A 69,231-nucleotide genomic window follows, 5' to 3' on the forward strand; every position below is an offset into this window, starting at 1 on the left:
ATCTGAAGATATTTGGTTGTTTATGTTTCTCTTATATTCCTCAAAATAAGAGAGACAAGCTGGACAAGAAAGCTGAAGCTGGGATTTATGTAGGCTACAGTGCTGTTGCAAAAGCCTACAGAATCTACATACCTCAAAGAAACAAAGTAATCATCAGCAGAGATGTTCAGTTTTTTGAATCTGACAGCTGGGATTGGAAATATGAAAAGCAGATTGAAGATCAAAATCAGAAGAATGAAATAGATGATGTACCTGTGAGAGGAACCAGAACTCTTGCTGACATCTATCAAAGATGCAATGTTGCTGCAATAGAACCTGCAAATTATGAAGAAGCTGCAACTGATCAAAAATGGTTAGATGCAATGAAGGAGGAGCTAAAGATGATTGAAAAGAATCAAACGTGGGAATTGGTGGACAGACCTCAACACAAAAAAACCATAGGAGTCAAATGGATTTTTAGAACCAAATTGAATTCTGATGGTTCTGTGAATAAATATAAGGCAAGGCTGGTTGTCAAGGGATATGCTCAGATGTTTGGGGTGGATTTTTCTGAAACATTCGCTCCAGTTGCAAGGATGGATACAATAAGGATGCTGCTGGCACTTGCTACACAAAAAGGCTGGACTTTACATCAAATGGATGTAAAGTCAGCTTTTTTGAATGGTTACTTGGAGGAAGAAATCTTTGTTGAACAACCTGAAGGTTTTTCAGTTGCAGGACAAGAGAATCAGGTATATCAACTAAAAAAAGCCTTATACGGCTTAAAGCAGGCTCCAAGAAGCTGGTACAGCAGGATTGATGCTTACTTGCAAAACTTAGGCTTTACAAGAAGTCTAAGTGAATCTACTCTTTACGTAAAAGGAGCTGAAGGACAGATACTTGTTGTATCTCTTTATGTTGACGATTTGCTGATAACAGGAAGCTGTAGAGAGCAAATTGACAAGTTCAAAGAAGAGATGAAGTCTGTTTTTGAAATGACAGACCTTGGAGGGATGACATTCTTTCTTAGCATGCAAATATTTCAAAAACAAAATGAAATATTTCTGTGTCAGCACAAATATGCAAAGGAAATTCTCAAGAAGTTCAACATGGAACAATGCAAGCCAACTACAACACCAATGAATCAAAAGGAGAGGTTCTGCAAGGAAGATGGAGCTGGAAAAGTGGATGAAAAGCTATACAGAAGCCTAATAGGTTGTCTAATGTATTTGACAGCAACCAGACCAGACATCATGCATGCTGTAAGTCTATTATCTAGATTTATGCATTGTGCAAGTGAAATTCATTTTAAAGCAGCAAAGAGAATCCTCAGATACATAAAAGGCACAGCTGATTATGGGATCAAATTCAGTCAAGTTGGAAAATTCAATCTTCATGGCTACTCTAACAGTGACTGGGCAGGAAACATTGATGACATGAGAAGCACCTCTGGTTATTGCTTTAGCTTTGGTTCATGTGTTTTTTCATGGAGCTCAAAGAAACAAGAAATTGTTGCTCAATCTACAGCAGAAGCTGAATACGTTGCTGCCACTGCCTCTGCAAACCAAGCAGTTTGGATCAGGAAACTATTGGCAGATTTGAATCTGAAGCAAAATGAAAGCACACAACTGTTTGTGGACAACCAAGCTGCAATATCGATCTCAAATAATCCAGTATTTCATGGCAGAACAAAACATTTCAAGATTAAATTTTTCTTTCTAAGAGAAATTCAACAAGAAGGAGAAGTAAAGCTGTTCTACTGCAAAACAAAGGAACAACATGCAGACATCTTAACAAAAGCACTTCCTAAGCTCAAGTTTGAGTATTTGAGACAGAAGTTGGGAGTTTGCAGCTTTAGAGTCAAGGAGGAGAATTGTTGACCAAGAATAACTCTAGAAGCAAAATAAAATCTCAGCAGAATCTAAGTTTGTTTACAGTATTAGAGTTTGTTTCTTGTTGCTAGTCTAATGGCTATTTTTATTCCATGTAACAGAAAATCAGATATCCTAGGAGAATATCTTGCAATTTTGTTTTTTCTTATTGTATAAATAATCGTATTGAAAATCAATAAAGAAGTATGTTCTGCTGCAACTACAACAGCAAAGCTTTGTTTTCTCTTCAATATATACAACAGGAACTATGTTCGATGACTAAGATAGAATACGAAAGACTTGTCACAAATGGAAAAATATAAAGCTCATAAGCACAAAAGTCTACAAATCTCTACCAAATAACATCTAATTTAAAATCTTATTTCTCAATAATTCACCGTACTAAGTAATATCATTTGAAAAGAACTCGTCCTTAAATTCTGGTCATTCATCTGCCTATGTTGTTGTTATTGTCAACCATTAAAAATAATATTAGCATATTTACATTCCATTGACCTTCGGTATGTTAACACTATATAATTAACCAATTCAGATAAAACAGGTCAATAATCAATTTCTAAAATGCTCTCAATCTTTGTAGAATCATTAGCCGCCAATAACTTATTCCATATCATATCTTTTTTCACGTCATCCTAATTCTCTAAAATCTCTTTTTTTTTTTTTCATTTTGATAAATTAGGATAAAAACAACATATTTTTATACCTGCTCTTAACAACTTCCCTCTTCCAATACTATACTAAGGGTATAAGTATTACATCGTCTTATAAGCATGACATTCTTGTCATATTATCATGGTCTATATAACAATAAATGACACACATACATAGACACTACATTATACCAAACATTATCAAAATATCTCTTACCTATATAAAATAAAACAAGACAATATCCATTAATGATTACCTTGGGATCTCGATTCAGCTATATCAATTTGTAGGGCATATTGTGTTTTTTCTTTCTTAAGTTGCAACTTCTTTATTGCTTCAGTTGGCATCACCTTCTCATAATTACCACTATCAATAATCAAATTACATGCATTATCCTTGATGGTACAAGTTTAAAGAAAAAGACTAGTGTGTAGCCAATCTTGGTTTGAATCACTCTTAAGAGTAAGCAAACTCTTTTGGAGGTAGCACCACCATTACCTTGGAAAACCTCCTCACTACCATATTAATCATCATAAATAGGATCACTTCTCTTCTCATTAGGCTATTTTACCTACAAATATTTACACTTACGACTCTCTGATTCATGACACTTAGAAATTCAATGCCCTAACTCATCATATCTGAAACACTAAAATTTAAAACCATATCCAGAACTTAAACCTTAACTTGTGATTTGTTTAGTTATCGATTCGAGCTGAATGAATGATATTTTTTTGTTAGTGCACACCTCCCTATTATTTTGGTCATATCAAAAACCATCTTTGTTAATTATCCTAATAACCTATTGTTTATCCACAATCAAAGCTCTCTGATAGGCTTATGAAACTATTTATAAAAAATGCAAACACAATATTGCTCTTTCTGAAAAATCATTCATAGCCACCAGTTGGTAGAAATATCAGTGTACTCAGCAATAGTTCTCCCATCTTGTCCCAATGTATGGAATCATTGGTAAAAAGTCTAAGTGTATCTGAATGGAAAAAAAAAATGCTCCTTCATCTTTCTTTTTAATTGCTTCCATCAAGCATAAGCTCGTCCCTTTAATCTAATGGCATAGTAGTAGGTCACCAAGCCCTTGACAGTGGTTTCTTTATAGATTGCGGAGCTTTATTCTGATAGAAAGTCCTTAATTGGCCCACATAGTCTTGAAGCGTTCTCAGGACGAATAATTTCGAGACTCATTCTCACCCTAAACCTTATCATCATTACTAGGACATGCTGGTTTGCTAGCTGCATGAGTGCATTCCATTAAGATTTCAAGGATTTTCATGATTTAACTGTACACAAAATCTATGTTTGATTGAATCCAGGAACCTTTACACGAGGCCTATTATAATCACTACAGGATATTAATAGATTTTGCAATACAGGGTTTGGCGAGTTGCTTTGAGCAGCAAGCACACGCACCTCATGCATTAGCCGCATGAGGGTGTCCTTTCTAAACCGCTGAGCGTTTTCTTCGAATAAATTCAACCAGGCACTTTTGCAGAATGCTTGAGACTCTCCAGCAGAATTTGTGGTAATACAAGCAAGAGCAGAATCGAAGTCTTCTTTTTCAAGCATCATGCAAAATCTTTCTTTGACAAGAGGCGGCGGAGGAATCCTATCTTCCTGTGCCAAGTGCTTCCAAGTTATTTCCAAAACTTCTCCCTGCAGTCACAATGGGAATTTGTAACTTCTCTTGAATTGAAGATTAGAAACAAAAAGAACACTATTGATGCTGTTTAATCGTTGCCACTACACACATACAACATGTATTTTTGTTTTTATTAATATAGTCATGAACAATTCTTTTGTACTAAATCTGAAGTCTTGAAAGGATAAAGTGAGAAATTTCAATTTCTCTTGACAGTTTATATCTAAAATTTGAAGAGGATAAGGACAAGAAATTTGGATTTCCATAACTCTGAATTCTGAGATTTTACACTTCCTAAAATTTTCAGAATTTTCTACAGATGAATTACCTAGAAGCATTTTATGAAGATTGCGTCCAAAGTGTACTACAAAGATAAGTTCTTATCATCCCTCCTAAGGAATTCAACAAGGCATCCATTTTATTCCTACAAGTGCTTTTGACTGTTCTCATATAATAGCACCACCTTGAATCAGGCTATTCAGTCAGGACGTAGATGCAGTTTGGCAGCCTAGTGTTATTTTTATGGGGATGCTATAAACATCCACTTCAATAATATGTTCACGTACAAGTGTAATTTCAAATAATCACAATAGATTTGAGAAGTACCTTTCCAGCTCTAGAAGCATCCAGTACCATTCGAAGATGACGGTTTGCATTGAAGTGGAACCCATGGCGCAACATCTTTTGATAAACATACTCAAAATCATCCCACTTGTTCTCTGCAATGCTTGCATCAAGCATGGTGTTGAAAGTATAGATATCTGGAATTACCCGAAACTTGTAATCAGATCTTCTGCTGATATGATTGCCATCGTCTAACATCTTGTTGAAAAGCTCGTTTGCTTCTTCAAACAATCCATGTTCTAGATACGCTTTCAGCATTATGTTGCAAGTAACAAGATTTGGGGGGCAAAAGTTCCTCATTTGATTGAAGATGTACACAGCGTTTTGAATGTTTCCAGAGTCCAGACAAGCTTGGACTAAGCCAGTGTAAGTTACTACGAGCGGCTTATTAGCAACCTTGCATATTTTCTCAATCTGTGAAATGAAAGGAGGTTGTGATGGACTGTTTGTTCAAAGAAAAGCTAGTGGTAATAATAAGCACACAAATTGTAGGTAGTTGAGGCGACACCAAACCTGTTGCAATCTACTTGTTTATATCATGGAGTTCTACAAAAGCATCAATGAGTGTACAAAATATATAGCTTTAAAGCTTGCAAACTATTAAATGCCCAAAGAGACATCCCAGCAGTTAGGAAAGGGCCCCAATTGTGCAGCCCAAGGCTTCTTCAGTCTCTCAAATTGAACCAAAGATGCACTTGCAAAACATGCATTTTCTTTGTACATTCAACAGTAGTATAAACTGAAAACTTCACTGGGCAGGCAACAGTAATCAATATACACAGATTTCTGCCTTTTGCAGTGATATAGCTCCCCGTGCTCATTAACACTAATTAGTAACACACCATTCAATGCATGCGAATCGTTTAGCTAGAATACAGTGTTCTTTAGATTCAGTTTTAAATATACATGCACAACAGAAACATAGTAGATTAAGCATAAAATGATTACCAGATCTAGTGCTTCTTGACACCTTCCAGATGTACAGAGACAGCGTGCAAGATCATAATAAAGAGCAGCTGAACCCACAATTCCCCGTCTTTCCATGTCTTTAACAGCCAACACAGCCTCTTCTGTCTTACCCTCTCTCCAAAAAGTATTGACAAGAACTGTATGTAACAAGAATTTGATTTCAAAATGAGGTTCTACAAAATCAAATGGAAGAAATGATAGATCAGTCAAGCACCTTTATATACCAAGGCATTCGGAATGGAAGACTTCTGAACTTTTTTGAAGAACTCATGAACCAAGTTGTACTTGCCACAAGCAAGCATGACCTGCTCAAGTATGAGGCAGAAAACCTTTTTATCATTTCTATGAACAGCTCTATGAAAGTTGAAATATGGAGTGATAATCATAGTAGCAAGTCAGCAAACATGACTAGCTGTTTATCAGAACAATGATAAACTCTTACAACAACGTATTGCTAAGAATCTAAGATACGGGTTCTGCTGATGTGAAATATTGATAAGAACCATGGATAGTAAAAACAGCTATTACCTCCATAACAAGTCCATACGTTGCAGTAGAAGGTTGCACACCCTTTTCCTTCATCTGCTGTAAGACCCAAAATGCACCTTCCCATTGTTTTCGCCGAACACAAGCATTTAGGACCTACATAGAGAAGGAATGTCAAAATGCCGTGGATGATCATAGCTGCATTTATGCATTATGTAAATTGAAATGATTCACAGATGATTGATTGAATATGCCAAGGGAAATAGATAATGCATGATCAGCATGTCATGGCACAAGTCCATCCTTGGTGTTACACAATTAGTGGGAAGAGATGCAATGGATGAGATAGTCGAAATTCTTAGAATGATCTTAAGACTACGGAAAATATGCCCTCTTGAAACAATATACAGTAACGATTTTACTTTGCTGTTACAGGGACCACAAAGCACCCTTTCAGGTCATCTCAAATTTAACAAAGCATGCTTATTGTTTAATCTGTTGATAACAAGATCAGTTCATACCTAGAGAACATGCAGAAAAACTTTAGATTTTTAGATAACAGAGATAAGTCAGAACTTAGCTTAAGGGGTATCATTTGGAAAGGTGTAGTAGATTCAGTGAAAGGAACTTGTCATCCAAAAATTTCAGAGGGCTATTATGTCATACAGCATAAGCATAAGGTGATGCAAGATACTGGGTTTAGCAATTTCTTAAATATCCATAACATTAGCTTCTACCTTGATAACAGTTTTGAACTATCACGTATTTCAGGCTGACTTTGAGCACATGCCCACAAACACATGCATGCAGAGTTAATTACATGTGACATGCTTGGGACAACTAACAGTCATCAATATGGGTTTTGCAGTAAAAAATATAGTGCAGAGGTTACAGACAAATGTTTTCCAGATATAGACAGCTAGTTTACTGCCAAGTGTCACTAACCGCATTGTAGACAACAAGATCAGGTTCCAACCCTAGGTCCCGCTTCCCAGGTGCCCCAGATTTGAACTTCTTGGGAGGAGATCGCATGCTATCTATTACATCAAAAAGTTCCTTCATATATCCTGCTTGTCCGAGAGTGACAGCTATAGAACGATAAGCTACTAGGTCAGGATACAAACACATTTCTTGCTGGAGAGAACAGGGGAAAAAAAGAAGAAGAAGCAATGACACAAATCAGTGAGGATTTCCTTTTATAATGTTCAATTAAATAACCTTGTATTTAATGAAAAAGGAGCAAGGCATCAGATGAAAATTCTTGAGCATTACCTGCATTGCATGAAATAAATTAAGTGCCTCCACAGGTCTTTTTGCCTTGCCAAGTACATGAAGTGCAGTTGTGTAAACATGGCTGTATCAAGACATGATGATTTACCAAAATTACCAATCAAAATTTACAATTTTGTGAACTAATTCAAGAGAGGATAAAATTTTGGATTGAGTGATACGAGCCATGAAAACTATATTTAGAAACAGAACAAGATTTTTTTCTGCAACGTTAAAAGGTAAAAGAATATATGTTGCAAAAAAGCTACACTCCAAAGAACTAAAGTGGGCTGCTTCTCTTTCCTTACAGGACAGAGATTCACCCTGCAGTATGATGATGTTCAATCTAAGCAATTATGTAGAACAATCTAGATTTTGTATGGGAAGAAATTCTGAGAGATTATCTTTGAAATTTACCAAGCATCAAGATAACTTGTAGAAAGGTATTGCCGTTCATGCATTCAAACAGCAGTGCAAAGAAGATGAGAAGATGTTACCTTAGCCTGTGGGATTTATAGCGTTCTCGTATGTTAAGCCACTCGATAATTTGTAGCACTCGCCTCCAATTGCCCAATTTACCCAATATCTGGATAATCCTCAATACAGAATGATCTGTATATTTAACTCTAGCACTACGCATAGCCTTAGAGAACATCCACTCAGGCATATCAATATCAGCACCATTTAACCTGCCGAAATGAACTACTTCAACTTGGCATGATAAATGAAACATCAAAGATACAAAGAATGAGACTGGTTCAAATGAGGCATAGAAAAGATAGATGTACATATTTAATGTTAGAGAACTTGTGTGTTCACAAGGTTCTTAACAACTTGTTCCTCCATAATTTGTTTACTTTTATATGAACTGTCCTGCTTTTTGGAAAGAACAAACCAGGTAAGAAACCAGCGGCACCCCTTGCCCCCCAAGGCTAAGGCTGTCCCACCACAACAAAACTGCTTGGTGTGACTGTAATCTAAACATGGAGCGAGGAGAAGGGGCACATTAATCTCTGGACCACTTGATACAGTGGCAAATCAGATTCCAATGAATTCAAAAATCTATCAGGTATCAGTACACAAAGTTGGAAAAATAAACAGGGACGGACACATTGTATTGGAAATGCTTCTTTTGACATGAATCAGATTGCTTTGCTCTGTTACATGAAGACTGGTACAATTAATTACACAGCATAGATCAAAATACAAAATAGCTTAGCTACACAGAATTTGCACACACATGCCAATAAAATCTTAGTTATAATGAAAGGATAGTTAAAGTTCATTTGAGCTTATGAAGAAAAAAAGAGAGAATATAAAAGAGTATAGATTACACACCAGTTTCCTAGCTTCTGAATCTTCTCCTCTATTTTCCACATCGGAACTTTTGTCTTGCCGATAACATCATTGGATTGCTCAAAGCTTTTGAAGGCAGCCCTTTCCACTTCAAAATCCTCACCATAGCCCCTTTCAAGAAAAGCCTGATCACTTCTTCTTGATAATCTGTTTTTCTGCACATATCTCTTGTCAGTAATTTTATCAGCTTGACTACGATTCCTGACAAGTCCACCATTCATTTTGTTGACTCCAGAACCAATGTTCTCTTTTTCAAAAGCTTTCCCCTTTATTCCGAACATATCCAGGGAATCTTTAGCATGAGCAAGATTTTCTTTTAAGCCAATAGTTCTGTCAATGCTTTCAATATAACCTAATACCATAGGACTTCGTTGTGCAATTTGAGTCTTCATACTCTTGGTTTCATTGAAATCCTCCGAGTCTGAATTCATGCTGCTAGTATGATCCCTCAACCATCTTCCATCACTCGTTGCCCCTCCCATTTTCCTTCTAAAATCAGCATGCACACCACTTACTTTTCCACCCGCCTTATGATTGAACTCTCTAATTCTACCTCCTCTGTAATCAAGCTCAACATTAATTACATCTTCTTGACCAGAGCATCCATCACCATTGTCACCAAACTCATCACTTTCCATGACTCCAGACACCTTTTCTCGATTGTTAAACCTCCTCAAATCCACATTGCTTTCATGTCTTACTGATGATGGGGCATCACTCTCCTCTAAATCACCCTTCAATTTATAACTCCTATAATTGAGGTCCTCCAAGTCTGAATTCATGCTACTGGTTCTATTCCTCAACCATCGCTCATCACTTGTAGCTCCTCCCATTTTCTTTCTTGCATTAGCATGAACGTGACTTTCTTTGCCACCCACCTTATGATTGAACTCTCTAATTCTACCTCCTCTGTAATTAAGCTCTGCATTAACTACATCTTCTTGACCAGAGCATCCATCACCATTGTCACCAAACTCATCACTTTCCATGACTCCAGACACCTTTTCTTGATTGTTAAACCTCCTCAAATTCACACTGCTTTCATGTCTTACCGATGATGGGGCATCACTCTCCTCTAAATCACCCTTCAACTTATAACTCCTATAATTGAGGTCCTCCAAGTCTGAGTTCGAGCTCCTGGTGCCATTCCTCAACCATCGCTCATTACTTGTAGCTCCTCCCCTCTTCCTTCTTACATTAGCATGCGCATGACTTTCTTTGCCACCCACATTATGATTGAACTCTCTAATTCTTCCTCTTCTGTAATCAAGCTCCGCGTTAACTACATCTTCCTCACCACTGGGTCTATTAGCATTCTCGCCAAACTCATCACTTTCCATGACTTTGGACACCTTCACTCGATCCTTAAACCCCCTCAATTTTACACTCCTTTCATCTCTTTCCAACAATGGCGCATCATTCCCCTCCAAATCATCCTTCAACTTAGAACTATTTGACTTATGTACTTGGTTCTTTTCTCTTCCAGTCTTAACAGACTCCATAGCCTTCAAATACTCACCAAAAGATGGTTTAAATTCAAACTCTTTCTCAATAACCCCACCACTACCAACCAACCGATTATCAGACTCGTCTTTTTGCAATGCCTTAACTCTTAAACCAACAACTCTCATTGCTTTCCCACGCTTGCTCTTCAATGGAACACCAAAAATCGGAGGTCTCCAAGAATTCAAAGGCCCACATGAAGAATATGGTTTCCAGCTACAATTACAGTTTAAGTTCCCATTTCTTTCAAAACCAGATAAACCGTTTTGCCCATTTGTCATAATTATCACCTCCATATTATCAATTCACACCACAGTCTCACAAGCCAAGCAAACCTCTATCTTGGAGTCACTAAAAAAGATTCCCTAGCTTTGCCTATGATTGAAAAATTACATTATCATAATACAAAGTTGATCTTTTTCGATAATACACTGAAAATTGACCTTCAATAATCTGAATTTGTGAATAAAAACAAAATATAACCAAGAGAATTAGACAAGAATCCAATGCAACTTACAAAAGCTCCCAGGAGCAAAGAAGCATGAGAAGAATGCTCAAATACTATAAAGTCGAGAGTTCTTTTTTAAGGTTTTGTTTCACTCACTGTTTCAGTGCTTGTGGAAGAGACATAAAATGATGACAACCTTTTACAAGGAACTTATCGTGGTGGCACCAAAATCCAAACTAGCAGTTCTGCCTGTTTGCACAATAGAAGCCGATGTCTGTCATTTGGGCCTTTGGATTAATATAGGATGTTTATCTAAGGGCTAGTCAATTTATTGGACCCAAAGAGTAACCTGTCAAGTTCTCCTACTACTACTTGTAAAACCCAAACAAAAAATCAAGACAAGACCCAGATTTTAAATTAGAAGAATCAACCCAATTGATCTTTTTTTTTAGCCAAAAAATATAAAAAACAACATCGTTCGTTTAACTGATTGAAACTTGAGTTTTGATTGGGTCAAAATCTAGGGTTATTAAGTTTTTTATTTGATGGTAAAAGTATTCTCAAACTAGCCTGTACATCAACAGAAACTATAACTTTTTCAAATGATGTTAAAAGTATATTCCTCGCATGGACTTAGAAGAGTTTAATTGGAGTGTTTGAGGACTGAGTGCTACATGTGTGCCCCAATTTATCCCAAGGAAATCACTGGCTTTTGACTTGGGCGAATGCACAGAGAAGTTTTACAAATGAGCAACAACAATTTACAAATAATCCATAAGCACAGACAACAAGACCATCCATGTGGCCTTCCCTTTACATCTTTACGTCTTCCCTTTCCTGTCAAAAGTTCATCCTCCCAAGGAAACAAAAAACGGCATGGCTCAAGTTCATGAGCCATCTGCGTGGTCGTTATCATTGTCACCTTCATAATATTCATCGTCACGTTGGATTTGCTTGTCCTGGGTATGCTCTGAAATGAGAATTCATGATAAATTAGTAACAGGGAAAAACATCTAGATGAGAAAACAAAAAACTCAAAGGAGCAAAAAGTGCACTAGTGTGAGACACCAATGTGCTCCACCGTGTGTGCAGCCATCAGTGTGAGAGCACATAATTTTGAGTATTCCACTTACGATCCATGCGCTCATCAGGGTTTTGCTCATCTTCATCAAAATCGGGAATGAAGAAGTCAGGAGGTACCTGCAGATATGATTGTCATCGTCAACTAATTAATGACTTCCCATGCACAAATAGCTAGTTTAGTTTCCTTTAATCCTTTTGCAAAGCACTGCAGATTTGACTAATTGAATCTTTGATTGGTTAGCTTAGCTACTTAAAAAATACTTGCATCTAACTCACCTCTTGCATCTGTACACTTGGAGCATGTTGGATGCAACGAAGATTCTCTAGTACTTGCATTTTGATTGTGCTAAGATAAGATTTGCTATTTAAGTTCTCCTGCTCACTCAAACAAAAAAGAAGAAGAAATATTAGGAAGGCTGCAAGAATGCAGAAATCACAGGGAGTTTCAGTGCAGTTACATACCATGAGTCCACCAGGACTTTTCAATGAATAATCAGGGGCAAAATATTTAATATACTCGTTTTCTGGAATCTCTGCAAGAAAATTGGATTACAATAAATTCAGGTGCTAGAAAAGAGTAATCTGAGCTAATGAATTATGATGTATAGTGGGAGAAGGGTTAACGATAAATGGCATGGAAAGGGTAGAAGATGAGGCCAACCATGATTAATGGCATGCATTAACCGAAAAATGCAAAATTGTATATAATATGCATTAAAAAATAAAAGAAAGCAAACTTTCATAACATGATATTATTAATGACATGCCACTTCCCAACCCCAGAAACACTACATAACCTAAGAACTCCACATCAACTCACCACAGAACATCATGTAGTTATGTTTACAATTTCTTCACAGAGGGTGATATGTGAGAATTCATCTTCCATGCTCAGTTTTTCCTTTCAATTAGAAAAAGGAAGTGATTATATTAGCATACCATTGGGCAGTTCTGTGTCTAAAAGAACTCCTGTTTCAACGGTCCAACATCGAGCAACATTCTCTTTTGTGTATCCCCCACCTCCTGTAACCTGCAGGGGAGTAACTTCTCGTGAGCTTTGACATTTCATAAGAGCAGACTACTAATAGGGATTGGAGCTAATAAGAACATACCAACAAGGGCAAGTTGAATTTCTTCACAAACCTAACACATTCTGCATGCCCTGCAACAAACATCACAATGCACACCAAATTAATACATCACCAACTGGCTTAAGACCATTCATGCAGCACCAACAACAGAACAAGCAAATAACTGCTCCGTGTTAGGACAAATGCACAAGGGAAGAAAAAGAAATGTAACAATTACAATTAGATATGCACCATCAATGGAAAGATTGAAGCAGCCCAAGCGGTCCCCAGCCAACGAATCTGCTCCACATTGAAGAACTATTGCACCTGGCTGATAAGTTTCTACAACCTTGGAAATGATCTGCATGACAGATAATCAAGCAAATTATTATACTTCGCTACATGTTTTTGTGTCTGTGTGTGTGGGCGGGTTGAAATCTGAACTTACTGTTTTAAATAGTCGAGTGAAGCTAGTGTCATCGATTCCATCTTTCAGTGGAACATTTATAGCATAAAATTTTCCTTCTCTTTCTCCTAGTTCCTTCAATAAGAACCATATCAGTATTTTATTCCAATTTCACTTGGTACAAGATTTGTATGGAACAAGAATGATATTTCAGAAACCAATAGATAAAAGGTTCATAGAAACCAGGGAAAATATTAGGAGGCAGCAGAATATTTCTGAGGTTGTTGCATCCCTGTTTCACTAAATATCAGGGCAGACAAACTGAATTTGAGTGGGAGAAACATAATGTTGCATCATTCAAAAGAAAAGAAGAAAAAGATAAAGCCAGGAGTAGAGTAACCAGCAACGCTTTGTATGAAAACAGAATAAGGTAACAAACACAAAAATACAGTTGCTTTACATTAGGAATATAAAAGAATGAAAAAGCATTAAATAATCACCTTAACATCACCAGTTCCAGGAAAGAACATATCTCCATACTTGTGAAAACTCACAGTCATCACCCTGTCAAATGATAAACAAAAATTTTGTATTTCTCATGGCTTTACCATTCCACTACCAGTCCAAATTCATAATAGAATATAAGCTTTCCCTACCTGTCAGTGAAATAAAAGGCTTCTTCAACACCATCACCATGATGAACGTCTATATCAATGTACAGAACACGAGCATGGTGTTTCAGAAGCTCCAAAATCCCCAAAACCAGGTCATTGATGTAACAAAAACCAGATGCCCCGCACTTTTTTGCATGATGTAATCCACCGGCCCAATTTATAGCAATGTCACACAGTTGATTGTTCAACCTATGTGCAGCATCTGTCAGAAAATGTCAGTCAGCATTTAAGGTTGAATGGTAAATAAAGCTAAATGGTCAAACCAAACAATGCTATGACAGCAGTCTTCTCTTGTTTTCATTTACCTATAGTTCCACCAGCATAAATCTGACAAAATTCAAATAAGTTTTCAAAGACAGGGCAATCTTCTCCAAGGTTATCTGTGAAAAGAAGATCGGGTAATATAAACACAATAGCATTACAATAGCCTATCAGAATTACCAAATCCACAGATACACCTAAAATAACCTAAAAATAAGATTTAAAGCACCCAAAATCCCAACATGTAAAGATGCCTTTTCCCTTCTTAGGAAGTGAACCACACATGGTCACTTAACATACCAAATCAAAAGCACCAATAGAAGGCCTCAAAAGACCATAAATGGGTTCATGCGATAATTTCACACGGTTACATCTTAATGCACTCAAGATGGAATATCATATTCAGATAAAAATAAATTCCAAAAAGATCACGCAATAAATCAATCATAACAATTTCAAAGGCTGACCGAGTTACTATCACTTCATTCATATCTAATCAAGCCAAAAACTTCACAAGGTCAAACACATTATTTAGACCTTTCCGTGAACAATCAAGTAGTCATTCTATCAGCGGTAAAACCACATCCTTTCACCCCCATTCTTCACCTAAACAAAATTCACTTTCATAGCTAATCATCGATAAACCCTAACTCATTCCACGTCTAACAAAAACAACAAATACTTAAAAACACAAATAAAAGAAAAACTTCAACTAAATTTCACAACAAAAGAGCCATACATCTAGCCAATTCCCCCGCGAACAAGTGCTGAGTATCCGGCGTAATCCGATGCAAAAATTCAACATAATCCTCGGAATGAAACTGAGCAAGCTCAACAGGATATGCCTTGTGTGGTCTCTGCATAACAAATTCGACATAAACAAAAACACCCCACGTCATTTTTTTTTTCCAGAAAACTACACAGAAAAATACTAGAAATTTCAAATCTTTAATCTAACTTACATAAATTTCCATCTTCTTATGTAGCTCATAAGAGAGAACAAGATGGTGTGTCATACAAAGTCTGTGTGGCTTCATTGGATGGTTTGGTCCAAAATAAACACTGCCCACATCACCTATATCAACAAAAACCCATCTTTATAAATCTTCATAAATTCGTTATAAAAAAAACACTGCAAAGAAAATTTTGGATGCTACATCAGTGAATGCTTGATTGCAAAGATCAAAACAGCTTAAACAAAAACAAAAGACATAGAAAGGTCAAAACTTTTTCACTTACCATCATAGAAATAGGCAATTCTGTCTTTGGAGCGCATTCTCTTGGAGAAAAAATTAGCCGAAAATGATGGGTTTTTCAAGTCCTTTTATTACAGTTCCCTTTAGTTTTTAGGGGGAGGGACACCGTAAGTGCAGGTGTATGTTTTGAATATACATTATCAGCACCAGATTATTGCCTTTTCTATTGTGACACAAATACCCTTGATCTTTTAATAATATTACAGCTTTGCACTTTAAAATATCTTCTCTTTCTGTCTAAAACCCTAATACAAAGCAAGCAAAGCTCATATCTTTCGTTCACTTTCTCGTTCATAGACTTCTCTGTCACTTGAAGTAGCTAAGGAGCCGCCTTTTGTAAACTAACCATGCCTAAGTCTAAGCGTAACAGGCCAGGTTTGCTCTGTTTTTCTCATCTTTGATCATTTACATGACTGTGTCTGTGTGTTTTGTGGGCAGTTTAGTCTATGAGAGAAACTGGTCTTTGAGATTTTGTTGTTTTAGGTTTTATTTTGTTCAGTAATTGTGGGATTTAAATCTTGTTTTGATATTATTTGTTTTTGAATTGGGGTTTCAGTATTTTGGATTTTGAGCTTAATTGTTGTTGTTTAATTTGAATTATAGCGATAAGTAAAGAGATTGAGGGATTGTTATTGTTGGACAAGATGTTTAGCCTGGTTGTATTCGAATTATGCAGACAAAATCTGTATGTTATTTCTTGTTTTATGTTGCTTCTGGCAAAAGGGATAAAAAAAATTCTCGAGCTCAAAAAAGAGGAAAATTTGCAGTATGGATGATAGATTTTGTAATTTATAGAGGTTTTATTGTGTGATATGCAGTTACATTATCAAAAACAAAGAAGAAGGGGAGGGAGCATAAAGAGTCTATAGTGAATTCCATAAGGGATGCTGTGGAGAAGTACAATTCTATATATGTGTTCAGTTTTGAAAACATGAGGAATCTCAAATTCAAGGAGTTCAGAGAACAGCACAAGTTGACCAGCAGGTAAATTCACTTTTTTTGTTTTTGATTTCATTTTAGTGGAAAACAAACCACTGGTGACTGTATTCTCCTCTGGGTTGTTGAATGAGACTCCTTGTGGTTTTGGGGATGTTATTTAACTATATGTGAATCACATGTCATCAGTACCTTATTTTTTCTGCTTTGCCATCTCGTGTTTAGGTGGGACGAGTGTACTCCCCCCCCCCCCCCCCCCCCACATTTTTTACTCAATTGTTTTGAACAGCACTTGGCTCTTCAACATCTTATCATCTTTTATAGCACTTGACGATTATGTGCCTTACCAACGTTCTGTTTATGGTTTTCAGATTCTTCCTTGGATCAAACAAAGTAATGCAGGTTTCTCTTGGTCGATCTGCTGCTGATGAAATCAGGCCAGGTCTTCACAAAGTTTCTAAGGTAGCATTAACATCTACACAGCCCATAGTTTCTGCATTCTTCTATTTTGATAAATAATTCTAGTGAATTACCTTTTCTTTATCTTTTTTTTTCTCTCAGCTTCTATGTGGTGATGCTGGACTTTTTCTTACCAACTTGCCAAGAGAAGAAGTTGAAAGGTAACCTTGGTACATACCATGATATATGCTGCATCCTTTACCCTCCTTGGTTGTTTGTAAACCAAACAGAAAGCCTAGTGTCTTGCAGTTACCAGGGTTATTCTGGTCATCTTTTGGATGTTGTAGAAAGAAACTTCAATTTCTTGAATAATTCTCATTTATGTTATTATTGGAATGGAAAGAAGAGGAAATCTAATTTTGCCCAGTAAGAAAATGATAGCAATTAAGTATGTATTGTTTTGTGGCTTTTGATAAAAGGACCATATTCATGGTTTGCTTCTCAATATGTAAGGCAGTGCCATATGTAACAGGGCAGTGGGGAACATTATGCTGCTCAATAATAATATAACAGTGCAAGTTCTTTGTTGGGAGCTTGTACTCAAAAATAAGTTTGATGGATTTGGCTGTATTGCCGACATTCTACAGACCTATTCAATCATAAAAACACTTCTTCATGAGGTAATGTTCTTGGTTGTCTTTTTGCAGGTTGTTTAATGAATACGAGGAATACGACTTTGCAAGGACAGGAACCACTGCAACAGAAACAGTATGTGAGATCTTTTATGTCTGGTAGTAGACTTACATGCTGTTTGAATAGATTGAGCCATGCCTTGCTGTGTTGAATCAAAGAACTAGACACAAACTTGCACACATGTATAATGATTAATGTCTGTGTGCCCTTTTTGTAATTGACTAAGAAAAGGATCACCATGGATCTTTAATTTATTTTTCAGCTCATCCTTGTCAACATCCACTTGGGGTTCTCAGTTGAGAACAGTCAAAAATTTTATTTCATCTTTGTCGAGTTATAAATGCTTTGTTTAGATGCCATATAGATCTATCACCTACTTTTCTGTACCATGTTTAAGTTCTATATTTCTAACATCCTGACTTGTGACTGGATTTTCAGGTGGAACTCAAGGAAGGACCTCTCGAACAGTTTACTCATGAGATGGAACCCTTTTTGCGCAAGCAAGGAATGCCTGTTCGGTTGAACAAGGGTACATAATTGCTTTCAACTATATGCTGTGTCTTGCATGCTCACAAACACGCACACATAAGACCAGAGGTCTGTTATTAAATTAATCTTGGTCTGCAGGTGTGATCGAACTTGTTTCAGACTTTGTTGTCAGTGAAGAGGGGAAGCCTCTGTCCCCTGAGTGTGCTCGCATTCTGGTTAGTTATGACCTTTAAACTTTGCCAGCTAGCTAGCATGCTCAATATTTCTTCATTCTTCTGGTTAAAAAAGGGCACGTGGCTGATGTATTACTTCTTTCAGCGCTTGTTAGGAACCAAGACGGCCACCTTCAAGCTTCACTTAATTTGCAGATGGAGCCCTGAGGATTTTGAGCTTTATAGGGAAGGTCTAGATGATTCAGATGTTGAATCTGCCTAAATCGATGAATCTTTGAGAGAATACCTGTGTAATACAAGTTAATTGCAGTAGGTGTTGAATTTTTGTGGTTCAAGGTGATAGAGGAGCGCGAGCTGTCTTTTTGTGCCTTTTGGGAAATCGAAGACGCATGTTATGTTATTGTCGAGTTTTACCTTTGAGCTTAATTTTAGCTCCATTTCTTCTGAGTTCTTGTCAGGGTCCGCATGTGTTGTGCTGGTGATAATTAGCAGTGCAAGAATCATACTTGCAATCTGGATGTTTAATATCTCAAAGGAAAAACAAAAATTCCATGGCTATTTACTGCATTTGTAGAAACGAATGGTCCTGGTCCCAGATAAGCAGTTTATGGTGGCGGTCAATTTCTAGAAATGGATGAAATTGGAGTGTCATAAGCTCTTCAGAAAGAAGTGTTGCGGTGTAACAGATTGAACGTGCCTGGAAAAGTATTTTCCAGTGCTTGTATATCTGAAGGAGGAGGTCAAGATGTTCCGAACTCCATTATGTCTAACCCTAAGGAGCAAGAAAGGAGAAAAGGAAAAGAAAAGAAAAAAAAACAGTAATGATTGAAGGGAAATTTTCATTTGACGTATAATGGATAGAAGAATTCTATTTTGGATACTGTTTTACAAGAAAATGTAATAGTAATAAGAAAAAGAGCATGAGTTAATTGGTTATTGAGTGAACTCGTGAGTAATCGAGTCAATTTGAACTGATTATTTGCATATCCTTTTTAATTCAGCTTAAAATTCGGTTGGTTCGCAGGTTTTCTATATTAACTCTCTCAACTAGCAATAAATTAAAAGTAAATGAGTCTTTAAATTGTAATTGGGGATCAAACAATCACTACAATTTAAATTTTGGGATTAATTTAGAAATTGATGAATTTCGGAATTCATTTTTCTTTAATATTTATTATTTGTAAAATAGCTTCATACTAGACTTTTCAAAAAAAAATATTTTGTGATCTTGTGTTTTCGTAAAATTTGATGAAAAAGAAAAGAAAAGTTGTCGAAAAATACCTCAAAAATCAATCTAAAAAATACATACACTATTTAAAAAAAAATCAATAAAATCATGATATTAGGGGGCACAAAGAAAAAACAAAAACAAAATAGGAAAGTAGTGTAATTGCACAAACATATGGGGCACCAAGTGTAATTTAAACCAAAAAAGAGTCACAAATTAACCTTCAACGTGTTCTCTCATCTCAACTCTCTGTAGCCTCCTCTTCTCTGCTCTCTCTCAGCATCCAAACCCTAACCAGATTTTCTTGAGCATCATTCAGCTAGGTAAGGACTTTCCCCCCTCAATCTATCCGTTTCTACATCTTCTCTCAAAACCCTAACCTTTTTGGCCTTTTAGTTGACTGTTTCTCACTGGGATTCTTTGAATCAGTCTTTCATTCCAGAACTAGGGTTTCGGATTCTATTCAATTTGGTGCTTTATAATTTGACTTATAGGGTTTGATTATGATCTTATGATGTTTGTTTTATATCTTTTTATCTGAATTTAGATCACTTTGCACTTTCAATAAAAATAAGTTTCATTTAGATCTGAGAATTTGATGTAAAGATTGCCTCTTTAAGCACCTAATTAGTATCTAATTTATGTAAAGATTGTTTCTTTAATTACCCAATTAGTATTATATTGCTCTTACTGTGAATTGGGTTGTTGTTTGTTTGGGCTTTCAGTTATCAAAACCTGTTTTTTTTTGCTAGGTCCATATTGTTTGGTCATGTGCTTATTCAAGTTATCGTGGATATTGTTTATGTGTAAGCATGATGGATTTGTTGTTTGTGCTTAAAATGATTGGGAATTTTTTATTTTTTTTTCGGAATGTGGAATTTAAGGATGACAACAGAAGCACCTTTCCGACCAAGGGAGAAGCTCGTTGAGCACCAGAAATATTTCCAAAGCATTCACAAGCACACATATTTGAAGGGACCTCTTGATAAGGTTACCTCTGTTGCCATTCCAATAGCATTCGCAGCCACCTCACTTTTTCTTATTGTGAGTAGTCTAGTCTGTTCTTTTACATGCTAACTTCTGTTAATGTTTTTCTGTCTCTGAAAGGTAGGTGCCAAATTTCTCATTGGGTTTCCACAAGACAAATTGTGAACATGTTATATGTTTTTTTCAGGGGCGAGGGATCTATAACATGTCTCATGGGATTGGAAAGAAGGAATGAGGAGGCTGTTTGTGTAATGATCACTGTTATGTTTTTACTGCTCATGTTTTGAAGGATTATTCGCTTATGCATGTGACCAGTATTATTTTTAAATTTGTTAATTAATAATTGCATAGTTGCTGGCTTGCAGCTACCAATGGAAGTTTAAACTTCGCCATCGATGCCTTTGTTTTCTATTTGGCTTTTAATGATACATGATTGAATTTCAGGGTTTCCCTAGTTGTTCGTAAGTCTTTCCATGTGTTCTTATTTTCTTTTTCTCTGCTTCATTGCATTGAAAGGGACTATCAGTGTGCTTGTAATGACTATCGGTGAAAATTGTCGGGTACCTGGTTAGATTTTTTGTGTTTTTTAAGTTTATGCCAGGTTCAGTCCTGTCAGTCCATTGGAGAGGCAGTTTTTGATCTGGTGAGCTGTTGGACGAATCCATCTCTGAGCACCCGATAGGGAAGATTGAAAATGGTGTGATGATATTTTGCTATACCTTTTTAATTGAATTCCATGTTTTGAGGCTTCTGTACTGAAAATGGAGTGTTGATAGCAACCAGAAGCTCGGTAGTGATGCCAGGGGAATGACATTTTCTGACAAGTCTTGAAAAAAAAAAAGCATTTTGATGATGCATATTCTGTGAGAATATGCACCACCATAATCTTACACCTCCTTTGTGACATTCATCTGGGAGAATTTAATATTCTTCTCTGAGGACCGTTTTTAATATTGGCTGGGGAAGGGATATCTCCGGCCATTGGAAAGGTGATCTTGTAGCTAAAATTTTCGGGGTTACCGGCGTAATTGTCGTGTCATTTCAGCTTCCCTCGGCATTTGGCCCATATTTTCTCATCTAGGCTGTTGAATTAATGTTTTGGATCAAGTCCTTTAGGTCCATCAAGGGCCGAAATTGGCTCCACGGATTTCGGGTCACTTCCCAATCACTTGACGAGAAATTAAGGGTGTAAGAAATTATCAGATATGTTAGGAGTTGTAGTCTTTTTACATATGGATTCATGATGAAAAAAAATTATTTATAGATTTCACCATTATGATGAGAGCGGGCAGTATAATTTCTTGAAATTGACTTGAGAATTTAGCTAGGTTAACTAAATCTCGAGCCTTCAAGGTTACCTTGAGCCCAACTTACCAAGTTACTTGTGTTCCGAGATGTTTAGAATTGTAACAGAGTTACTTGTGTTCCGAGACCGGTTGTTTTTTAAAAATATATTTTATTTAGAAATATATTAAATAATTATTTTTATATTAGCGCATTAAAAAATATAAAAAAAAATAATTTAAAAATTTAGAAAACTTCAGTTTAACTGTAGTAGTAAACACACTTTAAGAATGTGTTTTGAAATATTGTTTGCTATGAATTTTGAAAAAAAAATTTAAATTAATTTTCTGGTGTTTTTGTATTATTTAATGCATTTCCAAGCAAAAATTACTTAAAAAACAAGTGTTATTTCAAAAATATTTTTTATTTGAAAACATATTAAAATGATATTTTTTAACATTGAAACAAAATAATTCAAAAATTTACACAATTTTGGTTCAACCATAGCGGCAAACTCTCTAAAAATATGTTTGGTATTGTGTTTTGAACATCGTTTGTCAAAAAAATTAAATTTTTTTAAATTAATTTATTTAATATTTTTTAAATTATTTTAATGTGTTGATATCCAAAATAAATTTTAAAAATAAAAAAATATTATTTTAATATATTTTTAACAAAAATCAATTTAAAATACCATAAGAAACATGCTATGATTGTCTAAAAGTAACCATCTCTAACTTATAATTAATTTTTACTGGTATTTTTATTTTAAACTTTGGTGAGGGAATTGACAAACAGCTAAGAAGCAATGACCCATTAATATGGACTGATGTTTTGACTTGTCTTCCATACCCTCTCGTGTGGAATATGGTCCCCAGATGATACAGAAAACGACCGTTGCAGTTTGCACACTCTCCCTCGTACTCCTCAAACCCTAACAACAATAATAATAATAAAAAAATGTTTTTTTATTGGAAGAAAAACAAATTCAAATTTCAAACGTTCAAATTCTTGCAATAAAAAAAAGCTGCCACCTTTTCTTGCAACAATATAGCTCTTCACTCTCTCCAACAGTTCTTGATCTTGAAAACCGGAGCTTCCATTTATAATCATTGTTTTTTCATTTCTAGCACCGTTTAGTGCTTACTTTACCATTCAAACAGCTCCTCTTCAAATTCAAATTCCTGCTTTCTGTTCCATTTAAGACAAGCCCATGTTCTTGTTTTGATTTTTTAGCTTTCTTAGCTTCTTTGATGAAGAAAACCCATTTTTGAGCTTCAAAAACTTACGGGTTTTGATTCTTTTTAGCTTGAATGATCAAAACCCTTTTGTTTTTCATGTTCGTTTTATAGAGGAGAAAGTTTGATCAATTTTTGTTCAACAAAATGAGAGAAGAAAACCCAGTTGAAACTAAAACAAAAGCAACAAGATTTGCTGATCAAAACCAAGCACCAAAGTCACAAAACACTAAAGGAAACAGCAACAACAATGCTTCAAAGATCAAGTCTTCATGGGGTTCACATATAGTGAAAGGCTTCACGGCTGATAAAAAAACCAAAACACAAACAATCACAGTAACAACCAAGAAACTTCCATTAGCAAGTTCAGATATTACAAACCAAAAGAACCTCCTTGTGAATTCTCATTCAAGAGTGAAAAGATCACTCATTGGTGATTTATCTTGCTCAGTTACAGGAAGCCAGATACACCCACATGCCTACCAGGGTAATCACAGGAGACAATCTTCAGGGTCAAGAGATTTGTTTGTGGAATTAGACCAATTAAGGAGCTTGCTTCAAGAATCAAAAGAAAGGGAGTTTAAGTTGCAAGCAGAGTTATCAGAGCTTAAGAGGAATGGGAGAGTAGTTGATATTGAAAGGGAACTTGAAGCAAGAAAAAATGAGGTGGATGAGCTTTGTAAGAGAATTGGGGTTTTGGAGTCTGAAAAAAGTGGTCTTTGTGAACAAGTGAACGAGTTGTGTTTGATTTCACAGAAGAGAAACGAAGAGGTATTGAAAAGGGAAGGGCATGAGAGTTCATTGGGGAATCTTGAAATGGAAGTTGTGGAATTGAGGAGGTTGAATAAGGAGCTGCAGATGGATAAGAGGAATCTTGCTTGCAAACTCTCTTCTATGGAGTCTCAAAAACCTTCCCTTGCCAAGGCTTCTGAGGTAAAAATCAACTCCCGTTCCTCTAGTTTTGGATGCTTTGTTTGCTTGATGAGAAAATGCTATAGTGGAAAAGAAAATGAAGTTCGTTTTTTAAATTTTGAAGCTTTCAGTATTAGGGACTTGAAAAGAATAATGGTTTAAGATAAATGGGGTAGAATCTGTGGTTAATTTATTTGATTTTTTTTCTAGAAAACAAAGTAGAGCAAATCAATAGATGAAATTGATTAATCTAATGATTTAATTTGTTTGGGTTTTATATGATTCTATCACTCAATTACCTTCAATGCAAGCACAGAATTTCAATGTTTTATTATTTTGGCATTGATTAATTTTGTCTTGATAATGGCTTCTTTGATCCATGGTGTAGTCTATTTCCATTATTAGTTACTTTTTTTATTAGAAACCAAACAGAGGACCAATGATGTTGATTTGGTGCTATCATAATCTCTTTTCTTTTTGCCTTAAGAGTCTTAAGTTTAATATAACTGGCCAGGTTCCACTACTGAACTCTCTCTTGAATTTTATCAGAGTGACATTGTTGCAAAAATTAAGGCTGAGGCATCTTTGCTAAGGCACACAAATGAAGATTTGTGCAAACAAGTTGAGGGTCTACAGATGAGCAGACTAAATGAGGTTGAGGAGCTAGCCTATCTGAGGTGGGTCAATTCATGTTTAAGAGATGAATTGCGTAATTCATGCTCAACAATGAATTCAGATAAGTCCTCAAGCCCCAAATCGGTAGAGAGGAGTGACGAATCTGCTGGCTTAATGTCTTGCCAGAGTAGTGACTGCTTGGAATATAATAGTAAAAGGAGATTAAATTTGATTAAAAAGTTGAAGAAATGGCCTATTACTGATGAAGACGTGCCAAACTTAGAATGCCAAGATAAAAATTGGGTGCAATCGGAAGATGGGAGAAGTCCAAGAAGAAGACACTCTATAAGTGGATCAAAGTTCTGTATAGAGGAGTTGGTACCGAATAGGAGAAGGCAATCTGATGGTTTTATGTGTATAAAAGAAATGGAAAATGAAGTAGAGCTTGTAAGTTCTGAAAAGTATGAGTTTGATATAATTCAAAGACCTCAAATCCTTGCATACTGCCAAGAGACCAAAAAAATTTTAGGTCCATTAGATGTTGAGAAAAGGGCTTTGCGTGTTCCAAATCCCCCACCAAGACCCTCATGTTCTGTTTCTGGACCTAAAGAGGAAGGTTCGGCTCAAGTTTCACTCCCACCACTGCCTCCACCACCTCCTCCTCCACCACCACCTCCAAAGTTCTCAGTGAAGAACACTACTGCAGGAGTGGTGCAGCGAGCACCTCAAGTCGTAGAGTTTTACCATTCATTGATGAAGAGAGACTCAAGAAAGGAGTCTTCAAATGGAGGAATCTGTGATGCCTCAGGTGTTGCAAATGTTCGGAGCAACATGATTGGTGAAATTGAAAACCGATCATCACATTTGATTGCTGTAAGTGAAATCTTACTTCTTATCCAAAGGTCAACTACAAGTGTTGTTATTGAATAGCTTGCTTGCAATGTGTTAAAAGATAACTGCTTTTTTTTATTTTACCATGAAGACAGAGTAAAGAAATGAAAGCTTGTATGCTTAAAGCTTTCTGGGATTGGATTTGCTATTGTGAGGATGCAAGTTTTCACTTCTTTATAACTATTATCAGATGGAGTCCAAAAACGTATATTTTTGACATTTTTGTGCTGTAAAAGAAGTTCAAATGCTTAGTAGTAATTCTGTTTTGTTTTCCTCAGATCAAGGCAGATGTTGAAACTCAAGGGGAATTTGTCAATTCACTGATCAGAGAGGTCAATGGTGCTGTTTACCGAGACATCGAAGATGTTGTGGCATTTGTGAAGTGGCTTGATGATGAACTTGGCTTTCTTGTAAGTTTTTTTCGTGGTTAGAAACATTGTCGGAGTCGACAATTTTTTTTCCTTTGGGTTTTAGTCATAGGCGATGAGAAAAGCATGTTAGCAAGAATATTTCAAATGCTTTAATGACTAAAAAACTAATATTACACCCTATTTGCAGCATGTTTATGATGTAATCTTGAAGATTTTATGGTTTAGAATTACGTTAAAAATCCAAATGACATGGAATTTAAAGTAGAAACTTTGCTACTCACCACGGTATCCATACTTATAAGGAGATAAATTCACAAGGGAAAATAGTATATATGGATGACAAAAAGATGTTATATCATCCTCATGGTGCTTTCATTTACGTGAAGGTGGATGAAAGGGCAGTCCTGAAGCACTTTGACTGGCCAGAAAAGAAAGCTGACACATTGAGAGAAGCAGCGTTTGGGTATAGTGATCTTAAGAAGTTGGAATCTGAAGTATCATATTACAAGAATGATCCCAGAGTTCCTTGTGACATTGCACTAAAGAAAATGGTTGCTTTGTCTGAGAAGTAAGAACCTGAAATTTTGCCATCTGCTAATGTTTTATCCTGAAATAATTTGTCTCCGTGTATATTAATTTGATACACCCTGCAGGATGGAACGCACTGTTTATAACCTTCTACGAACAAGAGAGTCTTTGATGCGTAATTGCAAAGAATTCCAAATTCCCTCAGATTGGATGCTTGACAACGGAATTATTAGCAAGGTAAGCCATGACGTTCTCATTTCATTCTTCACTAGTTAGTTTACAAGTTAAACATTACAAGATCTGGACACAAGAAAAGAAGGAATAAAATCTGGTCCATCTTCCTTTGGAGGAGATGGCAATACAGTACTAAGAAGCGAACAATTAACAACGACCAATGGTTATTTCAAAAGGATGGCTTTTGGATTAAGCTTTAGAGTTCGAGGAATTGAAAAGTTGCACTTTTTGTTAAAACTGGACATACAGATGACTAAGAGGTGAACAATGGAAAACAACTGATACATTCGAAAATGATGGCTTTTGGATTAACCAGTAGAGTTGAGGAAATGAAAAGGTTTAAGATTTTGTACTTCTGTTTAAGCTGGACATCCATGTGATTGTAAGCTTCTTGTAATTCTTGAATACTTCCTAGAAATTTTCTAGGTACAACCCTTACTGCCAATTTTATGCTGCATTTCCATCAAGTATTTTTCAATGACCTTCACATGGCAATTAATCAACAACTCGTGTTGTAGATAAAGTTTGGCTCAGTTAAGTTGGCAAAGAAGTACATGAAGAGGGTAGCTACAGAAATCCAGTCTAAGGCAGCAGCACTAGAGAAAGACCCTGCTCTGGACTATATGCTACTTCAAGGGGTCAGATTTGCTTTCAGAATCCATCAGGTTTGTAGATAAGCAATTTTGTGGCTGTTCATTTTATTTCATCTTGATTTATTGCACCAACAAGATCACTTTTTGTACCAGAAAGAAAAGTATCTCTCAGAGTGAGATTCTTGAACTCAACTGTTTGGTTTGGTTGACATTTATTACGAACATAGAGATGGGGTAAAGTAACTAATATTTTTCAAGGCAGCATGGTTTGCACAGGAAAAATCAACTTTTCTCTGCCCAGACATCTTAAATAATGTTTATGAAGGGGAAAGAAAAACAATGCATAGCAAAAGTTAATGATTTTTTTCTTGCCTTATGCAGTTTGCTGGAGGATTTGATGCAGAAACAATGCATGCATTTGAGGAACTTCGCAACCTTGCTCACCTGCTTAACAAAAAGTAAAAGAGAGTGGGGGCGATTTGTCTTACCACCTCAGTAAGCTTTACTTGAATATAATATCATCTGGCCGGGGTAGTGTATTTATGGTGTGGTTTGCTAAGGGTTTTAAACAGTTGAAAGTTGTACAAGTTTTGTGTGAAATAGGAAGCAATTTTGTTTGGGCTTTTACTCATTCTTGAAACAATGGAATGTAAAAACTCGAGTTCACATTCGATCCCTCTGGCTCTTTTCTGGGCACACAGGCCCTCATGGACAGTTTGTAGGTGCGCAATCCCTGTCTGAAACACACAATGATAGCTACTGGTCAAGCAAGGCCCGTCCACCTTGTAGGTGCAATCCCTGTCCGAAACACACAATGATAGCTACTGGTGAAGCAAAGTTGGGAGGTTGTTGATGTCCAAAGTCAGATTTCCAGAAAGGGGCTTCTCAGATCTTTGAAATGCAATCAGATTCCTGGCACAGGGAATTGGGATCCTAAGAGTTCTTAAGTAACATTTGAATTTGAAGTTTCCATGCATTTTGATCATTGTACATTTTTTACGTTCAAGTTCCATGATCATGGAAACTTGAACGGACAGAAAATCATCAGAACCAAGCCAAGATAATACAACCAACCCTTTTTCTTTTGCCAAGAACCTTGTCAGGTTGGAAGGAATTGGAGTTCAATCTCTTTTATTGAAAATGGAAGCTCCATTTCAAATTTGTCATTCAGCAATTTACAAAAAGCTGCACCAACAATGACAGATCCAAAGAGTAAGAACAAAGAGAAGGGTAATAACCATGGATAATCATGTTGCAATAACCAACGGTAAGTAAAACATTCTTGGATGCATTGGTGTCCACTCATAATGCAGCCATGGTCCAAGGAACTAGTCCAATGGGGCATGCATGCAGGACAATCAGGTACCCTTTTTTTAAATAAAAAAAAAAAACTGTATCAAACTATAAACAGGTAATAAAAAGAAAGAACCAAGGGAAATTAATGAGAGGGAGAGTCGCTGAGAAATGTGATGGCCATGGCTATTCCTAGTCTCCATCTGGCAAGAAAACAAGAGGAGGCCTTTGATTTTTTGATTAAATAATAGCCCAGAAGACAAAAAAGAAAGGGAAAAAAAAAGTACCCGATGGATTTGACATCTTGACAAGATGTAACATAGCAACCAGCCACCTACAGGGACCGGCTCATCAGATAAAGATGTCTCGGACGCTCCTTTCTCGGCAAGAAAGCTGAGGAAGACAATAAAGTCCCTTCTTCACTTCACTGCCCAGTCAATCACATTGATTTGCTCTATCACTCTTTGATTTTACCCTTCATAGAATCGTTGCTCTTTTTAACCAAAGCCAAACCCTTTTTTTTCAAGATTTCTTTGGCAAGGCTTTCCTTTTATAAGGATAAGATTTGCAATTATTTATTATTTTATATTAAATAATAAAAACATGTAAAACCTGGACATTCATGCCGTCAATCAGCTCGCTTGATTTGGTTAAAAACTCAATCAATTATTTATGATATCATTTAATATTAAAAAAATAAATTTGTTTTTTTATTATTATGAGTTTCCAGTCTATGATATAAACCTTAACTTGGATGCGCCTTCAAGTCAGATTTTGTAATTATTGTGGAAAGAAGATTGAATGATCAATAATTGAAAATTGGTGGTGTATAAGAACCTGCAATAATTGTGATGGATATATATATCTCATTTCATCAACCTTTTTCAAAGAAAAATGACATGAAGCATAAATTAAAAAATAAATGCACTCAAAATAATTAAAACAAAATCTCTATTTAAAAATGATTAAATAAGAAAACAAAATCATAGAGAGGTGATATTGATTGAAATATAAATTTAAAAATTATTTTAAAAAAGAAAAATTAAAAGAAAAAAAATAATAGCTCCGATGTTGTGGCTTAACTTGTCAAACATGTGATCTGAGCCATGAAATTAACCGGGTTTAATAATTTTTTACTTTAAATTTATATTTAACCTATATATATATATATATATATATATATATATATATATAAAAGAAGCAAGCGTGGGCCAAAAAAGAGCCTAGACGCGCATGCTTATGACCCAATGTGTTACGGCCTTGAAAGGAAAATCCCAGGTGTGGTGGTGGGTTTTCAAGTCGAAGCCCACATGTATGAGTTTGATTTATTTTGTTTTAATTTTTTAAAAGGGTGGATGTTCTATTTTTTTTAAGGAAAAAAAATACACAGACAATGTATCATCGACGAGCCTAGATTCTGGTCACCACTGTGACAACTAAAAAAATAGGGTGGTGTTTTTTTCCCTAAAAATCCAATTTTTAAGTCACTTCAACCCTAAAAACCTTACCAATACTCTTGGAACACCCACAAACCAATCTGTTACGCCAAAAAAATCTGAAAACCTGATATCAAACCAAGTTAGATTTATCTTCTTTGATTTAGATTTGTTTTTCAAGCAATATTAAGAGCTCTAAAACACCAACATCAAAGCTTTCTCGTCGCATGAAATCCATGGATACAAAATATTTTGGTGGTTGAAAATAACTTGAACGGTGACTTTCTCTCTCATCACTGGAATCCGATGACCTCTCTCTTTCACCTCTCTATTAAGGGATCAAAGAATAATACAAATGGAGTAGTTTCATACTAAAAGTAATTTTTGAAATTTAAGAAGATCAAAATTATATAAATTATATTATTTTTAAAGATAAAAAATCTAAGTGTATTTTACATAAAATCTCCGGCATGCTACTTATATTTGATGTCGTTTTCTTTTCTTTCAATCCCATCCTTACCTAAAAAAAAAGCAATTATCCTTGGATCCAAACCAAAATGAATTATTACAATACAAACAGTAAATCCACTACAACTACAACTTGTTAGTGTTTATCTTCAGTGTAAACAGTGTTCATATACAGTAACAATGTCACCCCTTTTTAGTTGTTTCATGCTTTCTTACACATCCTTGAAATTCAACAGTAACATCAGTCATCATCAATCGATAATAATTTGGTTCTAAGCCAAGTGTTCATATTGTTCTCTTATCTATTTTCGCTCGTGACCAATTTCTTATCCGCAAGAGATTCTTTGTTCAAGACTTGCGCAACACGATGTATTTTTTTTATTATTATCTATTTTCGCTCGTGACCAATTTCTTATCCGCAAGAGATTCTTTGTTCAAGACTTGCGCAACACGATGTATTTTTTTTTTTATTATTAATGTGGATGTTCGGGTTAGCTTACACGTACCTCGATTAATCTCACGAGTTCTGAAGTTAACGACCATGTAAGTCTCTAGTGACCATCATATTAGTAACCACATTGCTCGAACCTGAGACCACAAGAAGAGAAAATCTCTTGGTCCCAAACTCTTACCATTGAGCCACCTATTAGATGGTTAAAAAAAAAATTGCGGTGTACTTTACAAAAAACATGTAATATATGTTTTTATATCTTAAACAAACATACTCTCTAAATTTATCTGAATCATAGATTCAATGATTTTTGTTAATATAAAATTTAACTCTTGTTAGGTTTCTTTTCATACCTTTTTTAAAAATTATCATAGAACCCACAATCCAATTAACTTAGAAGAGTGTTTTTTTTTTTTGAAATTGTTTAAAGTGAAATCATTTCGGATATTGATTTGTAATTTTATTTAAAACAATATCATTTTATGTTAGATTTAAATTAACTTAACAAATTCAAAGCTAAAGTTTCATTTATTTATGTGACACGGTGTGATATAATATAAATTTAAAGTATTTAATTAATCACTATATCAAAACTATATTTTTAATTTTTTTAAACTATAATCACAGAAAATACTATAATGTATTTGTTTATGCCGACAATACCGCAGTTTGCCGTATAAGAGCATCATTCACAACGAGCGTACCCTAAGTAAAGGATGGCCTCTCGAACAAAGGTGAGCTAAAAACAAAGAGGAGGGGCAATGGTGAAAAAATTCTGAAGTGACCATGGTGATATGATATTCAAACCGTCATCACTTACAGGACGTGGGTTTCTTTGCATGGGTCCCTCTTTTGTCTCCTTCTCTGCATCTCACATCAACCCTTCCTCTCTCCTTGCAATCCCTCTCTTTGAGGCTTTGAGCCCTTGCTTTATATATTCTCTCACACGTCTCTCTTCTCTTCCATGAGTTCTTCCCCCCCCCCCCCCCCCCCTTCTCCCCATCTTATGTGATTCCTCACGGAAAAAAGCAATCTCTTATCTCCACCCCCCACAAGACCTACAACATGTCAGCTGCTGTTGCCGCCGCCGCCGCTGCGGCCATCATGTCATGTAACTCTGCGAGGAGTAGTGGCTCGTCAGGAGCTTCTAGGAGCCACCAATTGCAGAAAGGACTGCTACTACCATCACCATCACCATCACCATCACCGCCATCTCCAATATCATTACCACTTCCATTGAGTCGTTACGAATCTCAAAAGCGACGAGACTGGAACACTTTCGGACAGTACCTGAGAAACCACAGGCCACCACTGGCACTGGCACGGTGCAGTGGTGCCCATGTTTTGGAGTTCTTGAGGTATCTTGATCAGTTTGGCAAGACCAAGGTGCATAGCGAAAATTGTCCATTTTTTGGCCATCCCCATCCACCGTGTCCTTGCTCTTGCCCTCTCAAGCAAGCATGGGGCAGCCTTGATGCTCTCATCGGCCGTCTCCGTGCCGCCTTTGAAGAGAACGGTGGACTGCCTGAGACGAACCCTTTTGGTGCACGCGCTGTGAGATTGTACTTAAGGGAAGTGAGAGATGCACAGTCTAAAGCTAGAGGGATAGCTTATGAGAAGAAGAAGAGAAAGAACCCAACACCACAACAGCAGCAACAGAAGTTACAAACTGCAGGAAATGGTACTTATCAAGTTCAACAGGGTATTAGTAATGGTGGATATGTTGTTCCAAGAAATGCCCTCTCTGACGAGGCTGCAGTGCTCGGTGTAGGAGATGTGCCTGTGTTCAACTAAGCCAATAATAGCACTACTTAATTGGTCTAGGGTTTACAACTATAAGTAATTAATATGCAAGGTAGTATTGTAATGCAAGCTAGGGTTTAGTATGAGATGGTTAATTACCTTTCCTTGTTCTTCGTGCCAATGTGTATTTGGTGTTGTTAATTAAGGGAGAAAATCATTATTCTCCTAATTTTCTACCTTCAGTGCTTGGCATAGTAATTAATCAGTACTTATCCACTAATCAGAATGTCTGTGAGATTTTCCTAAAATCTAGACATCGATCTTGGAGACCAAGAAATCAACTCATCATCAAGCTTGAAAATATATAATGGAGAAATGATTGCTCGATCCTATTTTTGATCCCATGAACATGAAGGGAAACCATTTGAGCACACAACATATGAAGGATTTCCTTGTCCCATATTGAAGATTAATTTTCTCAGCCTGCCTGTAGTGATGATTCATTCGGAATTTTGAGAAAGGTTTACAAGCTAGGTGGTGATGGATGCAGGCTGTGGAGTTAGAATTTCAAAAGGAATCCATCTCTCAATCTTGATCATAGCTTTTCTTTCCTCAATTTCGGGACAAAAATCATTTCAGCTATAAATCTTATTTTACCACTGGGACAAGATATTAATTTAGGCCGGACAGTACCACACATCAGTCAGCCTACCAACTTCTAGTTAGAGGAGAATTTTCTGATGTGTTGAATAAACAATCTTAGCAGTGATACAAATGAAAAACAAACCAAATTTAGTTGTTTATTTTTTTTTGTTAATTTTGGAGTTCATCTTATCTGCTTTTGTTTTAGGTTCCTTAGCTTGTGAAACTCTCTTTCCCATGTCTGTTCATCATAAATGTTTCAAGGAAAGTCCAAGGACATGTCTCTTCTTCTATGGGAGGTGTCTCTTACATCCAAGACAGACATCTCTTTTATATCCACACAAATCTTGTATGGGGAAGGCCAAGTCTTCACATTGACTGCTTCCCTTGCTTAGCAAAGTAGTGGTGGATAGAGTTTTCTGCTTTTAGATGGGCAGCTGAGCACATTATCTCCTTCATTTCATCCCCCAACTTTAATCATTACTCATTAGTGCTATGTTCTCAGCATTATTTTATACCATCCAACTTTATTTAGAGGATTACAGATATTAGCATCTTTCATGGATGACATCGATCTCTTGCTCCCATTAGGCCCTACTTGTGATGATGTAATAATATATAAGCTAACCTAGCCACTTCCACTCTAGTTATTGTGATGTAATTTGATAAATCATGTTGCAAATAACATAATCTTACCTACTTTTTGTTCCACTCGTACCAAAAACAAATCTTACAAACAGGGATGAGTGTTAGGTGGTTCAATTGGAAAATTCAACCGAATTGAATGATCAGCTGAAACTAAACGGTTTAGTACGGTTTTTTTTATTAAAAGAATTGAATTAATCTACAGGTTTTTTTATTAGTTAGACATTTTGATTTTATCTTTAACAAAATCAATTTGGTTTGATTAGATTTTTTTTGTTTTTTAAATTTAAAACCAAAACCAAACCGAATAGATTTTTTTAATTTTTTTATTGAATTAATCTTATGTGAATTAAACTAATTTTGATATTCAGTTATTTTGCTTAACCCTACTTGAAAATGTGTCGCATGATTATCTTGGAATTGATATATTTACAGCAAGTCTCTCATGAAAAAAGCAAATTAGTATTCAAAGATTGGTTTAGTAATGTGATTAATTCTAGCCCTAAAACCTCTTCAATGAGGGAAAAAATTGTAAGGAACTCCTAGTCCCTTAAAATGTACAGCAGTTCTGCCAAGAAAGAGAGCTTGATTTCCATCACAAGTCATGCAACACAGAGAGAAGCAAAAAGAGAAATGCAGTCTTTTAAGGAATAAGACATTCTCCACCCTGAAACAAACAAGCTCAAAACCTGGATAGATCTTTTAGGTGCCAACCTCATCTCAAAAATTTTGTTTCAATCCCGAAAATTCCTATGCAGAAAGGGTTGGCTCCTTTAGCCATTAAACGTTTTCTCGCCTGAATTGTGTGTGCGCCGGCGCATGTGTGTGGCCCACCTGTGGAAACAATCTCAAATACTAGTACAGACAGCTGGTTCATTAAGAATATATGCTCCAAATCAGAATAAGATTAAGATAGAAAGGTGGAATTATGCTGGTAAGATATGGAGATTAGGGTCATGCAAGATGGGGCCGAGTTCTTAGTCTAATCGGAGAAAATGGGTCTGGTCCTCGCTTTAAGCAGCAAAGCATGGTGGGATTAAAATAACAATACTTATCCTTGATTGCAACTTTGTATCGTATAGCAATAAAGGGAATTGTTGATCGGCCAATGCCTTTGCATCAACTATGGAGTACCGCTGCTCATCAGACATAAAAAGAATTTTCAGAGACATCATGCATATCTTTGTCAATGAATATATCAAGGACAAACAATCCACAAGTTCCAATCCAGAATGGAAACGAACCAAGATGGTAATCAGACTATAGATTATAAACCACACCTGGGTGTCTGATTCATGGTCCTTGCTAATTAGCTTTGACAGTCTACAAAGTACAAATGTTTTTTTTTTGGCTACAGAAGATCATGAAAACTTATCAAAAAGAAAATACAGGAATAGGGAATTTCTTGCGAGTAGTTTTGTTGATTATTGAGGTCTTTTTGTTGCTTTACTTTTCCCTTCTAGTTCTTGATGTCATGGTGTTGCAGACAACATCATTTTTATCTACCAACACAGTTCTCTCCAAGTGTAGTCTTCTATATGTTGCACTTGCAAGCCAAAGCAATGACATTGAAATTAACTATTAAAAATTCTGTATATACCAGCAGACCTCTAATATTTATGCTATTGATCTCCCTAACCCCAGTTCCAAATTCAAGTAGGATGTCAAACCTTGCATAGTGCCCACCAGAGCTGTGAACTGCCAATTGCTTTGGCTAGATCTTGGTAACCGTGGACTTGTCCGGTTTAGATCAAAGGAGTTATCACCAGCTGCTGATCAAGTAATTAATGAGCTCTAATATCTGTTCAAAGAAAACACTAATAAAAGTTCACGGTCAAGTGCGCAATTTGGATGGCTGTTCAAAGAAAACACTAATAAAAGTTCACGGTCAAGTGCGCAATTTGGATGGGGAAAATCATGGTGTTACGAGGACAAGACACTGAAATTGACAAGGTAATTTCTAAGCAAGCACACGAGAGCTACACAGCGAAAGAAAGTGTGGGCACAGAGCAACTTACTGAAAAAAATATGGCAATGAATAAGCAGGGAACCGCAAACCAGATGAGGTGTCCTCAGCAAGATAATTTTTCATCATAACTATTACAGAGCAACAGGTCATGTCAATTTTTTCTTTTTCAGCCATGGAAAAACCAGAAACCAAACAAAGTTGTCCCATCAAACTAGATGCCAACAGAAAGACGGTAGCATGTGTCAGACAGCAATGCACATACATATAATATGCATGGATATGTAAACCAACCTTGATGGTGAGTGCAGGAGTTGTTGGATACATGTCATCTCCATCTTCATTTCATACCAGCTATTTCGAGAAATTAGTGGAACTGTGTCCCAGAAGGAAGCGATCCTGAATGAGTCAACCGCCAAGTAGCCAAAACTTGAAAGTCAGAGAATAGTTCAGACAAAAAAATGCACTCAAAACAAATTTCGATGCATGCATGAAAAATTGTAAGGAGATTTTTAGAAGCAGCATGACCTCTAGAGTGCATGGTAGTCCATTTGAGGTGAGTTTCTGCACCGTGACCTATGTATTCGCCGCGGCATCGAGCAGCGACTAGGAGCGAATCCCATATTAATTAATGAGGCTTTGCCATTTGTTCACTTAAAACTCTCACATTACAAGAAGTATAGGTGCTAGGGCAATACCAACTTAGAGTGTGAGTAAGGAGAAAAAACTGGAGCAATCTGTGTTAAGTTCTTTCCCTCAGTGAATTCTTGGAAAGCATGTCATGTTGCACTGAATTTTTTTAAAACTTGCGAAAGCCTACTTTTCGAGACACAAAGTAATATAAAGCTGAAAATTAAATAAAAGTTAACCAATTTCATTATTCAACACAAAAAAAATAATAGTAAACCACAGACAATGAAAGAAAATGAAAACTAGTTTTTTGTTCTAACCTCACCTCATTTGGATCGATATAAGATCAAACAAAGAAGATGCTCGAGCCACGAAAATCTTTCATGCTGTTCCTGTTTGATTTCCCCTTTGACTGCGTTTTTCTTAAAATTGCTTGTGCCATGCATGTCTGATTCTCCAGATTCAGTCATTTCCAAAGAAGCTGTTCGTACAGCTTGAGGAACATAACCTTCTTTTCTTAGCTCTAGGAGCAGACTCTTCAGTGAGGAATAGATCTGAGGCTACTCTGGGTGACTTTCATCTGCAGCATAAAACATATGAGAGGTGTTGGTGACCACAAATCCAACTGCATCCAGGAACTTTGTAGACTCCTCTATCTTTCGTCAAATGTCGTATCCAACGCACACTCCTCCATTGTTCAGAGTCGGCAAGTACATGTGAAAGCAATAAATAGTAACCAGAGATTTTTGGGTCCAAGTCAAGGAGATATCTTGAAGCCACTTCAGCAAGTTCCACATTGCACAAAACACAATCTTTATCGATCACTTCATCAAACAAACACCCTTCAGCAAAGAACTACCAACAAGCATATCCCTTCCCTAATCTAACATTATTCAAACCAGTACAAGCCTTAATTACATAAGGAAAAGTATACTTGAACAGGCAAAGCACCACAACCCAACATTTTAAAACAAAACAATAAATCGAAATCGAAGCAACCCATTTTCACAGACCCTCTAATCATCCATTTCCATGGCATGGCATAATAAAACTCAAGCTGATTAAACAGTTTCTTAGCATCCATAAAAACCATTACACAGCACATGCATACCCCACATTTTCCCACCCATTAAACCATTGGTGATGTTTAACCCATTAACAATGAATTGGGTATGTAGTTGTTTTCCTCGTTTAAGTTTTGGACTTGGTATTTTTGCAGGATTGATTCAAGTTGGGTGTCTAAAGAGTCTCTTCATTGTTTAAAAAGATTGGATCTTTCAAGGCTTTTTTTAAGACTTCAGCCTAGTATTTGTGAAACGTGTATATTGAATGTAGTTTCTTAGCATCCATTATATATATATATATATATATATATATATATATATATAGTATATTGCCATTAATTTGAATAAATCACACTTAAGAAACTCTTTACATCTTTATCAAACTCAACAAAAAAATCTGAAGCCAATGATGTTTTGGCATAACCCATAATACCAATGCGAGAGAGAGAGTTAAGGCACAGTTCCTCGAATAAACACACCAGAGAGACCAACCTCCAGGCACATGTCTGTTTGATATGGCTACCAAATTAGGTTGTTAGCGCAAAAAACATTTTTGAGGTTTTTTCAACGCAACGGCAAGTCCAATCATATTGCCAAACATTGCTACTTGAAGTGGCAGGCCTAATATTTACAATTGGTGCAACCCAACCCCAATTCTTCTTCCTTCCAGAAAACCCTCCTCCCCTGAAACAGGATGAGAGTGGTTGCTAGTCAAGTGTGCCTCCAATGCGAGAGAGATGAGATTGACAGGGAAATATAATAGCCATCTTGTACTCATTTGCTATACAAGAAATGTATTCAGAATCTTAAACTACAACAAAGAATCCCTCTTCCAAATGATATAGACAAATAAATTATCATCTTCAAGGACAATCTTCCAATCTAACATATATCAATCCTTCCTACCGATTCCTAACTCTTGCACTCTGAACCAGTTACGGGCGGCTCTTTGACAAATGGAAGTCGTTTCTCAAAAATGCAACAAATGATACAAAACTGAAAGGTGTCTTCAAGGGAAGTAATTATGGCCAAAGCAAAAATTTCAAGGCTTCCATAATTTCATTGTGCAATCTTCACTGTAGGTAGCAAGAAGATTTCTATGAGGATGATGGGTAACACCTATTACATCCTTCTCGTGAACCTGGCAGTACCAAAGGTCAAAACATGCACTTGCAAGGTTAGAATGATCTATGCACTGAATTGCACATAATAAGCAGAAAAGCAACCAATGCAAAAGACACCAAACTATGCAGTTTCTTGACTGAATTAGGACAGCTTCTATGTTACAACATCCATGCACAAACATGAAGCTACATGCTCAGAGAAGAATCCCAGAAGTGTTGATAACTAATCAGCTCATATACCAAAGCAGCAAACACCAATCCATACAATGTAGATGTGGAGGTTTGTTGTTAAATTCAATGGCCCCAAAATGCAATGATAACATAAATTTCATAGCAGTTTAACGTCATGTAAACTTATATCACCTAATAAGCCCTCGTTGAAACAAGGACAGCTAAGTCCAGCCCAGATTCTTCCCTTCGCTCATTTTTATTCTCTCCCTTTTGGGTTTATACCAAAACACTCGATTGAGAACAAGTTTATTTTTACAAGATTATATATTGATTGCTGGTTTAAGATGAAAGGAAAAGGACGAAATAGAGAGCAACCCAAAGCCCTAGACCCTGCCACCGCCATTGTGAAAACTCACCATCATTAGATGCTCTAGTTTGCAGAGGATTGGAAGCTGAAGCAGTAAATATTCCTGCAGGCAATTTTGAGGACAGTTATTAACAAAATTAAGCCGTCTCAAACACCCATCTCTCAACTTGTCTCAGCAATAAATGACATTTTCATTTCATCCTTCTCTTCTTTTTTTATAGAATTCTTATTTTATGAGAAAATAAATAAAACACAAAATTGAAAATTTTATATCAGAATCAGGTGGATGAAGGAATGCCTGTCTTCACCAACACAATAGATCCATTCCCCTTTTGGTGATACACAGGCTGCAGCAAAATCTCCAGCTCTTTTACCTGAAGAAAAGCTCTTCACAACCTGCATAACAGTCACTCAAAGCAAGATGTTATTGATAATGAATTATCAAAACTCCTCTACTTATGCACCCTGAAAGAGTTTCAGTGAACAAAAAAAGTACCTTAACCACTAAAACATAGAATTGTAATCTATCTATAGAATGGTAATCTGTTTATGTTTGCTTTTGTGGTGGTCTAAGACTAGTAAATGCTAGAGAACTGTCAATGGTTTGCTGTCAAAAAAGTAGTTGGTACACTATCTAAAATTTGGTCCCAACCCCAAAACCAATCATGGAGGAGTAACAAATAAGAGACAAACTATTAGCATCAGCTGGAGTTGAGAGAAACTACCTGTCCATGAAGTGTCATAATGCATACCGATGATGTCATGTTACATACAACAATATGATCAGTGTTTTTTGGGAAAAGATGAACAGAGTTCACAGAAGCATCACCTCCCTTACAATCCACACAACAAGCAACAATCAGCTATGTGCTGTAGAAGGCAAAAGCAAGACATATAGCATGGATGTATTCTATCCCAGGTATGCCCCATGAGACTATGCAGCTCGATCATGATCATGCAAATTGGATTAAGAAAAAATACCCTCAATGGTGGTGGTGTCCTGAATGTATGTATACAGTCAGTACTCTTCATATCCCAAACCTACTAAGAGGCAAAAAGGAAATTTGTTATAGCTGCGAGAGAAAAGGAATGTAACCTAATGAAAATGCTGCAGCTTAATGAGTGACTCACCTTGACTGTGCAATCACTGGAGTCAGTAACAACACGAGTTCCATCACTAGTGAAGATGGCATCATTCACATAAAATTAATAGCAAGAAAATAACTGTTGTATGGATAAGGGAATGACTAAAGTTAGAAATTCAATGACCACACGATAAAATAGAGATAAAGATAATAGTGTTAAAAGGTGTCAACTGATTATAGTGGTGAGCAGAGACACTATAGACAAAATTAACTTGCTATACACAAAATAAAAAAGTCCATTAATTTAATCGAACCTGGGTGTGTTGTCAAACGATGCACTTAGCAGCTGGCTTCCATCACAAGAGAAAGCAAGACTCGTGACTCCCTGAGAATGTGCACATTCAATACAACGCAAGCATTGACCAGTCCTTGTACACCAGACCTGAGAAAAATTGCATGTTAACAAAGTTCATTGCATATGGCAAAGTCAAATTCCAACTTTAATAATTTTTCCATAAGCCCTGACCAGCAATGCAAATTTCACCCGAGCTGGAAAAACACACAAAGCTTAAATACAAAAAGGTGTGCTAAAACATCACCGCTATTCCATGTAAATAACAAAATGTTTTCCTCCACTCATAAAGCATTCTCTAAGTCCTTACAATCTGCAAATCAATAAATTCAAATGCATACCAACCACAATCAAACTTAAAGTGTCAGGTCTTAAGAACTTTTCATGACTTTTTTTTGGCTCCCCCTAATTCTTTTGAGAAAAATTTACACTTTCTGGTCCCAGTAGAGTTACCAAGATGTCTCAAGAACTCATTCTTCACAAGATCATTATAAACTAATGCCTCTATTGTCTCAGAAGGAAACTTTATGGATAATTTAAACATGCACAACCGTAAAGAGAACTAGAGAAGGTAACAACATTAGATATTATATAGGATATAAAAAAGACAAAATTCAGAGGTGTGGTGTAGATGCAAGCATGTAAGGCTATGACTTACTTTGATCCTCCCATCTTTTGCTCCAGATGCAAGCATCTCAGAATCAACACAGAGGACAGGATCATCATGCATCATAAAAGTTTCCTGAAAAGATTTTACATTTTTAGCAAAAAACTAGTAAATCCTAAATCAATTTGAAACAACCAAAGGACACATGGAAATAATCCGTTCTCATGCTCTACTTTTCATTCTTTCTCTACTCATGTTTTGGCACATGCTTGAGTTTTCCTGTGAATCTTTAAAAGCTATATGATGCCAATGAAAAAACAATACAGGATTCTGTTTAACACAGAGCACGCGATAACCAGAGCAGCATCAGTTTGGTGCGGTGAATGACAGAGATTCAATTTTGGATGATATATGATGCAGGGATAGACCTTAGATGTTTCTTTTTCAAGATGCTATCCCATAACATTGGACAGATGAGAAAATGGACGGGATTTGATCAGGTGAGGCTCGAAATGAGAACTATATAATATCAACAGAAAAAACTACACTATCCCTTTCCTGTTATCGATAACAATAATAATAATAATAAAAAAAAAAAGCAAACAAAAGGTTATAAAAAGCAAACTCACATCTCACATCAGCCTGGTACTAAGATCCTTTTCTAGCTTTCCACTTGCATAATCCCACACCTAGCAGTGATCAACAGATGAAATATCACTAAAGACTCATTCACTAATTTTTCATCGTCTGGAAGCAGTATCCAAAAGCATAACTCGATAAACCCATCAATAGAGCATGAGACAAGGAACTGCCCATCTGGTGAGAATTTAGCACATTCTGCATTACTTTTTGTTCCAAACTACAGAACAATGCGACAATTTAAAAACTACAAAATAATACATGCAAACCGGATAAAAATAAATATCACTTTTAGCCTGAATACTACTGAACCCTCCTGTCATTGTTCTTAAAATTCTCATATCATTCCAAAAGGTCCAAGTAATAAATTTGGATTAATGCAACTACCTTTATGGTGTGTGAAAGTGTTGTTGGATACATGTCATCTATATCTTGTTTCATGGCAGCTGTTCCTCGGAATAGATCAAACTGAGTTCCTGGAGGAAGCAACCCTGGATAAGGCAAACAAAATAGCTTCCATCCATTATCTTCAGTGACAGTAAATGGCAAAAAAGTGTATCAAATTTCCCATTGCCCACTCCCATGAGCAGAGATTTTGAGGATCGACCTTAATTTAAAAAATAAAGCACTCCAAACAAAAGATACGTGCAAAACAAAAGGGTTAAATTTAAAGAAAAATAATTTTTTTTAGAGGCTACACAGATTTCCTTATACATAGTTTGTCCATCCAAGGGAAACAAAACGATAAACACTACTGTACTACACCGGCAGTTATAGAGTTGAAAATGTTTTAATCCTAGCTTTTCGCTGTCTCTAATTGACTCTACTATTAACACCCATAAACACTACTGTAAATCACATTCTAATCCCCAAAAACCTCCAGAATCTTTACAATTATAAGCAACAACCACTGACAACACAAATAGGGGAAGAAAAGGAAACCTTGAGCAATCTGTGCACGGCGTTTCTCCTTTGTTGATTCTTGATGAGCCTGTCATGTTTCACACAATTCCCAAGCCTTTGAGAAGACAGTAGAAGAGTACACTTAAAACCCCAATTATATTATTGATAGGCATGGAAATTCATTTGGAGGGTTTTTATCTCTTATAATGCAAATCAGGAAGAAGAAAATGTTAATGCAATAAGTATGTTCTATATAGCATTGATGTCCCAAGTAGAACAAATGATTTCTTGTTACAAAAAATACCAAAAGACAACAATGATTTACTGTGATTCTAGACAAGTGTTACTATACATCGAAGCAGTGTTTTTACTATTTAACCCTTATAGCAAAACTAGTTATGCTTGCAATTGAAGGTATAATTGTCTTTTTCAAAATATCCAATTATCCATTAACCATTTCAAAATTTAGCGGGGACAAAATGTCTAGAATGTTTCTTTTGCCCTTAAAAGCAAGAAAAATTAGGCTTCGATGAGGGCGCTTTTGGTCTTTTAAAAAAACAGAAACAGGGTATTTAAATCCATCCCCTTGGAGGAGAAAAATATAGCATGGGCAGAGGGGCTTCTCAGTCTTTTTTATTTTTTTAAACAGTAAAATTACTATATAACCCTTTGATTCTGAAAAAATTAAGACCGCTAGGGAGGGTATTTTTTTTTTATATATGGTTTTGTTGTAATTCTTAAGTGGAGCCAGGGGTATTTGAGTATTTTAATATGAATAAATCATTATTTTAATTTGGAGGTGGTTGTCGCATGCTTCGTACGTGACAACAAGTGGGTATCGCTCGTGCTTTTTTTGTGGTGCGTGCAACACCTCTATTTGCACTAAATATAACCTCTCAGGGCGGCGTTCAATGCATTTCACCAGTCTCATAACAGCGGTGAGGCGCATGTTTGCGGCCGTGACGTGAAGGAGAGTCGGCCGCGAGTTTTTCCCTCCCTCCCTCTCTCCTTCTAAAAAACCATGATGGCCATTGCAAAAAAAATTATATATGGCTATTTGTTTGTTAAATTAAATTAAGTCCTTATTCTTTTTATTGCAATTTATTAAGTTTTTTTTTTCAATTTCATCCCTTAACATTTGATTTTTATATAAGATTTGATCATCATTCTTTTAATTGCAATGTATTTAATTTTGAATCATTTATTGAGTTAATTTTTTTTAAAAATTTCATCACTTTACACTTGATTTTTGTATTAGATTTGGTCTTCGTTCTTTTAATTGTGGTGTGTTTGGTCTTGGATCCTTGATTGAATTAATTTTTCTTTGAATTTCATCACTTGACATTTTTTTTATTAAATATTGTCCTCACTCTTTTGATAGTTATTTTTAGTTGTTCTTATCCTTTTCTTGATTGAAATTGTTTTTCAATTTCATCCCTTATAATTTGGTTTTATTTTTTTTGTGTGTCAAATTTAATTATCTTTCTTTTCAAATCTATATTTTTTAAACCACTTCTTTTTTAATTTGTTTTTTCAAGTTTATCCCTAACTATTTTGGCTGATTGAGGGTTTTGCATTGTTATTTATTTGGATTTGTCTTTTATGTTGTGATCCAGTCTCATGATCCATGTTACAGGTTTTTAAGGTTGGATTGGGTTGGCTTCAGTCATTTTAAAAAAATTAAAATTTCATCCATCATCATTAAGTTCATTGGAAATTTGTATTCTTTTTTTTATTCTTTTGTGAATTTGATTTTTTTTTTAATTTTGCCATTCAATTCAATATTTGATGATATTTAAGGTTTGACCATAAATATTTTGATTTTTAATTTTGATCATTCACTATTTTATCAAATTTTAATTTGTTTTCAGTTTCATCATTAGATCCATAATCTTTATTTTTTTATTTTTTTTAAGATTTGGTCCTCATTCTCTTGGTTTTATTTTTTTATTTTGGATTCATTTGTTAATTTGAATTTTTTTTTTATTTTAAATTCATTTGTCAACCAAATCTTTTTGTATTATAAAAAAATCAAAATAATATCATTTAAAAAAAATAGTCAACAGGTTTGACTCTATTTTGATTAGATTTTTCACGGGTTAATTGAAACATGGTTCAACCCATGTTTTTAGGTGTCTTACACTTGATAAATGCTCCCCAAATTTCTTTTCATGATTATTATTTTTTTTATTTTTTTTTAATTAGGTTTTTTCTATCTCATAATCCATGTGGAAGGTTTATCCGGATGGTTTAAATTTTTTCAAATATCACTTTTTTTTTTTTAATATTTTGTATCCTCGATTCTGTTTTTTCTTCGGGGTATAGTTGTGGGCATGCTATGAGGAAATGTGTCTCCACGGAAGATCAGTTTATGGGCGGAGCAGTTGGTGTGAATTGAAATTAAGCTCCATCTCCGTGTCTGAAACCCGAACAACGATCAAGCTCAAGCCCATCACCATTTTAGTCCGGAAATTGCAATGAAATAAGTTACCCTGTGTCTTGTAGCAGCTCAATATTCTTCTGGGCTGCAATGTCATGTGGTCAGGTAGCCATGAGTCCACCACCACATGTTATGATGTTTCCGTTCAGGCTCAACATTCTTCTTCTTTGGGCATTTTATGAGCCGCCTACCTACGCTGCGGGACTTCCGAATCAGAGTTTTCTTGAAACCCAAAAAACAAAAAAAATTGTTATTAAACTTCATCAAATAGATCTATCTTCAAACTTTTTGATTCAATTTTTTATCTTATCCATATTTAATATAAAATTATATAAAATTATCTTAATATAACTTAGTTAACTTCACATGTCCAAAAAATAATTAAGATAACCACTAAAAAACATGATTTGATTTTTTTTTTAAAAAATTAAAATTACATTTTCTTTAATATTGAGATGTCGATACATTAAATTGACCTGAGTTTTGATGCTTAATCTGTCAAATTCATCATTTGAGTGCTTCACTGGGCTTAATAACTTTGTTTTTTTAGGAAAAAAACTATTTCTTACTTAATTATATGAGAGTAAAAATAGATACTTGTAAAATTAAACACAAACCAAACGTCATAATATCTATTTGAGATTGTGATAACCAAAACAATTTATGAAAATAAACTAATATATATATATATATATATATTATATTGTAGTTAGCTCCACTAGACATTACTTAAGAACTTGTTCGAGACAATTTGCTTGACAGAACACAGAATCAATGCCACAGTACGTTTGCATGAAACAGCTAGCTTCGTTACATCTTATGCCAAACTGTCCCCTGAATTCTAGCATAGTTAAGAGAGATGTGAATGCATGACGATGGTTTTCTGAACTTGATTTGCACTCAAAGGGGCTTAGGATCTCTAAAGGATCCCTCAATTACTGGCTAAAATTAAGATTTTAGCTTCCTCTCTTTGGAGATAAAGTAATTTATATCACATGGGTAAGGGTTACATGCCACACAATCCAAGGGCTTAAGTATCCAAAACCCTAATTTAAATGTCAAATATCACACATATAAACTAATCAATCAAGAAGATGGTTCGGCTAGCTGTTTCCAATGTGCCTATATATAGCATAAATTACAATAATATTGGTCTCATGTTCTCAAGATCATGATCATCATAAGATTAAAAAAAACGAAAAAAACAGGCTTGGTTTGCACTCCTCTGGGAAGAAGCTTCCTTAGTTGAGGGCATCGTGTTATTAATTGGTCCAGCTAGTTCAAGTAGTTCTTTCTTTAGCAAAAGCCTAGGCAATAGGCACTGTGGTTGGTGGTGAGAAGCAGGAACCCCACGCATGATCATCTGGGCTCCCGAGCTCTATGGAGTTTGAAATTTTCATAAATTCAATACATGTCTAGCACTAGCGATCAATTACTGTGTCTTTCTCATATTGGCTCATATATATATATATATATATATATATATATATATATTAGTGCATCGATCGAGCATCATTCTTGTTCAGAAAAGAAATCTCATAAATGCAAAACACATACCCAAAATCTAGATTATTGGTTTGGTAAGAGCCCTCGTGTTTCTATCAACTTATTCAAAAATCAAATTATTAATTTAAACTAAAATCTTAAAATTATTCTTTTATTAAATTAAAAACAAAGAAACCGGTGGCAGTGTCGATCAAAGCTGTCCATGTAGAAGACGTCGACGGCCGCGATCCATGTAACCGGTGAACTTGCTGGTAGACGGCTTACGTAGGGTGGTGCAAGATGCTTATGCAAGTGTCTCTCGCCTGCCATATCAATTGACATTGCAGGCGAAGACAACTAAACACGAGATATTAATTTAAACTAGAGAGAACACCCCATTTTAATCTTAATTAGTTCTTTGATCATATATGCCCCACTTTTTGATTAGATTAGATTAATTATTGAAAGAAATGTTCGTCATCAGCGAAGAAAGTGGCATCCTACTGCTGAGAGACGGATTTTTATACTATGGGCAGTGATGATAAAATATTGCGGTGGTGGGTGCACATGGACATGGATGCTTGTAAATCTTTTGATTAGTGTTTTTGGAAAGACAAAAACAATTTATAGTAATGCTCAGAGAATCCCAGTTCAATCTGCTCTCTTGTGGGGAGGAGGGTGTGTCATGCAGGAACGTGGGGCAAGTGTTGTCTGGAGCCAATCAAATGAATGATCCATCCATAACTATGTCACTACTAGTTAGCTTGGCTTTAGCTAGGGTTTCCATGGGATATTGGACCACCCCCACAGGAGAGAATCCCAGTTAGCAAGTTCTTCTATATTGCTTGACAATTAAAGCCCATGAAAATAGATCACAGGAAGGAAGGTAAGAGACATAGAAAAATGGGATCAACGAGGACCACCAAACTAAGACACCCCAACTTGGAAATCTTACATTAGGTTAATAATCTTGTTGATATATATAATTCAATTTCCCTATACAAAACTTATATATATTTATCTATATAGGCCACCAACCATAGCCCTATTCTTCTATTCCCATCTTCATGTGGGATTTTTGTTTGTTTGATGAGATGCATGTGGCATATTTATTAGGCTTGGACATTAATTGGATTTAATATAACATTAAATTCCCAATATTTTTCATGGTGTAGGTATATATATAGCTGTGAGGTTGTACTTTGGCTTGGCGTGTGCATACATCATGTACATGTGCCACCCGGAAAGAGAGAGGACATAGTCAAGCTTTCCTGAAATATTAATGGAAGCCAAGAATGTGTAAGAATGAGGATGGATCATGAAATATAGTTAGAAAATAGTGAGAAGATATGTAGTTGGCAACTAGCAATGGTCTTTCGAAGGAGTCCAAAGCCAAGAACTCCAAGTGCTCTTAGTGAGAGAGAGAGCGAGGGAGAGAGAGAGATTTGTTGCTAGGCATAGAAGATTCTCAAAATGTCTCATCAAATAGAAGAGGGTCGGTGATATCCTTGATGATCATTGGCCCATTGAAAGATTCAATTCATCACATACTAATTAAAAAAAAGGCACCTCTCCTCCCTCCACCACATCAACATCCCATCTCATAATTACTTTCCTTTAATTTACATATAAGATTGAGAGATAGATTGAAATTACATATAGAATCTGTTTTTTAAAATCTTTTTAAAATGGTTTCTTATGAAAAAAAATATAAAATTGATGGTTTTTTAAATGGTTTTAATGTATTAATATAAAAAAATAAAAAAAATATTGTTTTAATATATTTTCAACTTAAAAACACTTTTAAAAATCATTATACACCATACTATTAAATACCCATGAAGAAGCATTTCTTTAAAATTTCTAACATAAGAACAAAAACCTTGGATTATAGCTCAAAGCTCTCATCTATCGGTCATCACTCCAATATATACGTCTCATCAAACATGACTATATATGCATGTTTAATCAGCACCATCACACCCAACTTCATAAAAGAAACCTTACTTTTATGCAAGAAACAAAAGGCATGTATTTGACCTTTTTGTGACCAAATCTTCCAACTTTATTACAAAACAACACACCAAACTATATATTAAAAAAAACATCTTGTGTTTAGACTCTAATTATATACATAAAACTAATCTTATAGCTTGTCATTTATCTTTCCGACATATATAGAACGTGAGACCCTAGTTTAGATATGCTTCTAAATCTCATGCATGATAATTAATCACCTTTTTCAAGTTTAATTATGGTTAAAAACCATGAGTGGCATTTATTCAAACCTTAATTAATTAATCTCTTTGGATCTGTAAATTGTTTGCGTACATATAGCTAGCTAGCTAGACTAGCTCCAAATTTGTACATCATGGAAAGTGCTTGGAAATTGTTTAGTGGGAGATAAAGTGGATTCTGAAATGGAGGAAAGCCGGCAAAGATAAATCACAACCACAATACCAAGCCAATGCTATATATATTGCCATATAAGTCAACCCATCTTTGACTTTGAATGGATTTAGTGGGTCTAGATTTCTTTTCCGTTGGGTAATGGGATTGGACCCGATTTTTAAAATGTTTTTTTAAATATTATTTTATAATTTTAATATATTGATGTAAGGAAAACTCTATGTGTATTTTTTTTTATTGAAAAGCACTTTTTGCATTTCCAAAACACACATTTGTGTATCCATGTATTTTTTTAAATTTTTTAAGAGACAATATAGTGGCCTATATATTTAAAATTTGATAAAAAAAAAGCTTGGTTTTGATATAAAAATTATCTTGAGTGTTAATTAAAAATTAGTTTTGATTCTTCGAAACTAGAGGGGTTAAGAAGGCCGGCTATGAATTTATCATCAACCACTTCAAAAAAAAAAAAAAAAAAAAAAAAAAAACCCAAAAAATTTAACTCATCAGTGATGCAAGTGCTTGCATCACCTAAAGTTTTCGAGCTCTTTGGTCAGTAACGAAGGGAGCAAATTAAACAAGAAATTAAAACAAAAAAGAAGAGTATCGATCCATCATCCAAAATTTTGATCTATGGCTGATGTTTGATCATTCTTGTGTTGAGTAGCAAAGGATATTAAAGCCAGAAAAATATTGAAATAATTAAGAATAATAATAACGATATATATTGCTTCCATAGATAATTACAATAGGCATATCTTTATATATTAATTTGTTTTATTGAAATGATAACGATGATACAGGATAATGTAAACTAGCTTGCTAGCTAGCCTGGCAGTACTTGTCCTTCCCTTCAACAAAACCATGGGGCGAAGTTAATTTGTCTACCTTCTTGTAGCTATAACATTAATTAATCATCATATAATTAATAGGTAGTATTTCTTTCTACTTTTTTTTTTTTTTTTTAGTTATAAAGAAGAGGTTCGAATTTGAACTCTCTTGAAAGAAATGGTGCCTTCATCAAAAGATTCTTTCTGCCATTATATATATATATAAGATCTCGTCAATTGGATGAGTGGATATCCCATTCATTGAATTTGAATATATAAGGATGAGGCTTTGATAAAATAAACCGTATTTGTAAGATATCATGAATTTTTATAATCTCTTATGTTCTTTAAACCCTATTTATTTTTGTGTTTCAAAAATATTTTTGAAAAAAATTAAATTTTTATTTATTTTTTTTATTTTAAATTAATAATTTTTTGGTGTTTTTATATCATTTGATGCGCTGATATCAAATATGATTTTAAAAAAATAAAAAAAATTATTTTGATATATTTTCTGAGTGAAAAACACTTTAAAAAGCAACTGCAACCGTAACCACATTTTCAAACAGAAAAAATTTAATTCAATTTATTAGTTAATGTGAATTTTAGTATTCGTTTTTTTTTTTTTTGAGAGTTCAGATTCGGTAGAACATGGGTATTCAATTTTGTAAATTCAAATCCTATTCCATATTGAAGGTCTTGGATTATTAAATGAAATTGTCTTACTTATTGAGAAAACTGTATTTATTAGGACTCAAACATTGTTTAATTAAGAAAGTTAGGACAGACTCTCAATCTAGGATTTCTTTGCTAATCTTTTTGTTGACAAATTAAACTTTTAATTAATTCTTCATGATTAATTATCAATTAAAGAAAAGATTATAAAAATAATCTTATTAAAAAGGAAAACTTAAAAATAAATACACTTTCAATGGCTTGATTCATGGGATTCCTAAAACTATTTCCCAAAAAAATAAACCCTTTTATTTTTTTCCAAATCAATTCTTCTTAATTTCCTCTATATGTGTTTCTGCTTCTCTTGTAACAAAATCAGCACTCCTATATACGATCCATTTATTTTTCATGGAAACTCTTTTTTTAACTTTATGGTTTCGTAAAACCCTTGGTAGTATAATTCCATGTCCATCTTGCTTTGAAACTATACACTACTCTAAACCCTTGTTTACAAAGAAAACCCTAATTCAAGGGCATCCATGTTCTGGAATGAAGCGTGTTCCAACGATCATGGCGTCCATAACCAGAGGTATTTGCTGCTACTTTTTTTTTTCTTAATTTGTTCTACTAATTAAATGGTTAGAGTTCATATATTTATTGTTATGTTTTGATTAAGTGTGTGCTTATCTACGCGTTGGCCGCAAAGACCATGATATATATTTTTTTTTTATGATTTTCGCATGGCTAACCACAGTTTGAAATGCGGCTACATTTAGTACCGTTTGGGAACGCGGTGTAAACCGTGTTCCATAAAAATTCAATTTTTTTATTAAAAATTAATTTTTTTTGTATATTTTAGATCGTTTTGATGAGTGATCTAAAAAATAATTTTAAAAAAATAAAAAATATATCATTTTGATACATTTTAAAACGAAAAGTATTTTGAAAATCAATTGCAATCATATTCCCAAACAGATATATAGAAAAACATTCAATAAATCTCGTAGATATATGTAATTTAACCACAGAGAATGCACCTAGAGTGATAATTCATTTCTAGTGGCAATGTATTTCCTTTAGCATTCAAAAAGAAAAAGAAAAAGTTGACGGCTTGTATGTTTAATGCAATTTAAATCACATATTCCATTGAATTAATAACGCCAATTAATAGTTATATTATGAATGGATCCAAAGAATTATTGACCTGGTTTTTTATTAGCTGACATCATTGCATCTAATTGAATCAATCAATTCGACTAATTTTGGATTTAGTGCTTGGCATGTTTCAGTAATTAAGAGCTAACACTTGCAGAAACCGACATTTGTCAATGATTATTTTGATTATGTATATTCTTCACATTGATTAAGATTAATTAGGTGTTACCAATATTAGAGTTTGCACTTTGGATTTGAGTGTTATACTATAGTCCTTTATTGGAAGCAATTCTAACTATATTTTGTTCCTGATTATATTTTAAAATTCTTGACCCGATTGACATGGAGTTTGGATTATTCTAGGTTTGAAAATATATACATACATAAAAATAAATTGACCCTGTGTAACTTTATAAAAAATTCAAGTGAACTCGTGATTTGGTTAAAAATACAATAACTGTATTTTTGAAAAAAACCAAAATAACAATATCGTTTTGATTATTTTTTTAAAAAAATTAATCTAAATCAACAAAGGTTAACTCCAAACCTATAACCCGATAGAGTTCTAAAACTACGTTACTACTCGAATTACCCAACAACAATTTAAATTTTTATAAACTATTAGACACCATGCAATGAGAATTTGATGTAAAAGAAAGGGTAAAAAAGAAAAAAAAAAAAACCCTCCCCATACAGACTTGACATAAAATCCCTTACTATATAATTTGCTAAAAAATTTGGTCATTCCCTTTTGTTCTCTTTTGGGTGGGAATGTGGGCGGGGAGAGACTATAGAGAGCTAACCATATGCGCAAGAGACAACAAGCACATCACAATGAGAGGTGCTCATCATTGCCCTCGAAACGTTTCTTATAAACAAAGAAATGAAAAGAAAAGTACAAAATTAAGAGTCAGACACGGTCTCACTAATAAAGCGTTTCGAAACGTATTTCCGAGAAATGCGGCTACTTGCCGCCTCTTTACTTCCCCATCACTTAATATTAGTTTATATATATAAAATAAAAGGACTTTACTGCACAAGTCTCCTTTCATTTCCTTGCTTTAATTGAGACAAAAGCAAGAGTACAAAACTAAAATCAACCTACACTAACAAAGATTTTTTATTAGGTCTACTATGAATTTGACCTTGGACTAATCTTCCAATATTATTTTTTAATTAAGTTATCTTAGAGATTAATTACAAAGATTTTTTTTTATTATTAACGTGGATATTCGGGCCAACTTGCGTGTTCCTTGACTAATCCGACGGGCCCTGAAATTAATAACCATGTAAGCCTCCAGTGGTCATCATATTAGCAACTACATGGCTCAAACCTGAGATCACGAGGAAATAAACCCCTTGGTCCCAAGCTCTTACCACTGACCACCTAGTAGATAGTTGGCATTAACAAGGATTAAGTGGTATTGTGGTGGACGGTGCTTTTCAAAAGCATTTTTTAATTGAAAATATTTTTTATTTTTGATATCAGCACATCAATATCATCCAAAAAATTTAAAGATTATTAATTTTATGTATTTTCACATTAAAAATAATTTAAAAAGCATTTTAAAAAACAGGATGGGATACAAAAACAAACCCTCATTAAAACAAAATCAAACTTTTTTAACCATTTAACTTATTCTCTTAAAGTCACTAACTTTACACTACACTAAAGAGATTAAATTCATGGCATTATGATCAAAGATATATTATTTGCATTAAAACCGCATAGAAATATTCATAAGAAACATATATATATCTCGTTAACCATGTATTAATTTGTTTGGTAATGTTACGCACTACAGGGCACCTTACTTTTCGCGAATAAAAATCATATGTTTGATGGGTGCGTGCAGCTTGCGTTGCCAAGCCATGCCGTAGACTTACACATTCAAACTTTATTAACTATAAGATAAATTTATACCAAAAAAAAACTATAAGATAAATCAGCACCTTGCTAGCTAGCTAGCTAGTTCAATATCTTAATTTATTCTCACTTGAACTTAAAAAAACACACACCCGAACCCCCTCTCCCTCTCTCTCATTCTTGCGTGTAGAGAAGAACCCTTTATCTATGAAAAGTCAGCGACTCTGTTGATCATTCTCTCCCTCTCCCTCTCCCTCTCTCTCTCTCTCTGTTTTTTTTTTTTTAAATTAAATCCTTTTTTGTTTGATCTTCAAATCAAGAAGAAGCACTACAACAAAGAAACACCCGGTTCAGTTTCAACCTTCAAAAACCTATCTTGTTTTCTTGCTTGCTTTCATGTCTTAACCAAAAACCTTGATCCTTGTAGCTAAACTAGATTTTGCATGTTTTGTTTTGTTTTTAACGTTTTGTTTGGTGTAAGAAAGACAATCCCCGCACCAAACAATACTGTTCTCTAGCTATCCCTTTTCATAAATGACCCTTTACCATCGTTCTTCTCTTATTCTTTGATTCCACGCTAGTATATGCAGGTTTTTTGGCCTCAAAATGGATAATTATCAAGGTGATTTAACAGATATTCTTCGAGCTAGTGGTGGAGCTTTAGGCCAATCAGATGTTCCTGTTTCAAACTGGGAATTCCCCTTTGATCCATCATCCACTATGGGAGAGAGTAGAGGTAATCTTTTTGGTGATCCTTTTTGCAACATGAGAGATCCCCTTCTTCATGAGCTTAACGTTGCTGCTGGTTCAAGCTATTTTAGCAGCCAAAATTCAGCAGATCATGTGTTAGGTGCTACTAGTGTTGATCATGATCACACTAGTAGTTTTGTTGGTGCAAATAGTGCTACTACTAGTTCTAGTAGTAGTATTCTTGCTCATCAAAGAGTGTTTGAAGATCACGAGATCCATAAGGCTGCTACTCCTCCTCCTGCTCCTTGCAATATATTTTCAAGAATTCAGATCTCACCAAATAATCCACCAAAGCTGCCTGTTTCGCCGTGTAATTCTCCGGTTATAGCTACCGGTTCTTCGCCGAGAGGGTTTAAGGCTTCTGCTATGGTTTCAAGTGATATAATTAATGTTAATAACTCAAAAGGTTGCTTGATGGAGAACACTGGACAAGTGCAGATCTCATCTCCAAGGAACATGGGGATCAAGAGAAGGTAAGTGATTCTTAAAGTTAGTTGTGCCACTTGTTTCTATGAATTTAATACAGTTGAATTTTGATTTCTATGCATCTTTTAGTGTGAGCTATTTTTTTATTTATTAAATCTTGACTTCATTAATTGAAGTTGATGATGATAATAAATAGTATAATCATAGGAGTGGTGATGAACAGGATCTAAGGAATCTAGGGTTTTGACATAAAGTATATGTACTAGCTAGTCTTTTGATTGATTACATGGATAGGTTCTTGATAGGGGTAGCAAACACCTTCACTTTTCAGATGAGATTGTTCACTGACTGTCTACATTACACAAAATCTTTGATGGGGTTTAATCAAGTAACCTGAAAAGGTTGCCTAACTGTGTCATAATAGCATTCACAGACATAGCTTTCATGCTAGTAGTTATCTCAAGCAACTTTTCATTTATTTATTTGCTTATATTCCTCAACTGATCACCTGAAAAGATAGCTATATGTGTGCTTGAATGATGTATAGTCGGTTGTCTTTAGGGATTTGCCATCCCTTTCAAGCTTCTTATAGACGAAAAAAAACTCAAATTCATGCATTCATTCCTGCCCCAGAATGGAAATTGAATCATTTGATATTTGTTTATTGCCTCTTCATCATCATTTTCAGTGAATTCTTCTATCTTGAGCCTTGGATTTTGGAAAGGTAAGGAAAGACTAAGGATTTTTGTGTTGTTATTTCAGGAAGAGTCAGGCAAAGAAGGTGGTTTGTATTCCAGCACCAGCAGCTGCAAACAGCAGGCCTGGTGGAGAAGTAGTTCCATCTGACTTATGGGCATGGAGAAAATATGGACAAAAACCCATCAAGGGTTCTCCTTATCCAAGGTAAGAAAATTTGTTTTTCTTGTCACTCTAGATACATAATAACTATATATAAAGTTCCCAGGATTACAAAGAACAAAGAGCTGGATTTCGTATAATTCTTTTTCTCTGACAAATTATATCATTGCCTGAAAAAGAAAATTGTTTCTTGATTTATTTCTTTTTGTTTTTCTTTCTCCCTCTTGGACATGAAATGTAATAAATTGTTGCAAAGTAATGTCCTGAAAAAGTTCTGGTGAACCCAAGTAAAGTTTCCCTAGACACTGAGCTCAAACAGCTTGTTTTTTTTGGTACGTAAACAGCTTTTTTAACATTGATTTACTGGTTGTAACTTACAGTATTGATAAATGGATGCGCTATTGTTCTTGGAGCTCAACAGATTCAAATAGTTTCCACTTTCCAATGTATTTGCATGCTTGAATTATTAGCAGGAATTACTTCCAAAATACTGAGTTTTTTTTAAGCATAGATTCACCATGACTGGCTCAATATTTTAAATAGTGAACTTAAATTTGATTTAAGTAATTATTATAATAAAAATGGACTGTAATATTTGGTTGAAAAATTGCACTGAATGTTAAACCATGTCTTTCCACACATCTAGGGGTTACTATAGATGCAGCAGCTCTAAGGGTTGCTCAGCAAGGAAACAAGTAGAGCGGAGCCGAACTGATCCTAACATGTTGGTGATCACCTACACTTCTGAGCATAACCATCCATGGCCAACTCAGAGAAATGCACTAGCTGGCTCAACAAGGTCCCAGCCACTAAAGAGCACTGCAGCTTCAAAGAGCCCCACAGGTTCTCAATCACAAAAAACAGGAAATACAAAAGAAGAACAGAAGGAGAGCAGCAATGATACATTGTCTCCTACCAATATTGTTGGTGGTAGGTCAACAGCAAGTGCATCTGTCAAAGAGGAGTTTGATGACATTGACAAGCAAATGGGGATGGATGATAATGATTTCAGTGAAGGGTTTTCTCACAGTTACAAGCCATCAATGCCAGATCAATCTGATCAAGACTTCTTTGCTGAATTGGGAGAAATAGATGCTGACCCTCTTGACCTATTGTTTACACAAGAATTCAATGGAGATGAGCAGAAAGAAAGTAAGGACTTGGATCCATTCAGTATCTTTGATTGGTCTGGGGACACAAACACTTCATTTGGAGAAGCAAAGAAGGGTTTATAACAAGACCTTGAAACAACAATGCCATTTCCCATCTAAAAACATAGTCTGTTGTTGAGTATTTGTGGCACTACAATGCATTCAAGGTCCTGCTATAAACCTTTGTCTTTTAGCTTTGAGATTTCATGTGGGGAGGAGATTTTTTCTTTCTTTCCTACTTTCTTCTTCCTTTGTTTCTTGTTATTTACCAGAACAGCCAGGAAAATTAGCTAGGGAAAGAGAGAGTAAAAAGACAGTGCTGCTGGTCGATTGGGAGCAGACCTAATGAGTCCCGCATTCCTTTTGGAATATTGGTGGATGGGACAGAAAGCTGAGGAACAGAAGGTTTCAACAGTTAAAATAAGTACATGCATCAGACATGACTGGAAAGCTCAATGAAGAGATTTATACAAGATGGGACTTGCCATTTCATCTTTTGAAGCGGAGAAAATTACTCAAGAACAAACCTCCACACTCCCTCCCTCCCTCCCTTTGGTGATCATGTGGGCATTCTTTAGAGTAAAAAAAAAAAAAAATACTACTGCATGCATAATTAAAATGGAAGAAGATGACCAAGAGTATATACAAGGGTTTGGATTAAAAAATTCAGAAAAGCTTGACTTTTCTTTTCAGTCTTGATCTCTAGGAATGTGTGTATACAGAGAGAGAGATATCATTAATGCTTTGGGTTCCTCAGCTTTCTGTTTCTTTTATTATTCATCCAATACAGTGCTGTTTTTATTTTTTATTCTTGACTTCAAGTGTTAGTTATCAAAGGATTGTTTAAGGAAGAAAAAAAAATTTTCTTACGATTTTTTTTATATAACACACCTGCCATATGAGCTTCTTTTCAAAATCATTTCTATTAAAATATTGAGATAACCAGCAAAACGAGGTTGGCATTGAATCTTTTGCATGTGAATTGCCAGCCACTTGGAGGTGGACATTTACTCTCTCTCTCTCTCTCTTTCTCTCTATTATATATATATATATATATATTTCGGAGGATTACTTTTCAATGGTAATAAACCCGTTCTAACAAGATAATCTTCTTAGACTCGATCGCTTTTGTTACTAGTTCGTGTTTCATGGCTAAAAATGTGTGTTTGTTTTAGAAGTTGAGGTTGAGTTTTGTGTAATGAGATTAAATCTATTTTTTATATATAATAAGAACATGAAATTCTTGATAATTTTACTTAAGACTTCCATCCATTATTTGAGCTATTTCTAACTTTAATTAATTGAGCTACTGTTTTTGGGACAAGTGATATATCTTTCATGAACATAAATGCTGCTAGTCCTCTAGCACCTTAGCTAGCTACAATCCTCGTGAAGAAAATGAAGTTCATGAGATGACAGCATTACATTCAGCTCTCAAATTTCTGTATATGGCTGTAGCTTTACTGCTTTAAACTACTCCCATCAAGTCACAGCCTCCTGCTTAGCACTGAAATAGTTTTTTGCAGTGAAACATTTCGAAAATGTTATCAAAATTATGAATGTATTAATGGTAGAAATTATTGCACTCCATTTTCGACACCAATCTCAGTAAATTTTCCTCCCATATTTATCTCTCAGTAAATGTTTAAAACATTTAAAAAACATATTATAATAAGAAACAAACACTCACCAATTAAATTTATTTAAATTAGCTTAGATAACGGTTAAAAAATAGATAAATAAAATAAAAACTGCCCGAAACATTAAATTGTATGTTCCATCCTTCAACACCTGTCCAAACATGCCATCGTTACATTGGAACCTACATGACTCTATTAATCATGGAAGCAACTTTTACCCAATATATCACCGAATGCCAAACAGTGACACTAAGTTCTGTCAAATCCATCACCTTTAATGAAGTTTTCATATCCTTTCAAATGAAGTCACTTCCTTGGAGAAAAGAACAGTCTAAAGTTCCATAGAATGGTTTTTTTTTTCATTCTTGATTGGATTGGGGTGATAGTCATTATGCTTTTGAAGGAAAATTAGGTGCAATTGGGCTTATGGGACTACTGTGCTAATGATTTTGAAAAGGAAGGATGAAGAAATGGAGTTCATTGATTAATTACATGGAGAAAAAGGGTTGATACAGTGGTAGTTATTGTTTCTCAGCGTGATTTTTATTTAAAATTATATTAAAATAATATATTTTTTTATTTTTTAAATTTTATTTTTAATATCAACAGATCAAAACCATCTAAAAATATAAAATAATAATTTTTACAAAAACACTTTTTAACTACAAAAACAAACGGGACCTGTATGCTCTTTTGAAAAGTGCTTTGATGATAAGTCTTTCGGCATGCTTTTAATCTTCTTATCTCAAATCTTAAAAGAAACATGCACATTAAACATCATGTGGTGTTTCTTTCTAGGTTTTTGGTCAAAATATTACTCATAAGTGCAATGTTCTCTCATCATGTCATTAGCATAAATCTTTGCCTTTTAGTTTTTCAATTTCGATCAACACTAAAATATGATTCATTTGCCGGCATAAGTTGTCTTTGATGAAAGATAAGAACTAGATCACGATCGAAGTTAATAACAATGATGAAGAAGAAGAAAAACCCAACAAAAGTGCTGTTGGTTTGTTATATATTATTCTTAAAAACAATCATTCTGTAATTTTAGTAAATAAAAAAAAAAAGGTTAAGAATTTAATTACCGATCGTATATATGAGATATCACATCATCAAAAGTAATAATAATGATAGAGAAGAAGAAAACCCCAACAAATTAAAGGGTTGATTTGTTATGCATTATTGTTTAAGAAATTATTAATGGAGTAATTATTAAGATAGATCAGAATTAATAACAATGATAAAGAAGAAGAAGATTTGTTACATATTATTCTTTTAAGAAATCGAAGAACAAACAAATTTCCAATTGTCATGACTAAGCAATAATCGAATCTTGGTACTATTATAAATTATTCAGTATTGCTATCATGATCTCACTCAGGAAATAAAAAAATAAATATTTGATATCAAAGAAAATTAATATCCTTGAGTCCCTTTCAAGCTGTTCTATATTTATATATATATATAATGTCATCATGTAGCTCAATCTGTACTAATCCAAACAAGCAAAAAAAGATGTTTATATATATATATATATATATATATATATATATATATTAGTTTTAATACCCCTCATGAGATCTTGATTTCAGTTCTGGCTATTCCTTACACTTTTATGTTAATTTTCTTTGGTTTTTCTTAGCTAATTACTACGTATGAACAAGATTTTGGCTATAATAATTTTAAGGGATGTAGTTCAATTGATCAGGTTTTAGGTTTGTTCCCTAAAAATCACAAGTTCGAGTCTCACAAGCCTCAAAGTCACTGTAGGTTTACATGGTCATTAACTTCAGGATTCGTGTGATTAGTCGAGGTACGCACAAACTGTCCCGGATACTCATGTTAATCAAAAATAAAAAAAAGATTTTGGCTATAGTGGGCAGAAATTGATGATCATCAGAACAGAGTTAAGCACAATAAGTATATATATAGTTGTTCTCGTCAAAGATTTAATCGATCGTTTTGAGGTACAACAACCCTCCAAAGTTGTTCGAAGCAAGAAGTGTTTGCTCTATTATTGTGTAGTGGGACCGATTAATGCATTCACATCTATCAATATAATTGGTTAAATTCATTATGTTTTGTTGGCCATAAATTTGATTCCATTGGCACCATGAACTAGTAGTCTACTTCATTTAAGCCAACGAGACTCATGTGTGTGGTTGATTATTAATCAAACACTCAAGTTCATTAATTTGAGATAATAAAAGAATTTGTTATGAAATCTGAAGGCATTAAGAAAATTAAAACAGAATAAAAAATAAAAATAATAAATTTAAAAAATACTAGAAAAATAACAAAATTAACTAAGCAAAATATTATAAACTTAATTCTAGAAGATTCAAACTTTTATTATCTTTGTTTTAAGATGTTAATTTAATCTGGTACGGTCAATTTTTTTTTAAATCTAAATTTATTTAATTAGTCCATAAAAAAATATATTAAAATATTAAATCATCTTCATAGTCTGCTTTACTTAAATCTCCAATATAATTATAGCAATTGTTTCCCTGAAATACTCGTAACCATCGATCACTTGCATGTTTTCTAAAAGGTGTTCTTCCACCCAACTTACAAGCTAAGTGGATTTTGTTTGAAAAAAGAACCTCTGCAACATTTGTTTTCACCTTTGATTGTTTTGGAACATTTACTATATGTTTTGACAAAGGATGTCTTTCGATTTGACTGGAAATGCTTTGCATTCATAAAAATTACTCGAACAATTATAGCTTAATTTCACATCAAGTTTAATCAGAGTGTACTTGATTAGGTGAGCCATTCTTTTTCGGCATGCTTTGTTGTTTTATTAGACTCGAGAAACAAGCATGCATTTAGCAAAATGAAGAAGAGTGGCTTCAACCATTGAATTTCAATGATTAGAACAAAGGTCAAATGATGGCCAAAGCTTGTCAATCTAGGTGAATAATGGTGACAAATGATAACCCCTATACCCTTTTTTTTTTTTTTTTGAGAGATAACCTCTCTTCCTGGTGAAATAAGTTAGCCTCGAGATTTATTAACTCCCTGGAAGTGGGTCAAATATTTGTTTTCCAAATAAAAAAAATTATTTATACAAGTCTTTTTAATACATTTTTATATTTAAATTTTTTAAAGTGAAAATAAAAAAATTGATGTATATATGTAATCAAATAAATCGAGAGTTGTGTGTGTTAATAAATGAAAAAGAAACCATAAACAATAACTAAAAATAAAAATAAAAAACTGAAAGATAAATGTAGATCAAGATATTTAATCTCGCAATATGAGATATTTATCCGGTTGTGTTTACTAAATTTGTTTATTAAAATAATAGTTTTATTCAAGCAAACGATAATAGAAATAGAGACACAAATTAAATATGCATATGAATTTTGTAAAAGTTGCGAACAATGTAAGAAAATAGGTGGTTTGTCCCATAGACATGAGATGCTACAAACACCCATGTTGTATTGTGAAACTTCTAATGTGTGGGCTATGGATTTTATGGGACCTCTTCCTAGTTCTTTTGGGTTTATTTATATATTGCTTGTTGTTGATTATATTTCAAAATAGATAGAAAGAAATGCTACCCGTACTAATGATTCTAGTGATCAAGACACTCATTTTTGCAATAAGACTATTGAAGCTCTGATAAAAGAATATGAAGTGCATCACCAAATAACCACAACTTATCACCCACAAACTAATGGTCAAGCTGAAGTTTTCAATAGATAATTTTAGAAAAGATAGTAAACCCTAATAAAAAAAGATTGGAGTTTGCGGTTGTTATTTTAAATGTTTTTTCTCATTGTGCTATTGAAATCCAAAGTATTGAAACTAACAAGGTTTTCAAGATAAATGGTCACAGATTTAATCCTTTTGTTGAGAATTTTAAAGGTATTGTTGGGAAAAAATTAAATTGGTTGATCCAATCTACGAGGATGCATTAAGTGAAGACAACTCTGTCTAGCCAAAGACAATAAAAAAAAAACGTTTTAGGGAAGCAACCCAACGTGAAAACAATCCATATATATATATATATATATATATATATAAAATGCAAAAGACAAGAAATTTATTCTCTGTTTTTGTTTTACTTTCTTTTTACATCATATCTTACTTACTACCTTGCCTTTTGTGTAGCTCCCAACAATGAAATCTCCTCTACTAGCACCCATACCTACACTTAGTTCCTGCACCATTTACTTGCTCTGTCATACTATACAAATTCTTAGCAAGACATGACATCACAACAACAAATGCAGCAGCCAAATCCAGCAGGATATGGCAAAAAGAAAAAGACATTCTAAATGAATGAAAGTTGCTGCCGTGGATGCTAAAATAATGAAATCCCAGCATGTCATCAACGCAGAATCAAGGGAGTTTTCGTTAACTAGTAATTTTTCTTTAATCACTTAAACATTGAATCATAAAAATATTATAGAGACACAAATTAAATTGATTGATTAAAATAAAAGAGAGAAAAAACACATTATGTAAGGTTGTATATATTAAAAATATTATCTTAAAAATATTATTTTATTTTTAAAAATTATAGATGAATCATAAAAAAAACTCTATAAAATTTAAATACATAACCAAAAAAATAATTATCATTTAAAGGATGCTCTTTAAACAAAATGAAAGAGAGAAGAGATATTAATCTAAATATAAATAAAACAAATTTAGAGAAAAAAACCATATAAAAAAACATTAATTTAAAAAACAATAATTAGAAAAAATATTTTAGAAAAAAAAGGGCAAAGGCTAGAGGCTGCTAGCTTAGCCCATTTTGTCAAAGCCCGCATGACTAGGCTTTTTTTTGTTGTTGTAATTGGAGCGGACAACGCATCGTCTAATTTTCCCAGATCTCAACCACTATGGTAGCCAAAAAATCAAGACTTAAGTTTTTTTAATTCAAAAACCAGTTTTTCAACTCATTTTGACTCAAAACACTTTTAGAACCATTATAAATATATCAATGGCCTAAAAAAACAAAAAAAAATCATCTCAAAAACCAAAATGAACTCGAAACCAAAAAACAAATCGAGCTCAGATTTTTTTTTCATGAACTTTAAAAGAAAAAAAACACATAATATGAACTCTCTTTATCAAATGGAACCATTTCACACAAACATTGGCTATTTTAATGGCATAAATCGGTGTTATCAATATTTTTCTCTCTCTATTGCTGGAATCCAGCGACTACTCTTTCTCCTCTTTCAATCACAGACTAAAAATATAACAAAAATGAATTTGACAAAAAATTAAGGCACCAAAATAGTATAATTTACGTTATTTTGAAAGTTAGAGGACCGAATTGTATCTTTCCCAAAACTTCTGGAATGCCACCCATGTTAGGCCTTTTTTTTCATTTCAATTCCTATTCATCTAATCCCACCATTGACTAAGAAATCAGAAGCAATTGGTCTTAAATTAGGATCAAATAACCGAACCAAAATAAATTTTAAAAAAATAAATAGGGCCATCCATAGTGATCTGTGTGGGTGTGAACAGTGCTGACGTCTATAGTGAATATCCCATACGTTTTAATATTTAGTATAATAATAATATGATCTATCTTTTGTTTTTACTTTTTTTCTCTCCCTCATCTACTTTAAATTTGATATCCACGTTACCAATTATTTTAGTTTGTAAGTTGTAACTCAATGATATTTCAGTAAAATAAAAGAGGTGAAATTTCAACTTCAAGTTTTTATTATCAATCCACAACTAATATTAAGAAATATATAAAACTTCATTTTCTCTTAGTTATAAAACTCGGACTGACTTTAACTTGAGATATGACTGATTTAGGGATTGTACTAGTCCATGTTGAAGAAAAAAATGAGGGAAGGAATGACCCACCTTCATTCGATCAAAAATCCAATTAACCACGACCTGGGTAAAACCTGGTAAAAAAAATCAATTTTTTTAAATAATATCATTTTGATCCATTTAAAAAATAGGATTTCGTTTCTAGCTAGCTAAACCATTTTGTCAACCCTAATTTCATGAGAGAAATTACTTTGTTCATTTTAATTCTTGAGAAGACTTTAATTACAATTATAATTATTTTTTTCAGTGTTCATGTTTTTTGACTATATTTTTTAATACATGAATTTAGTATTTATGAAAAACAAGTCTTGTTTCAGTAAAATTCCAAGAAAGTAAAATAATTAATCAAGAAATTATAATAATAATATTGATTAGCTAGCTCCTAGAACTCAAATATTAAGAAGAAGAAGAATTCTCCCTTCCAATGATTTTTAAATTCAAGTTTAACCATTTTTATAAGATAAACAAATTGCTATACCACAAACATATAATGATGATCCACAATTGAGTTTAAGTATATAGTTTCCCATAAATAATTCAAAAACTATCTCTCTTTTTTGTCTTGAGGATGCCTTATTGATAAGCATAAAATAAATATATTTTTATTCCTCTTATGTTATATTTTTTTCAACTATGTTTTAAGCATAAATAAGCATATTAGGGTTTACTGTCGAAGAATTTGCAAAGTTTAAGGACTTTGTAAAATATTTTCTATTAACACGAATGTTTCTTTCTTTTTTAAGGTGTCGAGCATCTCACTAAAGGCTAAGAGTCTGACATAGAAACAGTAAGCCTTAAGAAAAGCAAATACCAATTTCAAAAACATTTCCAGATGGGCAACTTTTGAAACTACAAGAGGATGAACCATGGTTTGCTAATATTGTCAACTTTCTTATAGTTGGTATATTTTCGAATGACATACATAAAGCAAGAAGAAATAAAATAAAAAATGACTCTAAGTATTACATATGGATGTACCTTATCTTTGGAAAATAGAATCAAATTAGGTTATTAGAAGATGAATTCATAACAATGAAATTCATTTCATTTTTACTTATTGTTATAACTATGCATGTGGTGGACATTTTGGACCTAAAATAACATCTAGGAAAATTTTGCATAGTGGATTTTATTGGGAAACAATGTTTAAATATGCCTATGAATTTTGTAAAAGTTGCGAACAATGTAAGAAGATAGGTGGTTTGTCCCATAGACATGAGATGCTGCAAACAGCCATGTTGTATTGTGAAACTTCTAATGTGTGGGCTATGGATTTTATGGGACCTCTTCCTAGTTCTTTTGGGTTTATTTATATATTGCTTGTTGTTGATTATGTTTCAAAATAGATAGAAAGAAATGCTACCCGTACTAATGATTCTAGTGATGAAGACACTTATTTTTGCAATAAGACTGTTGAAGCTCTGATAAAAAAATATAAAGTACATCACCGAATAACCACAACTTATCACCCACAAACTAATGGTCAAGCTGAAGTTTTCAATAGACAATTTTAGAAAAGATAGTAAACCCTAATAAAAAAAGATTGGAGTTTGCGGTTGTTATTTTAAATGTTTTTTCTCATGGTCCTATTGAAATCCAAAGTATTGAAACTAACAAGGTTTTCAAGATAAATGGTCACAAATTTAATCCTTTTGTTGAGAATTTTAAAGGCATTGCTGGGAAAAAGATTAAATTGGTTGATCCAATCTACAAGGATGCATGAAGCGAAGACAACTCTGTCTAGCCAAAGACAATAAAAAGGCGTTTTAGGGAAGCAACCCATCGTGAAAACAATCCATAATATATATATATATATATATATATATATATATATATATATATATATATATATATATATATATATATATATATATAATGCAAAAGAAAAGAAATTTCTTCTCTGTTTTTGTTTTACTTTCTTTTTACATCATATCTTACTTATTACCTTGCCTTTTGTGTAGCCCCAACAATGAAATCTCCTCTACTAGCACCCATGCCTACACTTGGTTCCCATACCATTTACTTGCTCTGCCATACTATACTAATTCTTAGCAAGACACGACATCACAACAACAAATGCAGCAGCCAAATCCAGCAGGATATGACAAAAACAAAAAACATTCTGGATGAATGAAAGTTGTTGTCTTGGATGCCAAAATAATGAAATCCCAGCATGTCATCAATGCAGAATCAAAGGAGTTTTCCTTCACTAGTAATTTTTCTTTAATCACTTAAACGTTGAGGACAATGTTCAAGCTAAGTGTGAGGGGGATTATTATTGAAATTGTTTCGAATTGTTTTGTATATCATTAAAGTTTCAATGAATAATATAGCATGTTAGGTTTGCTTTTTGATGAGACTAATGTCATTAACGATATATATTAGGATTTGTTAAAGAAGTCATAATATGATTTGAATGATGATCTTACTTCTTACAGAATGTGAAATCAAGTTTTGATTTTTGAAAATAGAATAACTAGATTTGATAGAAATAAGCCAAACTTTGAGCCTTAAGACCAAAACATCTATATTGGTCTCTATAATTTATTTTTTATGAGAGATTTTCTTCTATCAATCATTCTTTTTAGGACTTGCCATAATTCTCTTCAAAACCATATTTTGCATGGTTACATACATACATACATACATACATAAAGATGATTAAGGAAAATGTTTTTTTTGAAAAAACCATTTAACTTATTAGCCTACCTTTGAAACAATATTTTCCTTTGAGAAAAATCCTTTTGAGCATATATATTTTGTTTTTATGAAAACTGATAATTCAAACCTTAAAGCTAGAAACACTACCTTACCCAAATCATGAAGATGATGAGCAACCATACTAAAAGTATCCACCAAACCGTAACCCAAGCTCTATTACAACCCTTGAAAAGACCTTTTGATTGATGGCATGCATGTAAATAAATGGAGGAGAGAGAGAAGAAATGAAAGCTTATAGTAGAGTATTTTTTGTGGAATGAATATGAGTGAAACACCAACCTTTTCAAACACTTGAAGAGTGTGGAAATATGATGTCGAGCATCCCAATAAAAGCTAAGAGTCTGATATAGAAATGGTAAGCCTTATAATAAAAAAAAGATGCAGATGAAGCCTTTAACATGCCATGAATGATAGGATAAAGCTGAGATGATTGGGTAGTGTATGAAACCAAGTTAGAAACAAAGTCTAAGTTACTGTAAGATTGGAATTACAACAGAGTTATGACAATAACAGAATCTGTTTTCAACATAAATTCTGAGGAATTTAACCAACCTTTAGGACTAGATAAACAAAGGAAATAATTAAGTAGCACAAGGACTTCTAATTAGCCTAAGAATTTTGAAGAAAATTCAGCAACCAAAGGAGAATAAATAGAGCAAAACACAACTGGAACGGGAGGGAGGCAACTAAAATAAGAGGGATGCAACATTCTTTTCTTCTTTGTTTTTCAATTTTTCAGCAGCTATAAACTAAACTTTGGCTTTCATTTAAGATGAATTTTGTTCCATTATTGTTTTAAATTGTGAGAAAAGATATTTATAACTTTTTTTCTGGACATTCAAGTACTTGTTTTGCTTAAATTTGGTATGTAAGCTACTGTTTTTCATTCAAGCTTTTTAAATGTTTTATGCGGTAGGCATACTTTTCTTTTTGTGAATTTTCAATCCGTAATTTTTTATTTGAATCAGGAAGGAAGAAAAATAAATGAATTTGGTTAATTTAACTTTTAGGTTAAAAAAATAAGACAAGTAAAAATCATTAAGTTTTTTAACGATAGCTTGAAATACTTGATTGTTTTTTGTTTTTCAAGCTTACTTCACAGAATATAAAAATTTATTTTCAATCTTTAATTCGATTGATGTTAAGAATTAATTAGGAATTTTTTTCTAATTAATTTAATATGTTTTATCTTCCTTGCTTAAATGAATTTTAGTATTTGCTTAAATTAAAAAAAAATATTTATTTTACTTTGATGATCAAGCTAATTCGTTGAATGGACAATCTCTTTGAACTGAACATATAAACAATGAAATATCTCTTATGTTTTCTTTTCACAAATTTAATTTTCTTTAAATTTTCTTATTAATCTCCAGTTTTTATTTTAGTTTCTTCTAAGAAGAATTATAATATTTTTTCTTGGTTTCAACCCTGGTTATTAAACACGGCTCGGCGGGTCAACTCAGGACCCGGACGACCTGGTGGCTGGACCGGTCCAGGTTTCATAAAAGACCGGCCGGGGCAACAACCTGGCAAAACCCGGTCGACCCATGACCCGGGCGACCCGGTTGAACCTGGATGAGACCCGATGTTTTTTCTTTTTTCAAATATGGGATTTGAAACCCATTAGTATATATACTCTATGTTCCTAAGAAAAAAAGTTATGTTTTTTCAATGTGGGATAAAAAACCTTTTGGTTTAAATACTTTAACTTAAAAGGATAACATAATATTTTTTCAATGTGGGATTTGAAGCCCTTTCGTATATATACTCTATGTTTCCAAGAAAAAAGTTATGTTTTTTTTCAATCTGAGATTTGAAACCCATTAGTATATATACTCTATGTTCTCAAGAAAGAAGTTATGTTTTTTCAATGTGAGATTTGAAACTCATTAGTATATATACTTTATGTTCTCAAGAAAAAAAGTTATGTTTTTTCAATGTAGGATAAAAAACTTTTTGGTTTAAATACTTCAACTTAAAAGGATAATATAGTATCTTTTCAACGTGAGATTTGAAGCACTTTCGTATATATACTCTATGTTTCCAAGAAAAAAAGTTATGTTTTTTCAATATGGGATTTGAAACCCATTAGTATATATACTTTATGTTCCCAAGAAAAAAATTATGTTTGTTAAATGTGGGATAAAAAACTTTTTTGGTTTAAATACTTTAACTTAAAAGTTTAACATGTTATCTTTTTAATGTGGAATAATTGTTTTTAAAAAAATATGCTTTCAAACTTCATTATTTACAATATATACAA

At 34.2% G+C, this 69,231-nt stretch overlaps 8 protein-coding genes and 2 long non-coding RNA genes across 19 annotated transcripts; 5 read left to right on the top strand and 5 right to left on the bottom strand.

Annotated features, from left to right (window-relative positions):
- Nucleotides 1-3,765: 3,765 nt before the first annotated feature.
- Nucleotides 3,766-11,070, bottom strand: LOC7490754 (pentatricopeptide repeat-containing protein At1g30610, chloroplastic). Of its 3 annotated transcripts, none has more exons than XM_052446820.1 (10): nt 9,904-11,070; nt 8,866-9,552; nt 8,025-8,216; nt 7,531-7,612; nt 7,204-7,392; nt 6,301-6,414; nt 5,987-6,077; nt 5,752-5,909; nt 4,786-5,217; nt 3,766-4,193 (listed from the first exon to the last, which is right to left on the bottom strand). In XM_052446820.1, the coding sequence occupies exons 1-10, from the start codon at nt 10,680-10,682 to the stop codon at nt 3,834-3,836; spliced, it is 3,084 nt and encodes a 1,027-aa protein (XP_052302780.1). In that variant the 5' UTR covers nt 10,683-11,070; the 3' UTR covers nt 3,766-3,833. The 3 variants fall into 3 exon arrangements, with proteins under 3 accessions (XP_052302780.1, XP_024448150.1, XP_024448142.1); XM_024592382.2 differs by having other exon boundaries at nt 8,866-10,761; nt 10,904-11,069; XM_024592374.2 differs by having other exon boundaries at nt 8,866-11,070.
- A 358-nt stretch (nt 11,071-11,428) lies between these two features.
- On the bottom strand, nt 11,429-15,716 carry LOC7490755 (histone deacetylase 9). Of its 2 annotated transcripts, none has more exons than XM_002300518.3 (14): nt 15,568-15,716; nt 15,291-15,403; nt 15,068-15,185; nt 14,373-14,447; nt 14,050-14,269; nt 13,894-13,957; nt 13,436-13,528; nt 13,240-13,348; nt 13,030-13,079; nt 12,857-12,947; nt 12,380-12,450; nt 12,194-12,292; nt 11,968-12,034; nt 11,429-11,804 (listed from the first exon to the last, which is right to left on the bottom strand). In XM_002300518.3, the coding sequence occupies exons 1-14, from the start codon at nt 15,602-15,604 to the stop codon at nt 11,722-11,724; spliced, it is 1,290 nt and encodes a 429-aa protein (XP_002300554.1). In that variant the 5' UTR covers nt 15,605-15,716; the 3' UTR covers nt 11,429-11,721. The 2 variants fall into 2 exon arrangements, with proteins under 2 accessions (XP_002300554.1, XP_024446545.1); XM_024590777.2 differs by having other exon boundaries at nt 15,291-15,460; nt 15,568-15,669.
- Nucleotides 15,717-15,789: 73 nt separating this feature from the next.
- Nucleotides 15,790-18,718, top strand: LOC7490756 (uncharacterized). The gene is made up of 8 exons (XM_002298976.4): nt 15,790-15,959; nt 16,403-16,568; nt 16,892-16,982; nt 17,082-17,140; nt 17,627-17,687; nt 18,051-18,141; nt 18,240-18,316; nt 18,420-18,718. Exons 1-8 carry the CDS (start codon nt 15,932-15,934, stop codon nt 18,534-18,536), a joined length of 690 nt encoding a protein of 229 aa, XP_002299012.1. The 5' UTR covers nt 15,790-15,931; the 3' UTR covers nt 18,537-18,718.
- Nucleotides 18,719-19,658: 940 nt separating this feature from the next.
- LOC18096021 (uncharacterized) lies at nt 19,659-20,937 on the top strand. The gene is made up of 3 exons (XM_024602938.2): nt 19,659-19,825; nt 20,387-20,546; nt 20,677-20,937. The coding sequence occupies exons 2-3, from the start codon at nt 20,388-20,390 to the stop codon at nt 20,722-20,724; spliced, it is 207 nt and encodes a 68-aa protein (XP_024458706.1). The 5' UTR covers nt 19,659-19,825; nt 20,387; the 3' UTR covers nt 20,725-20,937.
- A 1,801-nt stretch (nt 20,938-22,738) lies between these two features.
- Nucleotides 22,739-27,782, top strand: LOC7480385 (protein CHUP1, chloroplastic). The gene is made up of 7 exons (XM_002298978.4): nt 22,739-23,944; nt 24,473-25,411; nt 25,708-25,839; nt 26,187-26,368; nt 26,454-26,565; nt 27,081-27,227; nt 27,537-27,782. The coding sequence occupies exons 1-7, from the start codon at nt 23,159-23,161 to the stop codon at nt 27,615-27,617; spliced, it is 2,379 nt and encodes a 792-aa protein (XP_002299014.3). The 5' UTR covers nt 22,739-23,158; the 3' UTR covers nt 27,618-27,782.
- Nucleotides 26,109-28,953, bottom strand: LOC127905105 (uncharacterized). The gene is made up of 2 exons (XR_008058795.1): nt 28,736-28,953; nt 26,109-28,340 (listed from the first exon to the last, which is right to left on the bottom strand). It is a non-coding gene; the product is annotated as an uncharacterized LOC127905105 (long non-coding RNA).
- Nucleotides 28,954-31,725: 2,772 nt separating this feature from the next.
- LOC7480386 (protein LIGHT-DEPENDENT SHORT HYPOCOTYLS 4) lies at nt 31,726-32,788 on the top strand. The gene has a single exon (XM_024597898.2). The coding sequence runs from the start codon at nt 31,869-31,871 to the stop codon at nt 32,595-32,597; it is 729 nt and encodes a 242-aa protein (XP_024453666.1). The 5' UTR covers nt 31,726-31,868; the 3' UTR covers nt 32,598-32,788.
- Nucleotides 32,789-35,015: 2,227 nt separating this feature from the next.
- Nucleotides 35,016-37,631, bottom strand: LOC112323806 (uncharacterized). Its single transcript, XR_002977272.2, has 4 exons — nt 36,328-37,631; nt 36,094-36,198; nt 35,852-35,930; nt 35,016-35,634 (listed from the first exon to the last, which is right to left on the bottom strand). It is a non-coding gene; the product is annotated as an uncharacterized LOC112323806 (long non-coding RNA).
- Nucleotides 37,632-38,236: 605 nt separating this feature from the next.
- LOC18096022 (suppressor of mec-8 and unc-52 protein homolog 1) lies at nt 38,237-43,110 on the bottom strand. 7 transcript variants are annotated; one of them, XM_024605281.2, is made up of 11 exons: nt 42,781-43,088; nt 42,226-42,329; nt 41,829-42,058; nt 41,251-41,334; nt 40,555-40,682; nt 40,287-40,332; nt 40,137-40,196; nt 39,881-39,988; nt 39,464-39,551; nt 39,205-39,258; nt 38,237-38,634 (listed from the first exon to the last, which is right to left on the bottom strand). In XM_024605281.2, exons 4-11 carry the CDS (start codon nt 41,323-41,325, stop codon nt 38,591-38,593), a joined length of 603 nt encoding a protein of 200 aa, XP_024461049.1. In that variant the 5' UTR covers nt 41,326-41,334; nt 41,829-42,058; nt 42,226-42,329; nt 42,781-43,088; the 3' UTR covers nt 38,237-38,590. The 7 variants fall into 7 exon arrangements, 6 of the variants coding, with proteins under 6 accessions (XP_024461049.1, XP_024461056.1, XP_024461073.1 ...); XM_024605288.2 differs by having other exon boundaries at nt 41,829-41,888; nt 42,781-43,085; XM_024605305.2 differs by having other exon boundaries at nt 39,454-39,551; nt 42,781-43,085.
- Nucleotides 43,111-53,713: 10,603 nt separating this feature from the next.
- LOC7490757 (probable WRKY transcription factor 14) lies at nt 53,714-57,595 on the top strand. Its single transcript, XM_024602795.2, has 3 exons — nt 53,714-54,825; nt 55,541-55,681; nt 56,283-57,595. Exons 1-3 carry the CDS (start codon nt 54,209-54,211, stop codon nt 56,869-56,871), a joined length of 1,347 nt encoding a protein of 448 aa, XP_024458563.1. The 5' UTR covers nt 53,714-54,208; the 3' UTR covers nt 56,872-57,595.
- Nucleotides 57,596-69,231: the final 11,636 nt, after the last annotated feature.

The sequence above is a fragment of the Populus trichocarpa genome, chromosome 1 (genome assembly GCF_000002775.5).
Source record: "Populus trichocarpa isolate Nisqually-1 chromosome 1, P.trichocarpa_v4.1, whole genome shotgun sequence".
Lineage (NCBI taxonomy): Eukaryota > Viridiplantae > Streptophyta > Magnoliopsida > Malpighiales > Salicaceae > Populus > Populus trichocarpa.

Excerpts from the sequence above, each read along its gene's own strand:
- LOC7490754 (XM_024592374.2), bottom strand. The coding sequence starts at position 10,682 with ATGGAGGTGATAATTATGACAAATGGGCAAAACGGTTTATCTGGTTTT. Across the intron at positions 5,910-5,986 it reads GAATGCCTTGGTATATAAAG|TTCTTGTCAATACTTTTTGG; the intron begins GTGCTTGACTGA and ends TGTTACATACAG. Across the intron at positions 5,218-5,751 it reads GTCAAGAAGCACTAGATCTG|ATTGAGAAAATATGCAAGGT; the intron begins GTAATCATTTTA and ends TTCATTTCACAG.
- LOC7490755 (XM_002300518.3), bottom strand. The coding sequence starts at position 15,604 with ATGCGCTCCAAAGACAGAATTGCCTATTTCTATGATG. Across the intron at positions 15,186-15,290 it reads ATAAGAAGATGGAAATTTAT|AGACCACACAAGGCATATCC; the intron begins GTAAGTTAGATT and ends TTTGTTATGCAG. Across the intron at positions 14,448-15,067 it reads CGCGGGGGAATTGGCTAGAT|ATAACCTTGGAGAAGATTGC; the intron begins GTATGGCTCTTT and ends TTCTTTTCACAG.
- LOC7490756 (XM_002298976.4), top strand. The coding sequence starts at position 15,932 with ATGCCTAAGTCTAAGCGTAACAGGCCAG. Across the intron at positions 15,960-16,402 it reads GTCTAAGCGTAACAGGCCAG|TTACATTATCAAAAACAAAG; the intron begins GTTTGCTCTGTT and ends TGTGATATGCAG. Across the intron at positions 17,141-17,626 it reads CCAAGAGAAGAAGTTGAAAG|GTTGTTTAATGAATACGAGG; the intron begins GTAACCTTGGTA and ends GTCTTTTTGCAG.
- LOC18096021 (XM_024602938.2), top strand. The coding sequence starts at position 20,388 with ATGACAACAGAAGCACCTTTCCGACCAAGGGAGAAGCTCGTTGAGCAC. Across the intron at positions 20,547-20,676 it reads CCACCTCACTTTTTCTTATT|GGGCGAGGGATCTATAACAT; the intron begins GTGAGTAGTCTA and ends TGTTTTTTTCAG.
- LOC7480385 (XM_002298978.4), top strand. The coding sequence starts at position 23,159 with ATGAGAGAAGAAAACCCAGTTGAAACTAAAACAAAAGCAACAAGATTT. Across the intron at positions 25,412-25,707 it reads GATCATCACATTTGATTGCT|ATCAAGGCAGATGTTGAAAC; the intron begins GTAAGTGAAATC and ends TGTTTTCCTCAG. Across the intron at positions 27,228-27,536 it reads TTGCTTTCAGAATCCATCAG|TTTGCTGGAGGATTTGATGC; the intron begins GTTTGTAGATAA and ends TGCCTTATGCAG.
- LOC7480386 (XM_024597898.2), top strand. The coding sequence starts at position 31,869 with ATGTCAGCTGCTGTTGCCGCCGCCGCCGCTGCGGCCATCATGTCATGT.
- LOC18096022 (XM_024605301.2), bottom strand. The coding sequence starts at position 41,325 with ATGATGCATGATGATCCTGTCCTCTGTGTTGATTCTGAGATGCTTGCA. Across the intron at positions 40,683-41,250 it reads CAAAAGATGGGAGGATCAAA|GTCTGGTGTACAAGGACTGG; the intron begins GTAAGTCATAGC and ends AATTTTTCTCAG. Across the intron at positions 39,989-40,136 it reads GGACACCACCACCATTGAGG|GGAGGTGATGCTTCTGTGAA; the intron begins GTATTTTTTCTT and ends GTGGATTGTAAG.
- LOC7490757 (XM_024602795.2), top strand. The coding sequence starts at position 54,209 with ATGGATAATTATCAAGGTGATTTAACAGATATTCTTCGAGCTAGTGGT. Across the intron at positions 54,826-55,540 it reads AACATGGGGATCAAGAGAAG|GAAGAGTCAGGCAAAGAAGG; the intron begins GTAAGTGATTCT and ends TTGTTATTTCAG. Across the intron at positions 55,682-56,282 it reads AAGGGTTCTCCTTATCCAAG|GGGTTACTATAGATGCAGCA; the intron begins GTAAGAAAATTT and ends CCACACATCTAG.